The sequence below is a fragment of the Anoplophora glabripennis genome, unplaced genomic scaffold, assembly GCF_000390285.2.
Source record: "Anoplophora glabripennis isolate ALB-LARVAE unplaced genomic scaffold, Agla_2.0 scaffold140, whole genome shotgun sequence".
NCBI classification, from domain to species: domain Eukaryota; kingdom Metazoa; phylum Arthropoda; class Insecta; order Coleoptera; family Cerambycidae; genus Anoplophora; species Anoplophora glabripennis.
Genome location: NW_019416526.1, coordinates 639,584 through 711,672, shown reverse-complemented (window position 1 = coordinate 711,672; position 72,089 = coordinate 639,584). Strand labels below are relative to the sequence as shown.

The 72,089-nt window shown below is 32.0% G+C and overlaps 2 protein-coding genes across 2 annotated transcripts; both read left to right on the top strand.

The window, feature by feature from the left end:
* The first annotated feature begins 20,183 nt into the window (after nt 1-20,183).
* On the top strand, nt 20,184-27,824 carry LOC108905505 (excitatory amino acid transporter 1). The gene is made up of 6 exons (XM_018708382.1): nt 20,184-20,709; nt 24,723-24,765; nt 24,950-24,986; nt 25,046-25,439; nt 25,573-25,902; nt 27,063-27,824. Exons 1-6 carry the CDS (start codon nt 20,201-20,203, stop codon nt 27,250-27,252), a joined length of 1,503 nt encoding a protein of 500 aa, XP_018563898.1. The 5' UTR covers nt 20,184-20,200; the 3' UTR covers nt 27,253-27,824.
* Nucleotides 27,825-57,074: 29,250 nt separating this feature from the next.
* On the top strand, nt 57,075-71,834 carry LOC108905514 (toll-like receptor 6). The gene is made up of 2 exons (XM_018708397.1): nt 57,075-57,247; nt 69,845-71,834. Exon 2 carries the CDS (start codon nt 69,848-69,850, stop codon nt 71,780-71,782), a length of 1,935 nt encoding a protein of 644 aa, XP_018563913.1. The 5' UTR covers nt 57,075-57,247; nt 69,845-69,847; the 3' UTR covers nt 71,783-71,834.
* Nucleotides 71,835-72,089: the final 255 nt, after the last annotated feature.

Sequence of the window (72,089 nt, the reverse complement as noted above, 5' to 3'; positions counted from 1 at the left end):
TATTCCGCGACGGTGCCGCTCGGCGCTCGTAGAAGTTTGGCACGTCGGCCGCTATAAACATTATAATTAAATAAATTACACATGCAAACCGCTTAATGCCGAGATATATTCAGAATTTAGTTTCATTAATGAACAGTTGGCAGTGCCGGAATGTTGGTAGATAATTAGGAGGGCTTAACCTGGCAACGGAGCCGTGCTCTTTATTCAGTGGCGGAGTTAGGAATTACGCGAATTGTTTTGAAATTTAGTTTGAAACGGTTATCTCGACAACCACACATCGGTTCGCCCCCGGCAATCTGCTTGCCAACTTTGAGGGCTCCTTAGCCATTAGCCAGCCGATAAATTAAAACATAATTAAAATTATTTTGGGCGGTTGGTGCGTTTTCCGGATTCCGGCAAATCGCAGATTGTAGCGGACGTTTATCTACTGAACGAATCGCCTTGTTTGAGCGCTTAATCCTGTTTATTTATTCGGGGGTTAATTGCTTAATTCCTGATTATTGGTCCCCCTAATTCGCTGGCACACATACCAGTTAAATATGCTGTAGTTGTCAAACTGCGGAGTGTTCATCAGAAACTTTGTGATATCGGGTGTTTCAGTTCGAGTGAATCAAACATTAACCACAAATAGAACTCAATAAATAATTCAGAATTGCCTTATAAAACAAGGGTCTAAAACTGCGATTCCATTGCGTGAATTTGACTTGCGCAATTGCGTCGCGAGAATGACTCGCGAGTAGCTGTTTCATTTACAAAGGCAAAACGTTTCGCGAAATAGGTAGAAATTAGGTTAGCCATCAGTTCTCGCGAGGCAAGCATGTCGTTCGTATCTCCGACTGTAGCGTCAGCATTGGTTGTCATTGCGATGCTTTATGTGGAGAATAAATAGAAAAAAAAAACAAACTATCGATGGTGGACCAACGAAATTTCGTTGGCGATTGCAAAGTGGGAACCAGCTTTTAAGGGATATCTTTCCTTTCAGGCTGTAGACAGGTAGATCAATTTTTACGCTCATCTCTTTCCATGCATCCTCCCTTTTTCTCTTGTTATGATAAGCTTTTTCTTTTGCATCCCACAAAAATTGGTAGGTTTGATAAAGCTGGATGAGATTAATGCACTCGTCTTGATTCATTGTGCGTTTGCACGACGCGAAACTAACACAGCGAAACACTTTGATTTACTCTCAAAAACCGACTAGCGATCCGCTCGCAGCGCAACATACTCGCGCAAACGAATTTATGATGCGCAACAGGTTTTCACGATGCGAATCTAGTTTCACGAAACAGTTGCGCGAGTCAATTTCGCGCAAAGAATCACAGCTTTAGTCTCACCATTTTCACTGTACAGGGCCGCATTGGTCGGTTTTTGGAATCATATTATTTACGAAATCTTTGGTANCGCTGGCACACATACCAGTTAAATATGCTGTAGTTGTCAAACTGCGGAGTGATCAGAAACTTTCTGATATCGGTTGTTTCAGTTCGAGTGAATCAAACATTAACCACAAATAGAACTCAATAAATAATTCAGAATTGCCTTATAAAACAAGGGTCTAAAACTGCGATTCCATTGCGTGAATTTGACTTGCGCAATTGCGTCGCGAGAATGACTCGCGAGTAGCTGTTTCATTTACAAAGGCAAAACGTTTCGCGAAATAGGTAGAAATTAGGTTAGCCATCAGTTCTCGCGAGGCAAGCATGTCGTTCGTATCTCCGACTGTAGCGTCAGCATTGGTTGTCATTGCGATGCTTTATGTGGAGAATAAATAGAAAAAAAAAACAAACTATCGATGGTGGACCAACGAAATTTCGTTGGCGATTGCAAAGTGGGAACCAGCTTTTAAGGGATATCTTTCCTTTCAGGCTGTAGACAGGTAGATCAATTTTTACGCTCATCTCTTTCCATGCATCCTCCCTTTTTCTCTTGTTATGATAAGCTTTTTCTTTTGCATCCCACAAAAATTGGTAGGTTTGATAAAGCTGGATGAGATTAATGCACTCGTCTTGATTCATTGTGCGTTTGCACGACGCGAAACTAACACAGCGAAACACTTTGATTTACTCTCAAAAACCGACTAGCGATCCGCTCGCAGCAGAACATACTCGCGCAAACGAATTTGTGATGCGCAACAGGTTTTCACGACGCGAATCTAGTTTCGCGAAACAGTTGCGAGTCAATTTTGCGCAATGGAATCACAGCTTTAGTCTCACCATTTTCACTGTACAGGGCCGCATTGGTCGGTTTTTGGAATCATATTATTTACGAAATCTTTGGTATGCTTATAATAAATTGATTCCAATTTGGTGTGATGTTAACATTTATTCATGTGCATAATTTTCTGTACGATTTACAAATTTTTGTAGGTTAGTGGTGTAGGAATTGGTAGTAAAGTGGGAGTTTTTACCCCAACTTCTACGCCAATAGCCTATTGATCATTTGGGATTCATTTTTAGATTCCGTGGACAATTTTACATAAAAAAGGTGTACTTGTTGAAAATCGGTAGTAGTGTATAGTTCTTCTGATAAGAAATACTTGAATATTCATCCATTTCTTTACAAACAATAACTAATATTTCAAATGTTAAAGATAAAATGACAGTTCCTGAGTTCTTTTTTCATGGCAATTTTTGTGTACGGATGCCGTTGAATGAGCAAGGATCCAATGTTGGGCATTAATCAATTAAATTTTCAATCAATTAATTAATTGATTAAAAAATGATTGCAATTAATTTATTGTAATTAAAATTAATTGCAATTGAACAATTAATTGCAAGTTGTAATTAATTTATTTGGGATTATCTATATTAATTGTATCTTGCAACTATAGTCAATTACAATTAACTTTTTCAACTGTTCTAAAAAACAATTAAAACTAACAATTATTCTGCTTCGATACAGACAAGCACTTGAATTTTATGTTAACAGATATTTGTATAGAAATATTTGTATAGAAATGATTACTAAAATGTGATTGATATTAAACTTAAATTGATAAGTGATTGTCAAAAATAATATAAATTAACAAATTATTCACAAAATTACACTTAAATTAAGAAATTATTGTCATAATTAAACTTATCATCTCTAATATTAAGTTTAATTAAAATTGATAAAAAGAAAAATAGCAGCCTTTTATTTGTTACACACCTAGATATTTTATTCATAACTTACATTACACTTTTGTTTTGGTCCCACTATGCTTTCCATACAATAATAAGATTTAATTATTAGTTTTTAATCAAATACTTTAAAAAGATCGACAATTGATTAATCGTTAGTTGTGGAAACTCACTACTGACAATTAATTAATTGCTAATTGCGAGTTTTCACAATTGCAATTAATTAATTTTTAATTCCAATCGACGTGATTAACAATTAATTAATTGTTAATTTTTTATTGTACAACAATTCAATGTTGCCGAACACTGAAGGATACCTATGATTGTTTCAGAATGGCACAAAAGAAATTTTAGAGGAGGTGCCATTGAACAGTGTCCACCGCACAGTAGCATAACAAAAAAATGAGCTCAGAGGGGGAATTCACCACATTACGAATACAATAAATAATACACAAGGGATTATATTTAGAATTTACCAGTCGTTTTGCCGATATTATTTAATATTATTTTGAATTCTCAGTTAATACGTGATATTATAATAATATTAGTTTAAAATTTATTTCTTATCCTTAAGAAACTAAATTTTCGTACAAATATATCTAAATATCATTGTTGAAGTTATCACCTCAGGTATCACACTGGAAGTGATCATCGTCGAAGCTATAGTCGGGCGCCATATTTTCATGGCCGGCAATTTTTAACTTACCAGGTTAGGCGATGTAGTGTAGTGGATTTATTTAGAGGCTTATAGCCGTTTTTTAATTAAAAAAACGTGTTTTAAAATTTACTTTTTATATTGTAATGTAATTACTACGCATTGTTGCAAAATTATACAATTAAATTAATTGAAACTCAAAGACTTGAAATATGTCAGTGTTAACTCGATATTAGCCATTTGCAAAACTGGATAACGCACTGAAAGAAATGCGTTTTATTCTTTATTAGAATTCTATATGCCCTTATAAGACCATTGTATACTATATGTGACAGTTAAACATGTGAATATTGGATATAAAACGCGTACTGCTAGCACAGTTGTATAGTGACTATAAACCTTATTCTTTATTAAATTATTGTATAACTAGTATACAACGTTTTTTATACCCTTTACGAAATAATAGCAATAACTGTTATTAAAGTGTTCCATATCGTTATTAGAACATCTAGTACTGGTTATAAGTTTTATAATAATAAATGTATTAAACTGTTGTATACTCTGTATGAGTTAAAAACATATGTCATTAAGTTTTCAGAAATTTTATTGGATAACTGTAATTACAAGCTAAGGTTCTAATGTAAACATACATAAAACATACTTTTAAGCATTAAAAATGATGACAAATCGCTCCCAAAACTGTCCAGTTTATTTTCTTAGCAACGATGCACCCGTATTTTCTTGTATTACATGAGAATTTGCACTATAACTCTTCCACCTTAAGAATGAAGCATCCCCAGAAAGGTTGAGCTTCTTTCCATATAATTTTATTTCCTCTGGTTGATTGACTTTATACCCATGCTCTTCTTTGTCACCGTTAACCTTCTGTTCCTCCATCTTATGTAAAACTTAACATCAGCGATTTCTAATAGGACCTACAAAATAATAATTTTTAAGATTTAGACAAGATTTACATTTGAAAAAACAAAACAATTACAAGCCATAAAACAGTTAGATACTTACATAATAATTTTCCATTTCACACAACGCGATATGATCATGTATCCCACAAAACATGTGCATATACTGTCCATTTTCATCAAACTAGACGTGTGTAAGTCGATGCACAGCGGACTGTCGGAAATTTTACGATTGTTGTATTTTCTCTTCTTGAGTAAAGATAATAAAGACGTTGTGGTTTTGTGTGTTTATTTTGACAATGATTGAACATGTATGGACAATAAAAGTGGACTGTATAAGATAGTTGAGTACCGTTCTGCTTCATGCATAGCATGCTACTGAAATCTTAGAAGGGATGAGCTCGTGCGGCGAACCCTAAATCAGCGGCTGGAATAGCCAGGTTTCTTATTGAGTCGGCGCACTTCGCTCTCGGGTCTGACATATGATTATTATTACAAGACTATGAATATAACTTAACAACGATCATAACCGATTATGCACCGAGAGGTGACGATCACTTAACCATTATAAGATGCGTTTTACACGTTAAAAACGGAAACATATTCAGTATAAGAACGAATAATTCTGTTAATACAATTGTTATATACAAATTCGGATACTGGTCTTTATACAACAAATCTTCCCTACTATACAATTGGAATATAAAGTCTATAACACCTAATAATGTATAAGTAATTCATTATAACCTTTATTTCATAGATGCATAAGGTGTATTAAGCACCTTCCAGTTAAACTCATTGTATAATGAGTATGGAGATTATTGCTTTTTTTAAATAAATGTTGTATATTGGTTATAAAAGTTTTAATATGCGCTATACACATTATTCTAGATAAACAGTTTAATAAGCCCATTTCTTTCAGTGTTGTTACAATCAGTATTGCGGATAATCAACTGTTTACCAAAATAATCTGAAAATTAGCAGTAATTGCTATCTTCATTTACATATTGCCACATTGTGCAAACAAACTCAGTTTATAAAATTACCATACCTACCTAGCGATAAAAGCGTAAGTACCATTTCGTAATATTTATAAACAAATTTTAGGATTACACGCATTTTATACATTAATTAAAGGCCCAACAGCTTAGTGCTTTATACATACAAAGGAATTATATGTGTTTATACCTATAAGTATTCATGAATGTAATTTAATATACAGAGTAGTCCTAAATTGCGATCCAATATTTTCAGGAGCTTAGTAGGTATCTTAATGAATAGTTTTCCGAAAAGGGGCAATAAAGGTGGTATATATTCGTATAAAGAGGAACATCACCATTTTTTTATGTCTTAGAACGTACACTAATTTTCATAGATTTATTCATACTCCATGTTGTGTAAGAGAAAGTTGTAGTGAGCATAGGTGCAGCTGCAACTATTGCTTGGGGTGCCTCCCCTGCCCCCGTAGCTACGCCCATGGTAGTGGGAAACTATCATAATTTTATCCCTAATTTTTTATTTTTTTTCCTCATTTTAATTTTTTTTGAAACCTATTGATCTACTTATCTATTAGAAAAAATAAAGATGGAGAATCTTGTTCGATTTTGATAAATCGATAAATTTCCGAGAAGTTTAGGTTTACGTACGAGGGTGCATTTATAAATTTTCATAACATCGATGACATACACTGTGAAATATCAGACATTTCGATCAATTGCTATAAAATAAACACTTTAGTTATCGCTTGAAATGTGTCTAAGATAATCACATCTATTTCAAATATTTTCTCGGAAAAATGTAAATAAAATTATAACAAAAGGAAAAAGTAACAGATATCATCATTTGTTTTTCAATAAATTATAGAAAATTCTTAACTTACAATTAGTCATTTTGTTAATATTAAGTTGAATATATAAATTTTATCTCAATAATATAGGTATAATTTACACATTAAAAACGTTATACATAGTCCTTTTTGTAACTAAACTTGTTAGGGGTTAGGGTGACATGAATATTAAATTTGTCTAGAAAATAGAATATATCCTATCTTCTACTTCAAAAACTTAGTAAATTCGAGTACATATTGCAAATAAGGCTTAAATGTACTGCACACGATAAAAACCTCATTATGGTTATTGTTGTTCTAGATATCGTGCATAATTATAATACAATATGAGCCTCCAAATTACCTAAGGCTAATAAAACGATACTACAAAGAACGTTTATCTACTTAGGACCAAAATTGTATAACTTGGTATCACCTGAAATAAAATCGATTAATAATATAAATATGTATTAGAATAAAATTAAGATATGGATTAGAAATAAATCGAGACTATACATTCATGAGTTAATTAGTAGGAAAAACATTTATTAGAATGTAGTAGGCAGTTAATTAAATAATTTTATACTAAAATATATCTGTTTTTATCTGTGTATTATAGCCCTTGTAAATGTTCTTATTTCCCAATTTTTAAAATTAATTTAACTAGTGTTACACTTACTTAAATAATATTGTACAAACCAATTATTAGTCCCAGCACAAGGTTATACCTTCTTGGGAGTTGCATATTTATTTACTGTAATTATTTATTTTAACTTTATAGATAGAAAGTACCTTATTATACTATTTGATCCGTAAATAAATATTATTATTATTATTGTATAAAATATATTTTTATAATGTAATTATACCATTCTCTAAAAATGTACTTTGCTATTTTACAAATTAATATTAAAAATTACAATATAAAAGTACTATGTGTATTTTGTAATGATAAATGTAGGTACATGTTCTTCGATACCAGAATCTAAGCATGTATGCAAAAGATATCCAATCGCAAAGACAAAATTCCTAATTTCTGATATTACAGACTTTAAGGGCTTTATGCCCCAACTAATATTGAATCACACCACGCTAATACCTAGTAAAAACTAGCAATAAATAATTATGGAAGATAAAACTAAAGATGATTTGTGTAAACATAATATAAAAACATACCAGATATATTAAAATAGTTAAATAATGTATCATTCAAACAAATATCCTGTATTCTTGCTGTCTTATTAGCACCCTTAACAAAAAATTAACCACGAAAAAAACTGCTGTTACAAAGTGAGTAGTTGTTTTTCGCAATATCGACAGTTATTAATCTTGTTTGTGAATTTGAATTTTTTTAAATACATAGATTTCTTATTGATTCACTTCTTTTGATAATATTTTTCTTAGTTAGTTAGTCTTATTGTTATTTGAATTAGATTAATGCCTTTAAAGTAGCGTAAATAAAATCGTGTTTTATTTACAAAGAACCAACTTCCCCCATGAAGTCCACATCTTTAACATTTTTTAACATTAGCGCATTCACCAAAATATAGAAAACACTTCAGTTGTCGAGTAATATACAATTTTTACCAAATTGTTGAACAAAATAGTTATTAAAAGGAAGAGAAAACAGTCATTATACGTCTGGGGAATCTGTCGTTTGTTATGTTTGATTTATTTTCCTTCCGGAGATATATCTTACCGGCGCAACTTTGCTAAGCACGACTTAAAAAGAGAATTCCCAAATATGGCAGACTAAACCCATAAATAACCCGACATAAGACAGAAATTACAGTAACCCTAAGTTTAAATAACTTTATTTTCCAGTAACCATTCCGACTGCCGTCTCGTTTTATTTGTGTATCAGGTTAACGTCTCTTTTGGGGAAGTTCTGAAATTCGTGATTATATAATAATATAGCGAAAGTTCAACGGAGCCGGGGGCAAATTTCAAGTGAAAAGCTTTTAGAACATGATAAAGGAGGACTCAATTTAGGTGGAAGTGGCGAGAGCGTGAGGTGGCCTAACATGAAACGTAGACCGACCACCAATAAATCAATTCGGCCTACATTTATACCCTTTCCACGAAATTGATTATTTTTTCAAAAACAATAAATCCCTTCCAAAGTAACAAGCACGTTAATTAAAAGCTCAGCTCAAGCCTGGACCTTTATATATTACTTTCGCGATCATTTTTCACCTCTCCTAACGCACATTTAGACCAGAGCAATTTGAAACGCAGTGTTCATAAAACGGGACAATAAATATATTAGCTTTATTAAGAAATCATGATACCAGCCTTTATATCTATGAACCACATTTGCTCCTTAGAAGTCAGATTATCTATAAAACCGTTATGTTAACAATAATAATTACACAGACCCACAAAAAAAAGTTCTGCACCAGAGGCATGCGTAGGTGCATAGATTTTAATATTTTTTTGATGCGGAATCCGAATCCGCAGCATAAAAACCGGCAGTTTTTAGAAAACGTGAAGTAGTGAGGATAAGGTAAAACTTTATAATAAAAAGCAACAATCTGTAAATACTTAATTACTTATTTTCCTATTACATTTATCAAAAATCAAAATAACAATAAAATAAAATAATTATTCCAATATCTCGCCACGCGGCATGAGATACTGTTACTCCCCAGTCTCCCCACCACAGTGAGGCCGCAATTTGTTCGCTTACAAGTGCGCCACACTTGCCTATTATATGCTATGGTTCCCCCACCACGCGAGGCGGTTAAAATAACGTGTTTACACGCGGAAGTTGAGGCCAAATTTCCCATGCCTCTAGTTTCTGGCTTACAGTTACAGTGTACAGTGTCAGTTTTGCGGTACCCGTATAACTTGTAGGTGTGAGTGATTATAATACAAAGAGTGTAAGGACAAGGCAGGCAGGTATTAATTTAAAATAAATAAAAAAGAACTTCCTTACAACAAAAAAAGGTACGGCTAAATTTAACATAATTAATAGATATTATATTATCGATATACATAGATAATAATGAATTTCGCTCACGATATTATTTTATCTCTACTTGAAACGCCTTTTTCAAAACGTAATGAAGTAGAGAAACAACAAATTTTAAATAGTCGGCCAACGCCAAAAATAACGACAATTTTTAATGAAAAGAGAAGTCGGGAAAGTTCGGGAAAATTTCAGTATTCGTATGATAATTATTATTATCAATAGCTATGTAGAAGTTCATATGAAGAAAGTTTGTACTGCTAGCCATGTATTTTATTGGATAATGCAAAAAATTCGTGGTGTTCAAAAGATGGTTTTAGGGAAAAATTTTAGTCGTAGTACCAAAATGAACGAAGGTTCTAAAGAGCACACATTTTTTGGCTTTAAGGTGATTACAGCAAAATAGGACAATTTTATACACCGTGTCCACCTAGTGCGCGTAAGTCCAATATCCAGGTTAATAAAAGATATAACTTAATTTTTTCTACAGAGTTGCCTATTTTCCCGAGCTGCACAAAATGAAAATATATTTGCTTATACAGGATGTTCAGTTTTTCCTGGGCAGGTACCAACTTAATTTTTTTTAATGGAAACCTATATTTTTTATAGCATTATTGAATTCTACGTGAAAAATTAATGGGACTTTGTGTTATGATCCCTATTAAAATATTTATACATTTCGAGATAATCGACTTTTAATTTTTTTTCTTATGTTTCGTCATTTCTAGTATTTGACATAATTATGATTGTATGACAGCTAGAAATTATTTTTTTTTCAGGAACTGTAGAGTGAAGATGGCTCTTTCAAAAAACGTATCAAAAGTTGACCTGCGATATACAGGGGGCAAAAAAAATCGTGCCAAACCTGATACTTTAAAATTTGAAAAATCTCGACTTTTTCAAATAGAACACCCTGTGTTTTATGATTTCATTATATGCCTTTCTGTAGACCCTACAATTTTTTAATAGCTTTCCCTATACCTAAGTTGCGTAGTTTTTGCAAAAAAACCCATTTTTTTATAAAATACCGGATTTGCGCCCGATCCTTTGTCGGGAAAAATATTGTAAGGGTATTTTATTTTTATTAAATTTATTAGTTGTCTAACTACACTATTTAAAATAAAAATTAATAACTGAAAAATTTAGATATTTGAGTTTAATAAATAAGTCTTTATGGAAAGTTACCATTTATTTGCAAATAAAATCAAAAAACCATAAAATCGCTATAAGTGAGAAAAAAATACCAACTTCTCACAACGAATACCAAAATTGCCATAACAAGAATAATTTTTTTTTAAAACGAATTTAGTTCGCATACAGGGTGTTTCTTGATGAACTATACATACCTTAACGGCAGAGTAAGTCAATTTAGTACACAATACCATTTAAAAATATCCTGAGAAAATTTGTGGATATGTAGGATGATTTTTAAATTTTCATTAAAATTTATGTTGACTAGCGTGGAAATCATTTGTGGAAATTCATGTATTTTTGGTATACACTACTCGTATATCTACTGCAGACCAACATACTTTTGTAAATAAAATTCCAGGGCCGTAATTGAAATTTTTTTATTAATTTGTAACCCCCCCGAAAAATTCACCATGTACATATTTTTTGTCATATAGCCTATTGAAAGTACATAAACCAGTGAGAAAAGCAATGCATTTGATTTTTTGCCACATATTTCTCAACCTTTGAATTAAAAATTAAATTCTGACTTTTAATTATTTTAGCAGTAAAAACGTATTTCGTTTTTATTTCAATTCTGTACTAATAATATATATTATTTTTGTTTACATCAAACATTCCAATTTTTAATAGAACAAAATTATTCACTTGCTTCATGAAAAAAGTTTTCACTGTATATATTTTTTTGTAATTTGTTCCAAAATAGCTGTTGTTCCTGGCAAAACTTTTGCTCTCAAATCTCAAAATCGATGGCATACCATTTTTTTTTCAATAAATAAATCGTTACCCTTTCTTACTTGCGCCCATGGTGACATAAAAAGTTCTTTTAGGGGTCAAAAATGAATCTTCAAAAGAAACACTATAGTGAATCAAATTCATATTTGTTATTCATATAAGCTACAATTTTTTTTTTTTTCTATAATGTTATACCTAAACTAGACCATTTAAGACTTTTTTTCTTATAATTAACTGATGAATCACTTCATTGTTAAAGACCTTCCCGTACATTTTTTCTTTGATGTTAAAAATATACAAATGAAACTGTCGAATACAGTCTATGACTTTGAGAATCTTTTCTCCTTTTTATAATATTTGTTGGTGTAATTTTTTTCATTAATACACTCCTTTATGTTTCTTCTTCTTCTTGTTCTTCTTTATATATTTCTTTCTTTTTTCTTAATAGTTGAGAATTAAATTATATATATACTTAATGAACCTAATTTAATAAAATGACTTCAAAAAATAATAAATAAACAAACAAATGCTTCTATTTTTTAATACTGAACCAAAAAATTATCATTTGCTGGTTGTTAAATGAATTCACATAACTGCTAGTTAAAATGAAGAACGATTTATGCGACTTAGACGTAACGACATTCTTCTACATCAATTTATAATAAAATTGAAGGCGTAACTTTAAGTGTGACATTACTTTGGTATTAGTTACTTTATCTTAAATTCGCGATCAATTCCAAAGCGATTTTTGTTAATGACAATTTTATTGCAGGACGTCTGAACGCCGTCAGCTCAGTGATTTGCATTCAAATTAAACGTCACGTGGGAAGGGACTTCCCCCGTCTACTCCCAACTTTAGATCTCAAAGAAATGCTAATACGGGCATTTGTCAAGTTTCAGATATGTAAATAACTTCCCCCGAGTGTGTAAGACAAATAAAACAGTTCATAATGAAACGAAATAAGCCATTCCATTGTAGCTTTTATAGTATAATCCCGTCATTTCGGCAGACGATTGGTTCACAGTAATTAATGGAATATTTTACACACAATTTCAAGCAAACAAATATGTGCGGTTTAATTATTGCCAAAAATACATATATTTTTGTAAATGTACGAGCATTTGGAGAAATATATTTTCGTCATTTGAATCACAGGAAAAATAAAATGTTTTTAACATTATCCTTAATTACTTCTTAATTACTTATCGTGTAGTGTATTGCATGGAGCAATAATAATAAAATGAAATTTAATATTTGTTGAAATCGTTTTTAAAACAGACTCCAGTCGAATTTTATTGTTCTTTATGATGTAGAATGATGAAATCAAAAATGTAACTCGCAAGAACGCTAAGTTGACAAAATGCAAATAAGTGACACGTGTTTTTTCACTTTTTTAACTTCCCATGAAAATCTAGATGACCTATCGTTAGTAATAAAATTAGTTATTTTATGTTGTAGGCAATTAAATTATCTACAATTTAAGGTACCTGAAGTCATATTTAATTAATTTGTTAACTGTAAAATATAGTTCGAACGCGGAAAATTATTATTGCAAAAGTTTATTTTTACGGTAATTAAAAAAAAGAAATCACCTACGCCTCTTTGTTCCCAAGATAGCTTTTTTATATCGTTAATTGTTAATTAACTGTGTAGTTTAGTGACAATTAAAGAAATGTTAAAGTTTTATTTTTAAAAAGTTTCACAATGATAGTTCATGTAATAAACGCGTTAGCAGTGGGAGAAGGAGCCCTAGGAGCGCGCATGCGTGTGAACGCCGGTTGCACACAAGAGTTTTGATCTAATATTTCATTTATTTAACTTCTAAGCTGTATTTAATGCAAAAAGAGCAAATTCCCGAGCGACTTTTACCTGACCCTGGGATAATTTGTTTATAACGCTCTTATGCACATCCTACTTTGTTACTTGTAAAGAGCAACTTAATTTCAACTTTTAAAAATTTTTCATTTTCGATACGTTTCTTTGGATCAATTAAAACCTGTCTGTGATATTAACTTCTAAAATTAACCTTTAGTAATTAAATGATTAGTTGCAAAAAATGAACGAAATTAATTAACAAATACCTGGAGCAACAATTCCATGGTCAATAGAATCGGCATTTGTTGTTGATCTTGTATTGACCGCCTTTTCCATAAATTTCATCAATATCTACCGCTTTTTGCAATATAATGCGCAATTTTCGAAAATTGATATTTCCGCATTCGACCTATATTTTACAGTTAACAAATTGGTGAAATATGACTTTAGGTAAGTACCTTAAATTATAGGTAATTTAATTGCCTACAACATAAGTTAACTAATTTTCGGATAGGTCGTATAGATTTTCATGGGAGGTAAAAGAAGGGAAAAAACACGTCATTTTGTCACTTTGCCAGCTTAGCGTCACTTCTTTCGAGTTAGTGTTTTGATATTGTCATTCTACATACTCTTCACCATCATAAAGTACAATGTCTACTAATTATTTTTTTTAAGTTTTTAGATTCTATGATCTAATTCGACTGGAGAGAATTAAACTATAAATCAAATAATATCACAAAACGACATTGCAATTAAAACGTTCGCACACATTCCGAAGCATTTCCGGAGTGATTCGTCAACGATTCTTTGACGCAAATCTTCCAGCGACGCTGGCTGTGTTTTATAGATTTTACTTTTTAGGTATCTCCACAAAAAGAAATCAAGGGGCGATAAATTCGGTGATCGTGGAGGCCACTCAATGCTGCCTCTTCTCCCGATCCAATTCCGTAGCAAACGTTGGTCCAAATACTGACGGACAATTAACACATAATGCGGAGGAGCACCGTCCTGTTGAAAAATCAAATGATCTTCATCATACTCTGGAACATTTTCAATAATATCAGTCAAGGCAGGGTCAATAGCGTCTTCCAGTAATTGCAAATACATTTGGTCAGTCAAATTACCATGTAGAAAAGAAGGACCCACCAGCTGGCCATCGAAAATTCTAGCCCATACATTTAATTTTTCCCGGTTGCTGTGTATGCACCTCGTGAAAAACTCTTGGGTTTGAATTGGACCAATAGCGGCAATTGTGACGATTTACCTTCCCGTTCAAGAAAAAACTGCATTCATTAGAAAAACAGATGTTAGAAAAGAACTGTGGATCGTTCCCTGCTCGATCACTCATTATTTCGCAAAATTGCAAACGGCGGTCATAATCATCCTCGTGAAATTCCTGGACTAAATGTATTTTGTATGGATGGAATTTATTCTTGTTCAAAATGGTTTGTATGCTAGTTCGATTGATCCCAGACACAGATGCCAGCTGCCTCGTACTTAATGTAGGATCAAGATGAACTTGTCCCAAAACTGCAACTTCACTAGCTTCATTAACTATAGGTTTTTCAATTTCTCGTTTTTTATTGGCTACGTTCCCTGTCTCTTGAAATTTTTTTACTAACTCTAGAACATACTTCCTCCTGACATGTCGATCTTGATGTTGTTCATTAAATAGCTGAGCTGTTCTATTCGCACATTTATTGTTCATAAAGTAAAGCGAAATGATATCTACCCTTTCCGCAATGGAATAAACCATAGTGTTTAATTTTCAAAAACACAATTAAATAAACTACCAACCAACGCTTCCAAATAATACTAGAAAATAATTTGGAATCCACTAATTTTACGTTCATTGTGTGTGTATAGCATTCATTTCTGTTTTTTACAATTGTGTTTTTTTTACGAAAGTGGTAACAAATCACCAAAAATCAATGTAACGCAAGCAATACTTAATTTGTACCATTGGCGTACATAACTCGAATGACTGACATTTTTACCGTTACTAATTGTTTGTACATAAGTTTCAACTTTAAAATCAAATTTCTTAATAAGAATTGGGCGGAATTATAAAATTTAAAAGTCTGTTGTAAAGAGAATTGTAAGTGATTTCAAAAGAAATATTACTCAACCTCCAATGCCATTTAAATATTTTGGGGTGATGCTTACCCTTGCTTGGGGGGTGAAAGTGGCGGAGTCAAAAATACCAGCAAAGAATGTCCCCCTTTAATCTAAAATCGACGGGTCTGAGCGCTTTTCTACAATCTTAACGTAGTTTCTGAAAATGGCTCTGTTTCGTTTTCATTTGGCCACCCTGTATATTTTAAATTTGTTGCATAAGCCTTTCTTTCTACATATGAAATGTTATGTTATGAAATAAACTGTTATGCATTAACCTTCATATTTTTTCGCAAATAGATTCTTTGATTTGGTGATTGGTAGATAAATATGCAAAAAAGTTACGTTAAACGACATTTTATTTCAAGATTATTATATTCTACAGTGTAAAGCTCCAGGAAACATGTTCCTCATTATAGGCCTTTACAAAAGTCTCCTTCTGTTTTATGGATAAATTCATATAGTGTCAGAAAACGTACTAAATACTATATAAATTAAACTTGTTGTTTACTTGGACATGTTTGCAACATAAAATTTAATAAAAAAATCATTGAGAATATGAAATCGTATTGAAAAACACCGCAATTATTTCCTATTTTCAATTTTTATACCGTTTTTTGAAGACTGATTGATTTGTTACTTGAAAAAGTGTTGTGTTTAGTTTGGTCAAGTGAATAAAACAGTTTCGATTTTACTTGAGCAAGTGGCTTCCTCCACCACTGTTTTGAAGCAACCAAACGCCAAATAGAGAAGTGTAAATGGACCAGTTTAATAACGTTTATTAGTAGATATGAAGTATTTTTGTTTCAATATATAGAAAAATATGAACTATTATGAGGAAACGTTCGACAATCATATTTCGAATACAAACACTCAAGCTGTTTCCAATACTTAACATGATTTTGTATGCATTAATTTGTTCATACATAAGTCATAAAATATGCACACGATTTTGACAACAAAAATGTTTAAAAGAAAAATTGTTGCATCGTATAATTCATGTACAAATTTGGAAAATACAGGTTTTGCCAAACGAAATAACTTCTGTAAAGTTCTATATAGGTAGCTTTACCAAGCTCATCTTGTCCGCGAGATGTGCAAATCAAGAAGGGAGTCCGTATTAGGAGTGACAAAGATAGGATATCTAATAGTAGGACAGGTACGTTTGGTCTGGTAAAAATAATTAAGTATTTAATGATGGTGTTGCAAAATGTTGTTGAGAGAACAACAGATTTTACATCCAAAAATACGAAAAAAATCCTATAAACGTAGGTACGCAAATGCTTCGTTTTCGAAATAGAGGGTGTCAAAGAAAAATATGTTTTTTATTGATACTTTCTAAATTTTTCATTGGAAATCGTTTAAAATTGGGGCAATACAGCGATACGTAGGTTATAATTTGGTATAATCGATTGTAGTTCAGACCCATCAAGGGCGTAGATATGGGGAAGTATCTATTGATTTTTGACCAGAAAATCTATGCCACTGGTTTTTCTACTGGTTTTTACTTTATTTTTAGGAGCAAAAGGTCCCGCTGCACATTTGTCATTTATGACCCAAATTTAAACGATTTCCAATGAAAAATTTAGTCATAAAATAACATATTTTTATAGGAATATTTTTTGCATTTTTGGATGTAGAAGCTGCTCTAGAATTCTCTAAGCAACATTTTGCAACACCTTGTATATTTATATATAATCAAATTAGCTTCGCTTGATCCTATTTGATAACCGATGTTTACCGTTCGAAGTTGAGATACAGAATGAGCTCTGGTGCTTGTCTAGTATCGTTGTCATTGCAAATATGACAAGATGATTTTTTTTTAAGTTCGCGTTGTCAGGAATAGCAGTTCTCATCCAGCAGTTCTTTGGACGTCCTCATAGAATTTCTATATTCCGGTTAAAGTAATATAAAAATCATATGTTATCCTCCGGCTTAATCATTTTCGTACTTAAAAACGCTTTTTCACGTTAAATCAAATAGTTCCTAAAAATATCAAGCTACTTGACTTAATAAATCTCTAATTAAAATTATTTTATTTGAAATAATTGATGCTTTATGAAGCATAACTGACTAATTTGATCAAATTACGGGTTTTGAAATAAAATTTGATGTTATCTTAAATACATATACAAAACTAATAGATATGATATAAATGAGGTCCATTAAAAATGAAGTTTCCGTAAAATATTGCGACATAATATTAACTATAGATTTTGAATTTGATATTATTATTTGTATATCTTTTACTCAGAATCGATAAATGTTGAAAAACTTGAACTGAAGAGTTGTTTATAATAGATAACAATTTATGAAATTTTTCACTAATTTAAAAACAAAAGGTGATTCATATATTTTCACTATAGGGTGCGTGACTTGGTACCCTCGAGACATACAATTTCATATTTTTGACTATCAACAAACTGACTGCACCGAAATTTTTGGTGGAATTATAAAATACCCATTTAGATATTTTTTGTTAAAATAAATATAAACTGGTTCTATGAATACCGAGTAGGGGACACCAGTGCTTGTTGTCGCAAGGGTAAATTGTCGCAATTACTACAATTCCGAAATTCGAAAACATTGGCCTATAAATCTTTATCACAAGTTAATTACAGATCCCTTCTTTATCTTCCCTAAGTTTGGACTCAAACCGCTAAGATGGCAGCACCGTAGGGTACGATATAAGAACTACTGCGCACGTCGTAAATTTTCGTGTTATATCCATTATTGAACGATAAGGTAAACAAATTTTATATGTAATTATAACTTAGGATGTATGTAATACGATGTGATATTTTTAAATATGTTTATTAATCATATATAAAATTAATTAGATATAGGTAACCAATATTTTGTTAAGTGGGGGTAATTTGTCGCATTGTTTATTCAACTACGTGGTTGGTAAAACGTTGATATCGGTAGATTTTAAATAATAGATAGAGATACACTATACAAAGGGTATTTCTGAAATATTTCAATTTGTCTTAAAATAGGTCTAATGGACTGTAATAAGAACACTTTATTTTATATGCATTGTATATGGTGAGAACATATAAAAAAAACTGAACGAGCACCCGTTAGTTCAAATGTTATGATGACAGCAGCAAGAGCAGTTAAGCTTAGAGATTCACCAATTTCCATTAGAAAAGCCGCAGAGAAATACGATCTCCATGTCAAGGCTCTAGAGAGATTTTGTAAAAAAGTTACCGATGCAGAACTTATGGCTGGTTGTTCTCAAATTAAATTAGGGTACAAAAAACCAAGAATGGTGTTTGATCAAGATGAAGAAAATCGTCTAGAGGAGTACCTTAAGAAAGCATCCGACATTTATTTTGGCCTTACCCCGAAAGAAGTTAGGCATCTAGCATATGACTATGCAAAAGCTTTGTCGAAATCAGTCCTAGATTCGTGGTATGAAAATTCAATAGCCGAACCAGATTGGTTTTCAAGCCTCCTGAAAAGGCATCAACAGTTGTCTATCCGAACACCTAAAGCCACCTCAAAGTTTTTCTTGATGAGGAAAACCACCCACTAAAGAGCAAAAGCATTGTTAAGCAAAAAAAAGTAAAGTTAGGAAAGAAGTAACCTCCTCTGATGAAGAGGAAGCAGAAGAAATGTTTTGCCTCGTATGCCATGGTCGTTACAGTTTATCCAAAATTAGTCGAGGCAATGAAGCAGTAAAAAGGCCAAAAGTTCGGAATTTTTTCCATAAAGACGGATCGGAATGCGTTTGTTTGCATTCTCTTCCAGAAATTCTCGGAGATGACGTCCACGTCCAGGTTCGGGCGCACCAGGTGTCCGGGGGGTGTTCGACGATGGCATATTTGAATTCAGCGACCCAAAAAAAACCCGGGCGCCGAGTTTATCTCCTTCCCCGCGTGATTTGTGGAGAGTCCCACGGAGATGACGTTCATCGGCGTTCATGAGCTCCAGGTGTTCGGGGGGTCAATTTGAACATCATAATCGTGATCAGCGACCTCGAAAACCCCCGAGTACCCGATTTGGGCCAGTTCTAACTCTTATTTACAAAGTTTTGAAATCTTCCAAAAGGCGTCTCAAAAAATGCATTTTTTGAATGCATTTTTGACTGCAGCAATGCAATTTCCGGTTTGTCAGAAACACAAAGTAGCCACATTTTTTACAAAAAATTTTTGGAAGAGAATGCAAAAAACCGCATTCCGATCCGTCTTTATGGAAAAAATTCCGAACTTTTGTGCTTCATTGCCTCGCCTAAATAGATTGGTTGCAATGCACGAAATGTAAATTTTGGGCCCATAAAAGTTGCACAGGTGGCAATCCCTATTACGTATGTCTACACTGCGATTCCGATGATGACTTGTAACCTTGCATTTCGTATAGATATAATATTTTTGGTTATTTATATTTTTTTAATGGTATTAAACACTTATAATAGTTAATAAACAGTTTTCTCACATTAATTTTGTTAACGACAACTTACCCCATATAAAACAACAACATGCCCCGCCATGGGGTACGTTGTTGCATTTGTCTATAAAAATAATATATGTCATAAATTTAGTTAAATTTGTATTTTCCAATTTATTCTTCTTAGATATTTTTGATCAATCATACAAAAATCTTATAACCATATTTATTTGTAAAAAGTGCCAAAAACAACTTAAAAAATAAATTAGTACCAAATTTGCGACAAGTAGCCCCGGTCTCCCCTAATAACAAAAAATGAGTCAACTCTTTTTCTGTATGAATCATTACACATTTGGGCCAGCCTGTAGAAAATATTACACTACTTCGACAACAATCGTAGATAGGTAGATAACCTAGTTTATCGAAATAAATTGAATAATTGTGAGTACTTTTATCCTGTAATGATCTCAAACAACTTTATTTCGTTAGAAACCTTCGCCATGCCACACAATCACAACTTCGACGAGGTAACACCTAAACCGCCTCCGAGAAACAAGTATTTGTCATGTTTTAAAACAAACGCTTTGGTAATCTTTACCCTTAGCGGCGTAATCTTGGGCGCCATCCTCGGGTTCTGCCTTCGAGGAGTAAAGGATTGGACACCCAGGGAACAGGAGTATGTAGGATACGTGGGTGATGTGTTTCTTCAGATGCTGAAGTCTTTGATCGTTCCTCTTATTGTATCATCGCTAATATCTGCCATAGCTAGTTTGGATTTGTCCCTGTCTGGGAAAATATCGGCTAGAGCTATAAGCTACTACTTGACGACGACGTTTGCAGCCGTTGTCTTGGGAATGATATTGGTGGTTTCTATAAGACCTGGGAAAGGAGGCAGTGATAGTGCGGATAATGGTCCGAGTGAATCAAGTAGAAACGCATCTACCACCGATACTTTGTTAGATCTTGTCAAGTAAGTACAGGCGACTTCTTGATACCATTTTTTAAAATAAAAGTTGACTAAACCAAAAACCGAAACAGATTTATAGCAAAATATATTATGGTACTGGTATTTTACTGATTTTTTTATGTTAAGATTGATTTTTTTAAATTTTATGTATTGTGTAAGGAAATTTGTTTTTATTAGTATTATAGCTTAAATTTTTTAAATGTGCCTTAAATTAGTTGTATATTTCAATTATTATGAGGTAATGACATGAATAAAACATATTCGGGAAAGTAAAGTCTACAATATAATCAGGTAGATGTGCACTATTTTATATGATGTATTTAGTTTCAAATTTGGGGAAAAAAATTATTTTCTCTTGCACCCTCAAAATTATATTTTCAATAAAAGTGTCTATCTTGTTGTCGTAATTGACGACTAGTTAAAAGAAAACTTACAAAATTAGATACACTGTTTGAGAAAAACTCAAGTAGTTTAAGTTGTAGGATTAATTTAGATACTAGATATAATATTTAAAACATATAAATATAAAAATCCCGCTTAACTCCATACCAATAATTGAAATATTTGTTCTGCTTTTCCAGAAAACTAAATAGTTTATAGGACAAAAATATTGACATTCGTTAAAGACCTTGGACTAGGTCCTAGAAAATATTTTTTATTACATTTTCTGTGTACAGAGTTTTCTGGTATTGATAAGGGAAACAACGTATTTGTGTATGATACTTAAAAGTTTATCTAAGTACCACTTGCTTTCAAAAATGTAAATAGTAGGCAGTTGTAGATGAATATCAAATATATTCAATATAAAGTTATATTATATTTCTAAGCATTGTTCTGAAAAAAATACATATACAGAGTGTTCAACCTAAGAGGGATTCTTCTGTAACTCTGCAACTGTAAAATTGATAATATGGTTGGGATAATGGGATATATTGATGGTTTTAATAAAGGCTGTCTGGAATCATGTGGGCGATGTAAAGAAAACATTTTAGCTTTACAGGGTGTTCCATTTCGCGTGGGCACTTCATAACTTTGTTATTTTAAATGGAATACTCTGTATATTATTGCGTTTATTAAATGTACATGGTGTTTAAAACTTGCCGTTTTCAAGATAATTAGTTGTGTTTGAAAAAAATCACGATTTCAGCTCTCTAAATGAGGTTAGATAGCGTCTAAACTGTAAGAGTTAGAAACCTGCAGTTTTCATAGTTTGTTTTGGAATAAATTACTCTATATTGTCATCTGCGAGCAAAACGTGTACGGAAATACTGAGGCCTACATTTAATAATCTTACGAGTTGAAAAACTTTTTCTTTTCAAATGGAATGACCCATATTAATTGTCATAGGTGAATGCAAAATTGAATGCCCTTTCGACTGATGTAAAGTTGTCCATACTTATCTCTAACAGTTTTCCAGAAAAATTTCCAGGTTCTTTTCTAAAGTCCGAAAAAGTAGCTATGTAACATAGTCAAGAATACCTTGTAATTGTATCTAGTACAACGTCAATACATATGATTTTACAAAAGCACAGCACATCCTTATCGCATCGAATTGTACCAAGAGTTACTAAAAGTAGACTTTCAGCGGAGACTGGAGTTTTGTACTTGAGCACTTGAGATGTTAAATCAAGATGATGATTTTTTTAAACGGGTCCTGTTCTTCGATGAGGCTACTTTTCATAAACATGGATTCGTTAATAGTCATAATTGCCATTATTATGAGGCAGTAAATCCTCACCAATTCCGGACAACGATGGCCTTTGAACGTATGGGAAGTAATTTTGGGAACTAACGTCATTGGACCATTCTTTTTTGACCAGCATCTAACTGGAGCAGTTTATTTAAACTTTTTAACAAACACTCTAGAAGATTTGCCATTCGATATTCCTTTAGCTACACTTCGAAGAATATGGATGCAACATGATGGTACTCCACCTCACAATACCGCTGCGGTTCGTCAGTTTTTACACGAAACTTTTCCCAGCAGATGGATTTGGCGCGGGGGACCAGTGAGTTGGCTTTCAAGGTGTCCTGATATGACAAGTATAAAAAGCAAAGTTTACGTTACACCATCAACTACCCCGGAAGATATGTGGCAGCGCATTACAGTAGCATTTCAAGAAATTACGCCAACATTGAACAGTCTTTTAAAAACCAAATTCGTTTGTTTATTAATCGAAACGGAGGACACTTCGAGCAATTGATGTAAATCAGCGGTATAAGTATTCGTCTCCTTGTATTCCGAGTTTCAGTGTTTCGTTTTGCGTTTTGTTTTAGTTGTTGTTAGTGGTTTACTTTTGTTTGTCAAACCACTTTTTAAACATGTCAGTAAATATTGACACTGTCAGTCCCAGGCCTGATAAAATGTGAGAGAAAAGTGGTTTTGCAAGGCCTTCTTGACGCTGTTACATAGCTACTTTTTCGGACTTTAGAAAAAAACCAGATTTTTCTGGAAAACTGTTAAAGTTAAGTTATAGACAACCTTATATCTGTCGAAAGGGCATTCAATTTTGCATTCACCCATGACAATTAATATGGGTCATTCCATTTGAAAAAAAGAAGTTTTTAATCTCGTAAGATTATTAAATGTAGGTTTCAGTATTTCCGAGTCTGAATAACGTACACGTTTTGCTCACAGATGATAAAATATAGTAACTTATGCCAAAGCGAACTGTGAAAACTGTAGGTTTCTAACTAACTTAAAAAACAACTGATTATTTCAAAAATGGTAAGTTTTAAACACCATGTACATTGAAAATAACTCTACCAATATCGACCAAGAAATTCAAAAATTCAATAATAGACAGGGTGTTCCGTTTAAAATAACAAAGTTATGTAGCGCCTACGCGAAATGGAACACCCTGTAAAGTTAAAAATATTTTCTTTGCATGGCCCATATGATTCTAGGCAACTTTTATTAAAACCATTTTCTTATACATTTTACAATTGCAGAGTTACAGAAGTTTTCCTCTTAGGTGGAACATCCCGTATAAAATCTATTACTTGATGTTCAGAGTAGTTCATCTTATTTTCTCCATTATTTTGCGAAGTATGTGTAAGTTGAGAAACAATGAACATCAGATTGCAGAAATATGGGCCTAAGATTGATTTTTTAAATGTATTTTCAGACATTTGGAACACTTTTCCTTATTACACTAATGTAGGGTTTTGTGGATCTGTAATAATACGGAAGATATGGCCCAATGAATATGTTATAAGCTTAATATGTTATAAATAAGTAAAATGAAAAATAATACAAGTAAATACAGTGAAGTTTGTTTATAACAATATCCCAAAGGACAGTGCAATTTGTATTCTAAACGAGAAATAAATTAATTGGTACTAGTTGGCAAACAATCCTTCATACTTTATATAACTGTAAGTAATTGTAGGAAAACACTATTTTCAAATATAAAGTTACTTCCATTAAAAAAAAGGTACTAGCGTTATGTTTTTTTTTTAATTCGACTTTAGATCATGTGGTTGCTTGCCAAATATTTGCCAAATGTAAACAGATGCAGTATGGTATAGACGACTGAATGTTATCGAGTGGGAGCATGTAGATTTGGGCGGAAACAATATATTTATCAAACGTAAACAAATGACGAATCGTGTAGATGATGCACGTCGGTGCATTCAAAAGCATGTCTCCATTTGGCAAATATTTGTGTGTGAAGTGACTATTTTTTCGATATGTAATCTGCCTGAATGTACGAACACTACTACCAACATTTCAAGAAAGCATCACTCATTACATTTGAAAAAAATTGTGACCGCACACGGTTATACATGTGATGTAATGATGCTACACATATTATGTACTTGTACATTATGTGTATGAATAACTTGACGCTATAAACTTTGGCTAAATATTCGGCAATTATTTGACACATTTGTGTTTGATGATTGGTAGTTTAGACTGGTTTGGTGTGCAATTAATCTTATTGCCCATAACATACATTAATGTAATTTATTAAATATGTAGTAAAATTAAAGTTCTTTTTAATTTGTTTCAGAAATATGTTCCCTCCAAATTTAATTGAAGCATGTGTTTTTCAGGTAAGTATGATTTTGTCGAAATTTGTTTGTTTTTTTTTGTATTGTTTTTGTTTGTTTGTATTTACTTTGCTACACTGAATTCTATAAGCACATAATGCAATTAAATGTAGAACTGCAAATGATGATGAATGAACAGTTTATGTTCAGTAAGATTCGACAACGATTAATAGAAACTTTTTTTTAGTACCGTACAAAGTCATCAGATGGTATTTCCAAATCAGGTAATTCAAATAAATCTTTTTAGACTCGACATCTTTATACTGTATAATTGTCCCTTTAGTAATGGAATCAGTGCAAACGACGAACATTCTGGGTTTGGTGGTAGCCTCGACAGCCATAGGAATAGCATTAGCCCAATTAGGAGAAGAAGCAAAAACTTTGGCTAACTTGTTCCATAGTTTAATGGCAGTCATGATGAGGATCACCACATGGGTGATATGGCTTTCTCCGCTTGGAGTTATGTTCTTGGTGGCATATCAAGTTCTGCAAATGGCCGACATAGCTTTGGTCTTATCATCCATTGGCAAATATTTTGGTACAGTTTGCCTAGGCTTGTTCATTCAAGGATTCGTTATTCTTCCTATAATATATTATATAATGACGAGAAAGAATCCTGTGACTGTTGTGATTAGTCTTGGAGAAGCTATAGCAACTGCCTTTGGAACTGCTTCAAGGTAAAATTAAACATTGCTTTGATAACATGTTGACAAGTCTTCTAAAAAACAATATTATCTAGATTTAAATTCTTTCTTCTCATAAGATCACTGAAATTATTATTACCGCTGCTGTTATTAATGCCATTTATAGTTCTGCGACACTACCAGTGACCATTCGTTGCCTAGAGGATAAGCTAGGAGTAGACAGAAGAGTTGCCAGGTTCTGCCTACCGATTGGTTCAACGATAAATATGGATGGCACGGCCCTTTATGAAGCTGTAGCCGCCATTTTTATAGCACAGGTTAGGGGCATACCCCTGGGTATAGGAAAGCTGATTGCCATTAGTATAACTGCCACAGCAGCTAGCATTGGGGCTGCTGGTATACCCCAAGCTGGTATGGTCACCTTGGTGATGGTTTTGGATACGGTTGGGCTGAATGCAAGTGACGTCACTCTCATTATCGCACTTGATTGGTTGCTGTAAGTGCTACATACAAAATATAAGCTATATTTTGCAGATTTATGTCAATGGCCAATCTCTGTTATAAAATGAAAAATAAAAATTGTTCCCCTTTTCAGTTCAAGTGTTAGGCACATTTTGGGTAGTTTTAGTTTTGGGGGTGATGGGGTGGGGGAAGAACAAATTCAAAATAAAATGCAATTTTATTACAATGTTATCAAACTTTCTAATGTATTACTCGAAAACCTTGTAATTCTGAAAACAATGAACACAAATGCTCTTCAAGGACTATCAGTTATATTAACAATTATAGGTTCGACTTGATAAATAAAATCAAATCGTCTTATCTTGTAGATTAATGCCATTCAATTAATATATAGAATCTTATTATCTAATCGAATAGATAGTTTTGTTTTTAGAATTGTACACGTCATAGATATTTTAATTTGTTGACATTTTCGGTCCACTTTTATAGCACCTATTTTATATTAGCAAATTCAATTACTTTTACCGCTATTGTTATTATTAATTAATAAAATTAATTTGTGATTTTAATTAATAAAATAATTGGCATACCTGATGTTACAACAATTGCTCAAAATTTTGTCCCCTAACATGTAAGCACATTTGGGCTTGCCTTATTCAGTTTCTATGAACTAACACTAAATGTTGTCTTGTTTCACCATAACACAAATGTTTCACCACAACGCAAATGTTGTCTTGCTTCATCATAAATTAGAACGATATCCATCGACTCTGAATTGCTATAGACACAAGCCATTTTTGACACCAACTACTAAAATACTATTGTAAACACTATCGCAACGACGATTGTAAAATCGGATTTCAGTATTCGCCGAAGCCACGTGGTTCTCAACGTGTAATGCGAATGACGCTAAAGACTACAGTTCAACAATTTTTTTCTCGGAAACTATAAGGATTTTACAAAAATTTTTTACCATATTGACTCCATTTCTTGTGCCGATTATCTTGTGTTATGGACAATGTGGTGATTTGGTCATTATACATAATACACAAAAATATCTGTGTATTTATTTTAGTATAACATTTTTATGTATCGCACTGTCCAGAGAAAATAGGATAATTTATTATACTGAGATAAATACGGCATCGGATTATAGTTTATTGTTATCCGATAAAAAATACTGTGCAATTTTAGGGACCGTTTTCGCACTGCTATCAATGTTATGGGGGATTCCTTTGGAGCTGCAATTGTAAATCACCTCAGTCAGAAAGAACTAGGTGCTCTGCAAGAGGAACATACATATGCCAATCCATACGAAGAGATTTACGTGACGAATATTGATTCCGATGAGCCAGAGAAAAGAAATAGTTTGTACGATCAATAAAGTATTCGAATTTTCACAAAGATATAAAGACTTATTATGTAAGAGTATTTATTTACTGTATTTTATACATAACACTAAAGCATATTTTTGCATCTCATACGGTTATCCAAAAATAAATTCCTGAATAATAATAATTAATAAATCACTTGATTTTCCCAAAACAAGCTGCAGACAGAACTTATGCTTACATAACGTTTATAGTGATTTAATTTATCATAAACATTTTTAGATGTGTTGCTGAAATGAATATACCAATTATTTTTAATGTTAATAATAAATAGAATGAAAGGAAACATTGCTTCCGGTGAAAAAAATAATTTTAAATTTAATAAATTATCTGATTACTTGCATTATACATCATCTAAAAACGGCTATATTATAAAAAGTATTTGAATAGTGGCTGTGACCATTTTTGAAATGTAGTATTTGTTATTGATGAACTTTTCTCATTAGAGCAAATATGACTGTATAATTCGACAAAGCAAGTAGGAATGTAGGTATTAACTATGCAAAGTCTGAAAATAGTTGTAGATGTGATATTGTTTAATCGATAATATATTATTTTTTAGAAATATTCATGCCGCAGTTTTTTTCGTACCTTTTTTAGCCTCCAGCGAAATAACCTGTCATTTCGAATAGAAGATATGCCTTTAAAGAAAGAGATTGCGTATTTGGTCAGTTTTGATTATATTGTTGTATACTGTGTACCTAATAGTAAAAGTAATGAGTCTGAAAATGTGCTTTTTCAGAAATCACAAACAATATTAGTTAATTAATATGAACTATGAAATTTTTATTGATGCATACCTAACATCTCTTCATTACAATCTCATTGTCAAGGAAACGATTTCATAAGCAATCATTGTTTATACATACACAGGGTGTTGGGAAAGTTGGTACAAAATTTAAGGGAGTGAAAGAAGAGCCGAAAATAGTAAAAAAAAGTTCCTATAAACATTGGTCCTCCGGAGCACCGTTACTGAGATATGGCCCTCCAAAGAGGTCTTATCATTTGGATATTTTTTAAAATAACTTTCTTTCTGATTAAGATAACGGAATGAAAACTGTAGGTAATAATGATACCATAAGGGTCTTTAACTACCATAAGTTTCATTAAAATCGGTTATAAATACGGATAGTTTTGTAACTACTCTTAACAGAAATATTTTGAATTTTTTTTATTCCTTTGAATAATCAAGCAAATAATATGATTTTTTAATGAATTAGACTTTTTTGAAGAAGAAATGTATCTACTTTTTATTTAGAATACTGCGTAGTTTAGTCAGAAATAATTATTTTTTAAATAATGTAGGTATGTATTTTTTAAATAAATTTTTATTTTGAATTTTAGGTTATAACTTTGAAACATAAAATACATAAAAAACGTAAAAAATCTTAATTCCGAGTGTGAAGCAATGACTCAAATTGTGCACCCTGGACAATACAGGCATGTAATCTTTTTAGGAAGTTGAATCGAACTCGCTGAAAAATTTCACGTTGAATTCGTATGGCATCAAAACCTACAGGCGTAGCATATACTATTCTTTTTACGTCGCTCCATAAATAAAAATCATCCGCATTTAAATCCGGCGAACGAGGTGGTACCATTTCCACGACCAAACCATTTTCCCGGGAATAATCTATTTAAAAAATCCCGCACTGGCTGAGCATAATGTGGAGGAGCTCGATCTTGCAAAAAAAACATGTTTGTGTAGTTCAAGAGGAATATCATCTAGTAGTTCTGAAAGATCATTTTCCAAAAAGCTTAGACATTCAATAACTCCCAATCGATTCGGTAGAAAGAATTGAAAATTTTAAAATATCTAGGTATTAGTTTTTCCTTTTTGGGTTACCTTAATATTTGGTGTTGGCGGTGCATGTCGCCGTGATGAACTGTACCTACCAATTAAATTTGAATTATATAGAGATTTAGGATCAAAGCTTTTGATTAAAATGCCGGACAATAAAATGAAAAACCGACGAGATCATTTGTGATGAATTTGTTGTAAGAGTGCGATTCTTTTTCGGTTTTATTTATCAGTTTTGTTCCTTTGGGCCCACTGCATCAACGATTCTGCAGTTTTTTACGTCACAACATTAATTTATAAGGTTTTATGTTTTACGCGGTTGAAATTCGAATTTATATATGATAATAAGGTCGTAATCTGGAAGAATAAAGTTTTTACGAGATATTTTAGTACGGTGCTTCTAGCGGGATCGCCACGGCTAGTTTTCATCGTTTCTGCTATATTGAAGCGTTCATAAAACATCAATTGGTTTGATGAAATTTCGAATTTGGGTCGAGAAATAATATTTTCATTATATCTATCGGTTGGAGCAGCAAAATGTTTACTTCACTGAATAAGAATTATTGTATTTCTGTCAAAATTGGCACTATAGTTTTAAATTTAAAAAATATGCTTATATCTGTTCTATTTATTTAAAAGGTTTATGAAATTATTACTTTCAAACTTTGTACAGATATTATGGTTTATGTGATAATTCTGTTTATTTCCAGATCTTATTTTTGTTATCCGTGAGCATCTTAAGAATTTTACTCAATTACAATTTAATCATTTCTACTTTATCAGAAGAATATTGATAACACAAGATAAATAACAATGATATTACATCAATATGATTGTTTATTATATTTTATCGGTGTTATTAATCAGAATACTATCAAGTAACTAGAGACGGGATTTTGATTGTACAGAGTGAAATGGGAAATGCGTTTGTCATGAAAATGGCTGTAGAGTGAGTATTGACAAATGTACTTTATTTGTACTTTTTTGGGGAATCATTAACGTTCATTTTTTTCAAATTTAAAAAGTCACAGGAAAACTAAACTCAAAGTCAAACCGACAAATGTTATTAGAAAGAGAACTTATTGCTCTATCAGATCGTGTATTTGGTTGCTTAAAGAATTAAAAAGAAAAGTTGTTACGACAGATGAAAATCTAGTTAGGTTTTTGTGTATTTTTTTTAATAAACATGAATTATTATTAAGAGGAGCCGAAAATAATCTAAATTTAAAAGAGCGTGATAAAAAAGTTATAGAAATAAATATCAAAGTTACAAATTTCACTAAGTGCAAGAACTTCCTTTAACAAATTTTGGACGGAGAAAGGATTTTATTTACCAGATTTTAGTAACTTTGGATGATAATCCTTATTATCTCACAAAAAAAAACAGAGTTAGGTAGATCAAACTTTCTATTATTTTAACATTTGGACATACCTACCTACTTGAGTATACTGAATAATATTCGACAATATAACATAACGAAATGTCATAAATCATTAGAAAGTATAGTCTGTTTTATGGTAGGTATTTTATATCAGAACAATCAATTCTTGGTAACATTTAATAAAATTTAATATTTATTTAATTTTCATATAACCATAACACACATTTACGATCATTTTATTTATTAAGGTACTGATAATTTATATAATCGGATAGTTCATTTTCAATAGAATACAAAATTGGTAAAATTAATTATATCAAAACAATATTATTTACATATAGAAATCGTCATTGCTTTTAGAATAGCCCTATGACAGATAATATTCCACAATTCCAATTGTGGTAACAATGTTATTGGTAGGTATTGTAAACTATGTTTATTGAAAATTGATAAAATACCTATAGAAAATTAAACTCAGAACTATTTTTGACAAATTTTATTCTACTTTTTATATTTATTAAATATCTTTACAGTACCTTATAATTTAATATTTTTTCTCCTATAATCTTAATCATTTACGTTATTGATCAAACTCTGCAGGATACTTATTTACTATATACGTATATAATCTGTTAGGATTAAAGGTTATAATAAAAAAAGGAACTCCCGACTTTTTGAAAATATTTTGTCAGAACATTAATTTTTTATGTACGTTATATACAGGGTAGCCCATCGAAAACGTACCGCAAGGCATTACAGAGTAGTAATGAACTTTTCGGCAAAATCCAAAAACAGGTAAAGTTTGCTTCTGAGGGGGACAACTTTTGGTGCAAAAAGCATAGCAAAATCTTCAACCCCCTAAGTGGGGGTGCCATCCCCCAAATTTTTTTAAATGGGAATGGGGGTCAAGTGGGGGGTCATTAGAAAGGGCTTTTAATTCTCTATACATCGATTCTTACTTTTTGAAAATCGATCCATTATTTTAGAAAATATGCAGCTTTGAAAATACGAACAATATTTTTGACGAGAAATGCGAAAATCGATTTAATTTTACTTCAAAACTTACGGTATTAGCTTGGTAAATTCCTTCAAAAGAATTCGCTGTTTTTTTTTCTGATTTGCGAATTCTTTAGCCTGATTTTGGTGAGCAAAAAATTGTCCGCTTTTTGTTTCGTATTTAGATAGGCCACAAGAAGTTGCTAGATAACTGTCTTGTGACTTGTAGTTGAAGAGTACCAATACTGCCGAGTCTTTTAAATTGATTAATTATGGTGTACTCAATTCCAGAAAGAGTAGAAATTATTGAGCTTTTTTTCAAAAACAATGAATGCGGAAATCGGGTCGCCGAACTGTTCAACCAACGGCATCCTGAGAAACATGCGTCTGGAAAAATTGTTCGCGAATTGGTGGCCAAATTTCGCGAAACTGGCTCCGTTCATAACAAAAAGAGGCAGGTTGAAAATCCGGTACTAAATGAACCTACGGAAATAGCGGTATTGGGGCAAGTGGCAATGGATAGTACGCTGAGTACAATGCAATTGGCTACTGCGACAGGAGTGAGTCGTACAAGTGTCCAACGAATATTAAAAAAATACAAATTCCATCCTTATAAGATTCGGCTAGTGCAAGAGCTAAATGAAGACGATTTTGATCGTCGTTTGCAATTTTGCGAAATAATGACTGAACGAGCGATAAACGATAATTTCCTCTTTAATGTGTGTTTTTCGGACGAGTGTACGTTCTTCTTGAATGGTTTAGTGAATCGCCATAATTGTCGTTACTGGGCTGATACCAATCCAAGGATTTTCCATGAGACACACTCCCAACACCCCCAGAAGTTGAATGTATGGGCAGGTATTTTTGGAAATTCCATTGTAGGTCCTTTTTTCCTTCCTGGAAATTTGACAGGCGATATGTACTTGGATTTACTACAAAATGTCATCGACCCAGCTCTAACAAATATCATAGAGGACGACCCTGCTTACAATGAACACGAACTGATTTTCCAGCAAGACGGAGCTCCTCCACATTACTCGCTCAATGTGCGCAATTACCTAAATGAGACGTTTCCAGGACGCTGGATAGGACGAAGAGGTGCAATTGAGTGGCCCCCTCGGTCACCCGACTTAAATCCTTTAGATTTCTTTCTCTGGGGGCACATTAAAAGCAAAGTTTACAGCACTCCACCTGATACCTTGGAAGATCTGCGAGGACGAATCATTAATGTATGTCGCGAAGTAACACCGCAAGTGCTCCAGAATGTTCGACAACGGTTTGAAGACAACCTGTATCATTGTATGCAAGTTGGCGGACAACATTTTCAGCATTTACTTGACTAATACCGTAAGTTTTGAAGTAAAATTAAATCGATTTTCGCATTTCTCGTCAAAAATATTGTTCGTATTTTCAAAGCTGTATATTTTCTAAAATAATGGATCGATTTTCAAATAGTAAGAATCGATGTATAGAGAATTAAAAGCCCTTTCTAATGACCCCCCACTTGACCCCCATTCCCATTTGAAAAAATTTAGGGGATAGCACCCCCACTTAGGGGGTTGAAGATTTTGGTATGCTTTTTGAGCCAAAAGTTGTCCCCCTCAGAAACAAATTTGAACTGTTTTTGGATTTTGCCGAAAAGTTCTTTACTACCCTGTAATGCCTTGCAGTACGTTTTCGATGGGCTACCCTGTATAATCTTGTTTATATTTTCCACTTAAAGCATATTTTTCTTTCTTTATAAAAGTGTTCTTTTTACTTTTATGAACGTTTACGACTTACAAAGAAATTTCGCAAATACCTTAAAGGAAGAAAACAAGTAATTTAAGATTTAATCATGTTCGTTTTAATGTGAATTTAATTTTTATGCCGTTAGCTCTTGAAAAGGGACGCTAACAAATATTTACAAAAAGAAGTACCTAATGTTGTTTTTGACATGTATCACATCACAAGTTATTAAATTAATTCCTTTTGAATTACTTTTATACAATCATACCTTAACCTTTTATAATTTTGATGTCACAAAACTGTTATAAATTCCTGGAATATTTGCTTGAAAAACTGAGCGAGTTTCAGGAGATTTAATTCAGAAGGTAAATTTGAATAGTCGGCAAAAGGTATACTAAATTAATTTAAGAAGCAGCAACAAATTGTAGTGTTACCATAAAGTAAAAATAGAAACTTTTTAAAATCTCATTATTATTCTAAATATTGAAAACTGGAATTGATATAAATTTTTGCCATTTTAAAGAGATGATGTTGGTAGTTAGAAAGGAGATAATTCTTTTCAAAGTTTACATCATTTATAGGCTATTGATTATGTCATATGGTATGGAGCTACAACGTTGATGGGTTTTTATTGCATGAATTGTTCAAATGGTTATTTAGGATGAAAAAACCGCGGAGTGCTATTAAATTAGAGGGTGGAAAATTGGAGGCAGGGGTGAAAATGCACCCCTTTCAGTTTTTTAATTGTAGCTCGAAAACAAAGCAAAATTTCGCTAAGTATAGTTCATAGGAAAAATTATTTAGAGAATTGAATTTTCCATCGATATAGCTTATTTAAAAAATTTAAAAGGAAAATTTTATGCAAAATAAAAACGCAAATTGCTATTAAATTAGAGATAGGTGTGAAAAAGCACTTTTACAGTTTTTTAAATATAGCACGAAAACGAAGCAAAATTTCGGTATAGTTCATAGGAAAAATTTTGTAGAGAATGGAATTTTTCGAAATGGCTTATTTAAAAAATGTAAAAGGAAAATTTTAAGCAATTTTTTTTATATTTTAAATAAAATAATTTAGTAAAAACTTCAGAATTTAAGTACAATAAAGTTTATTAATAATGTATATACTGTGTGTCCACGGATGGAGTTGACAAGAGGAGAAACTCTTTTGTTTTTGACTGTATCGAAAAATGTCACTCTTTATAAAAAGTTCTGTCCCTCAAAAAAATGATAATGTCATACAAACATCTTAGATTAGATGTACAGGGTGCTCATAAATTAAAAAAACACGAAAATGCTCTAGAGAGAAGTACCATTATTTATTATTTTACACAACATTTTTATAGAACAAATCTGTTTAATCTCTTGTTTTGAAGGAAATTTTATATACACTTTTTTCTGTGAAGCAATGTCTATACCTATCTCTGCTGAGAAAAAAGTTATTTGCATAAAAGTAAAAAAAAAACAAAAAATTGAATTTTTTGCATTTTTTAGTTTAATAATTTTTAACATATTTTGCAGTAAATAATTTTTTTATTTTTTTTAAATAAGCTACTTCGATAGAAAATCCCATTATCTACAAAAATTTTCCTATGTAATACCATCAAATTTTGCTTCGTTTTCGATATATACTCAAAAAACCGCAAGTGATGCATTTTCCACCTATCTCCAATTTCCACCCTCTAATTTAATAGCACTTCGCGGTTTTTTCTTTTTGAATAACTATTTGAACTATTCATGCAATAAAAACCCATCAACGTTGTAGTTCCTTAGTACCCTGCTTTTTAAGACATAAACAATAGCCTATTAGTCATTTCTATGTCGGGTATGTGTTTTTTTCTTAATAATATATTTATTAACATGTTTGCTTTATATTGTAAGTGTAATTAAATGCTGAACGGCACTCTAGCCCACATAATGGTTTCCTATCATTAGTTATCAATTAATAGCTTACTTTTGAAACTGCTTTTTAACATTTTCGTGGCAAAACGCATAAATGAATTCTTCAGATGAGAATTTTTTTAATATTTTTTGACTTAATTTAAATTAACTTAATATCTTCTAAAAGGTTATTGTATTGATGAAATAGTAGGTATGTAATTTTAAGAGAAAGAAGATAAAAAATTGAAAACATGATAAATATAATGAAATATACTATTAACATTAAAAATAATAATGGAAAATGTATCAACAATTGTTGGAAGAATGCAAGAACGACAATTACAAGATTATTATTACGACACTTACTATTATTATTTAAAAGGATTAAAAGATTATCTGTTGTAACTATTCCGTAAAAACATTTCCAAATATTTAAGTCGTATTTAATTATAGGTGCAACCCTTATTAAAGCCTGTTGAGAAAATAACCTGCAGGTAAATTAATGCAATTCAATTATAAATACCCTACATTGATAAAGTTTTTGCAGTTTACAGTTTCAAAGTGCCCGAAACAGGTGCAGCTTCATGTGATTTTATTTTTTGTTGTGTTAAACATCTCACTCAACATGGGTATGAAGTTAAATGTAAGTCAACGTCCGTCAGAAAGTTTGACGATTCGTACAACGTATGCCTCAGTATTAAAAATGGCGAACGTTAAAAAGTCCGATCCAAGTAATATAATCGTTATTAATACCGAGAAAGTTAATACAACTGTTAGGGAAACAAACACAAAAGTAATTGAAAATGAAACATGTACTAAAGTTGATAGTGAGAAAAATTGTGCTTCCATTTCGATAGAAACTTCGAAAACCTTGACGGAGAGGTACATAGTTGGAAGATGTGCAGACGAAAATGATCATCCTATATCCAGTTACTTTCGCGAGTTTTATTCAAGGAATACAGAAACTGTGCTGCGCGTTGAACCATTTGAAAATTGGCGAGATAGAGGGGCTACTACCAAAAACAGTGGAAGAACTATTAAGAATAACTCCTTTGCAGGATGCAAATATTCAGTATCTCCTCCTCCCTCAAATTTGCCGATTCCTCCGCAACGCTGGTTAGACGATGACATTCCCAATGTCACCCCTAAGAAATCAAAGTTAAAGGATGAGAGAAAACCTAAACTACAAAAGGATTGTCCTAAAATCAGCGCTTCTAAAAAATCAAATCCAAAAGCTGAGAGCAAAGAGAATAAGAATAATCACAAACATCAAAAGGAAACTTCTCAAAATAACGTGCCTAAAAAATCACATCTGGAGACCTGTAGTAAAAAGAATCGTAATCTCGAATCTCAGAAGGATATTCGTAAAAATATAAAGTCTGTAACTAAAGTTACAGTTCGATTGGAAACAGACCAAGGCGAAGAATTTGAAATCTGTGCTATTGCAAAAGAGAAGTGCCCATATATACGTTACTGCAACGAAATTTTTGTAACAGTGCATATTACAATATCACTATTTTCTTTTTATCTACTATTTCTAATTTGTAAGAGTTCCAAAATATTTTGAATTTTGTTTCAATGGCCCACCATTTTTTATATGTATATGTAATATATACTTATACGGGTGAGTCAAAATTCACTCCCCAGCGGCCGGATATAGATTCTAAAATAAAAAATAAAACAAAAATGTAGAATACTAAAATCTCGAAAGCGGAGCCGTTTTCGAATAAATTATTAATTTTAGTTCAATAAATGCGCAAATTTCGACAGACTAATCAAGTTGGCCGGACAAAAATAAGGAGTTTTCAATGAACACAACCTTCAATATTGGAATTATGAGAATCCTCATGAAAAACGTCAGCGGAATCAGCAAACATTGGTCTGTAAATGTTTGGATATTTATTTACGGGAAAAGGATCATAGGTCCATATTTTTTGCCAAGAATACTGAATGGTGAAAATTACAGTAATTTTTGCGAGAACATTTTGCCAGGTTTGATAGAAGATATTCCTCTACAACAACGTGCAACCATGTGATTTGAGGATGAAGGTGCGCCCGCACATGCCACATTACAAGTACGACATATTTTGAACCTAATAAATGGATTGGACGGAGTGGACCAACACCATGGCCACCCCGGTCTCCTGACTTGATTCCGATATACTTTTGGTTATGGGGATACATAAAAGAAAGGTTTATTTTAATGTGCCTGTTGGCATGATTCATGAAGCAGTAGCGGAAATAAATGAAGCTAATATCTGTTCTGTTGCCAGGAGTGTTTACCACAGATTGCAGAAGTGTATTAACGAAAATGGTAATGGTTTTGAAATTTAGCCAAGAAGTTTGGATGGTGTTAATATTAAACAAAAAAATTATAAATTTGAATTTTCCTTTACAAAATTTTCCGTAAACGGCTCCGCTTTCGAGATTTTAGTATTCTACATTTTTGTCTAATTTTTTATTTTAGAATATATATCCGGCCGCTGGGGAGTGAATTTTGACTCACCCTGTATATTTGTATATTTTTATTCATAATATTTTAAATTGTATGAAATTTATTGTGTTAATAATTATTATTTACATCTCGAACACTATTTCATTTAATCTATTAAAAAAATGTATTTAAAATATTTAATAATTTGTTTCATTATTCATTAATTATTATATTCTTTTGGAGAACATTTTAAATGTTCAAATATTAGACCTTTAAAATTTAATATACAAGACTTTCCATGTCATCATATCTTAATAAAAAATTCTGGAGATGTGTATTACCTGAAGAAAAACTTATTAAGTTAATTCCCTCTAAATTTTTATGAAGCCGTTTATAAACAGAGAATATTTTAGCTCTTAATAACTTTCATAGCTCAATTTTAATATAAATTCCTAAAATATTGCCGTCGAAGCGTCGAAACCAGCAATCGATGTAGGATTAAATAAAATTGCAACATTAAATTTTCTGATAACATTCCGCTAATGACATAGGCCAGGAAATATAGAGTTGGACGCGACTTTCTGTTTCGGCAAGCTGAATTTATCCCTATAGATGCTAAATATTATGTACAATAACATATTAGTTTCCACAGTCATAACAATTGGGGGGGAAGATTGTTTACAGGCTGGTTAACGTAACGTAAATTCACGTGTTTCGCTTATAACTTTTTCCGTTCATTTCCACGAGAAAACAGTAAAGTACTGTTTTTTTTTTTTTCGTCTTCAATATACCTACAAAACTTACCTACTTACATTAGTATAAAATAAGTTGTTAGTTGTAGTTTTAGCGTTATGAAATATTGCTGAATTAACAAATCGGCAACCTCGTTAATTCTTGTAACAAAAATGTAGAGAGACGAACTATGGAAGCCGAACAATAAACTTGTTAAAAAGTAAAATGGTGTTCAAATATATTACACTTAGTTAATTTGTTTATAAGGCCATAACTTGTAAACTATTCAACTTACCGATTCCAGATTTCGTGTGAGTTATTAGACAGTGATAAGGAATGAGAGGATGTGATGCCAAAACGTTCTGGTAATAATAACGCAGTTTATAAAATGTTTAATTCAAAGGTCATAAATAAACTTCTTCTGTTTATAACTTTTGATCTAATCAATGTATTTTGACGCTCTAAGGCTATTTTGTAGGTCTTTTGAAGACGAAAAAAAAAGTACTTTACTGTTTTCTCGTGGAAATGAACGGAAAAAAGTTATAAGCGAAAAACGTGAATTTACGTAAAAATTATACAATTAACCACCCTGCAAACAATCTCCCCCCCCCATTTTTATGACTGTGGAAACTAATATGTTATTGTACATAATATTTAATCTATAGTGATAAATTCAACTTGCCGAAACAAAAAGTCGCGAAATGGTAATTTCCCAGCTTATTTTCCTGTCCTAGACAATTAAATATGCAAAATTTTATATGTGTAAAATAAAAATTAAGTACTAATTGATAAATTGAAAGTAAATATTGTTTTGTTTTAAACTTGATATAACTTTTACTGAACCGTTTCAGTTGTTGAACCGTGGCATGAGTGGTATACGCGATTTATAAACGGTAGTGAGAGAACATAAATGATGAAACACTTTGTATAAATCTTCTGATTAAAAATCTGTTTCCGTGTTGAGGTGGTTTCCTGACCCCTGACAGCTCTGGAAGAAGCCAAGTACATTAAAATTTTTTCACTCAAATGAACATTTTTCCTGTGAAATATATTGCCCAGAAGGAAACTAAATTACGAGTTACTTTTATTTTTTTACACTGCTACACATCCAGATGATATACAACTAGCAAGTTTACGTTTTATTTTGCGGTGCAATTCAAAGTTATGTTGCCTTCAAAGGAAAGGCATTATAATTTTTTAAATAAATGTTGTATAAAACTGCCTCTCTCTTTTACAGGAGAAAATTTTTAAAACAAGTTTAGTTTTAATTTTAATCTGAAGAGTGCGCCGGAAGCAGTACTTAAGAAAATTGGAAAACTCTAAAGGACTTGGTTTCCATTAAAATACTTAGCTTATATTCATTAAGTCTACTCTTTGTTTCAATAGAGATGGCGTTTTTAATGATTTCCGCTGGAAACTTATTAAAATAAAAGCTACATTACGTAATTTCTCTGGATCTTAGTTTTAATAATAATTCATCATCAATAGCTTTGAAAGAGAGAAATCAAATTTCGACTGGGATGTTATCTTTTCCACTTTATCTCTACGTTGCAAACATAATTAGTCGAAGAAAAGTAATTAAATTACTTATACTTATGGAGAAAAACTTCGATTCATATTATATGTATTACTTAAAATTTTAACAGAAATGGTGTATTTTGAAACAGGAGCCGTTTTTTTACAAACCGCTTTAGCTGTAAGTGAAGCAAGTTTAAGAACGATGATGTAACCTCGAGGAGAAAATGTTTTACTCATATACAGAATGACTGGTAAGTACAGGGTGATCCATATTGATTTAAAATACAGGGTGTCCGCGTTTTTTGTAGCAGAACTTTCACAACTTGTACTAAAAGTCCTTTAAAAAAAAAGTTTATGTAAACATATATGTATAGATGCGTCGTTTTCGATTTACAGAGTGTTCAAGTTTAAAATGAGAATTAATTATTTTTTATTCGTAAAACGAAAACCCCTTTTTAGACTTTGTGGAAACTTGGCAACTTTGTTTGTAATAATAATACTCATTTTCTCACATAATTTAATTTGTTCTATTTTCTCCAGTGGCGTCACAACAAGATACCAGCTTGATAAAAATAGAAAAAAATATGGTACGCCACTGTTTTTTGGTAAGTTTGAAATTTTTCTCAGATTTAGCTATCAAAAATACAACTTTCCTTGTTATTTAATTTTTTTCCTATCTCGCTAATAAAGTTGTTGAAGTACTCCTCATACAATGGCCAGTATATGCTTCTGGATTTGCGATATTCAGCAATGAAGCAACTATTGAGGGTACCTTCGCCAATGTGTTGATTCCAACAGGCTGAGTACATTTTTTATTGATGTATCCTAAATAGAATCTGTCTTGTGTTAGGCGAATTCATCTATAATTGTAAATTTTCTTGAAATGCCCGTCTTGGTGTCAGATATTGAAACAAGTAGGTAACTGCTAACTTCCTGTAGGTCACTAATTTTCAAATTTGTCATTTCGAAGCATCGACAGGCAGCAGAAACCCCTATTATTAGTGCAACCTAAAATAATTCAAAATTCACTACATAATCATTAAATATTCTTTATCGGAAGCCCCTGTCAAAAATTCTTCAATATGTGCTCTTTCCAATACTGCAGCTTTTTTGCTTTGTATCCTCTCGATTCACTCTTCAAATAAGCAGTAAGCTTGTTTTTTTCCAATATCTATATTTTTGTAGACCTTTATAGTAGCCTTCAACATCGACCACATAGATGAAGTTGTATATCTTTTCTTCAAACATAAAAAATACGATGGCATGACTTCTTCATTTATTGTCATTACTCTCCGTTTTTCCCTCCATTCGTTAAATTCGGCGAACGATTTTTCATAATGTTCCCTGGATTTCACTGGCAATAAATGGAATATTGCTTCTTTAGCTTCTTCAAAAACAGCCACAGGAACACAATTACTTTCTTGCATTTTTACCAAATTCAGATAGAACTGTTTATTAAATAATTGTTAATATATTAAACAACCAGTAGGTATAACAACCTACCACGTTTCATTGTGTACTAGTAAGAAACATCAAGTCCTGCGAATATTTTTTTTATTAAATTCCAATAATTCGACTCCACAAATACGATTGTGATGTGATTATGGATAAAACGTAGCATTGCATTCGTGTTTTAATTGCCTTTTATTCACTTAAGAATATTAATATTCTTGCGTGGATAAAAAGCTACTTAAAATAACTATAGGTTAATTTGAACCTATATTAATTGATATAGTTACATTAATGGGCTGACATTTAGGAAATAAACATAGGTATATTTAATTTTTTTAAATTTTTGTCTAATACTTACTCCTAAGAGAACACCAATATTACAGCAATTTAAATCTGCATTGCTTGTTCTAAATTTCAATTCATTTAACAATTGATTTCTGTCCCTAATGAATTATTTTTATTTTGAGGAAATCCTCTATATCGATTTTTATTTTTTACACTTAACAAATATATTCTAAAAGTAAATAAGGGAAGCTTAAGGAAAATATTGAGTTTTCAGAGAAAGGACATCTAAATTTGTTTTTGTATGAACCGCACGTCCTGGCACCCCGTTAAATTCTTATAGTTTTAATAAATTCTAATATTTCCTTCACCCCTCCTTAAAGAGCGGTATCTGTTAGCGGTACTTATACCCCATAAAACTATAAGTATTCTGAGCACACAGTGTAAAATCGCGAATGGCAATAAGTTGTAAAAAACATCGCAGACGCTGGCAGCAACCGCAAGCATATGAAACTTCTATCAGTTCCGCCACCATATGTAAATTTGGGCCGCATCCGAGAAGCTGGAAACTTTCCTTCCATTTCTTTTCAAACGCTTTTAAATTGAGGAGTTGTTAGGATATCGCAGTTCCTATCCATAATGCGGATGTAAAATGTTTTCTAAATCTATCAAATGTGAATTTGAAATATCCAGTTGGCTGTGGAAATCTGATACAGTCCGGGAGAGGGGCGGGAGAATTGCGACTTCCGAGGACGATGGCAGAGGAATGGTGACGGCGTAAGATAGATGATAAGAAGGTCTTGGAGTAATTTTTGCGTTCATTTCAATGATTGCATACGAGGAGGCACTCGCTAGATGCTTGTTCAACACTAGTGAGAAATCTGAATACGACTCCAGTGGTGAAATTCGCAGTTTTGATGTCTTGCTCACATTTGGGAAATGTATTCATTACTTTAGAAATATAGGATCAAAATGACTTTATAAGGAATCAAGATTGGTTTCTCATCAGCTTTTAAAAGAAAAATGCTTTTTCCTTTACGTAATATGCTCTAATACTAATACGTCTCCTTATAAATCAACTCAGAACAGATGCATGTCTAGAGTAACGAATTTTTCAGTGTTTTACCAAAGTACTCGTGGTCTTAAGTCTAAAACATCTGAAGTTTTTGACATGTCTTTATGTTCTATTTTTTCAGTATTTGCATTTACCGAAATATGGCTTGATTAATCTGTTAATGATTGTGAGCTATTTAATAAAAATTATAATGTTTTTAAAGTAGACAGGAACTTTACCACGGTCCGTAAAGAGACGGTCGCCGTATAAGTCAATCAGCCAATAAAAAACAAATGCGTCACCAAATACCTCAGTATATCTTCGTTCAACCGTCATCTCTTTCTAACTCATTGCATTTCCCATAAGAAAATAAGAGGCAAATTTAAAATTGTCACTTTTCTTGTACCACGCTCCTTTTAACATAAAATAATAAATTTAATCAGTTATGATTATGGTTAATTAACAGGTATTTTGAATCTAAAATGTTACCTTTATATACAAACTGAACCTTTACATTGGAATTTGGAAATAAAAGGATGAAATGTGAAATTGTTTTGAATACACATCACGATCGGTCACCATTTTTGACGTTTGGTTACATAATTAACCTAAAATTTGTGTTAATTTTATTACAGATATCTATTAATATCAATAAACTCTAATAAAATGAAGAGGGGAAGTGAATATATAAACAATTTAGACCTATCTTAATATTCTCTTGGCTCCAAAATAAAAACTGTGTACAGTTTATATGATGTTATTGTATCTGCTTTTGTCTTTAGTTAAATTTCAAATAACTTACCAAAGTACTTTATAATAGGCTGTAACATAATTTATTTTTGTACTTACCCACTACAGTTTTACAGTTGATGTTCCGAATTAAGAAATTCCTAAGTTTTTACAATTAAACTACCTATACTGTAGTTTTTAGCTTTGAAAGAGTTTTTTTCGGTGTTCGGAGTTAAATGGACTATTGAGGAATAAAAGGAAAGGAAGAAGAGGAAAAGTTAATCGCACAGAACTTTTGACATAACATTTAATTTTAAGAAAAATTGCCAAGTTTACAAAAATATTAAAATCACATTTCGATAGGTACTTAAAATTTCCAATCGCTTTTTTAACAATCACATCAATTTGTTATACAACAATAACAATAAATTTAGTCGTTTTGAAGTGAATACAATAAGTTAAACTAGAAATTTAACAAATAACCTGTTTTATTTAAGTCTTTTTCTTAATGATAAACGTAATAGCTCTGCTTGAAGATCGCGTTCAAAGTTTGAGTTTTCAAAATGTGTACTACAAATATGTCCAGTTATATGATTAAACAAATCGCGTCTTTTGCACCGTTCCACCCATATCTTTCTAAGTTTTTATCGTTAGGAAACACATTAAATAAAGTTTTTAAATTTTCTTGTTTAGCACTATAAAAATTATTATTGCAAATTGCAACACGACACCTCACTCCTGGTATTTTTACGTGGTAAATTAATAGTTTATATTAAACACTACACCATCAACTTATTAAAAACTATTATCAATAACTAACTAATTACTGTAAAATACCCAAACAACTATGAAAGATTTACTTAAATACTTGGAAAAATGCAAAATTGCTAGTGAAGTCGCATGTAAACAAACATGAATCCTAAAGGTTAGAAATTTTGTGACGTAGTATGAGATAAGCCACGCCCATAATTTCTGTCTATTACTCGACCGTCTTTTTTACGGACCGTGGAACTTTACAGCTACTAATCGGACTTAAAGATGGAGGCGTGTTACTTGCCGTTAATAATTTAACTTTAATGACTTTATTTGTTTACAGTTAGATATGTCCTCTGTGGGTCTTGATAATTTACCGTTTATTATCTATAAACGGTGTATTATTGGTGTACAAATTAAGAATAGGAATTTTTCATTGTATATAATACTTGTGTATATTCCGCCCCTGTTTGGGTAGTAACTGTTGAACAGTGTATTAAATAAATAAATAAATAAATAAATAAATAAATACAAAACATTACCGTGAAGTAAAGTATCAAGTAAACATATTTGCCAAACTTTACTTCATGGTAGTGAGCAACGAGACTAACGGTCCACCAGAGTTTAGGGGTAACATCCCAAACCTGTCACCCACACTCCATCTAAAGGCTGTAAATGTGTGGGTCGCTTTGACCGACTGTGTTTAAGGTGAGATTCGTAAGTTTCTTCTCCGCTGATAAATGAAAGCGTATAAGCAGGTGAGTAGTAATGCTCGGCGAAATGCAAAAAACCGGATCAATTTCCCCCACAACCCACAAAATAGAGGTAGGCGGTTCGTTGAGATGAAACGCTATTTCAGGTTCAGTAGGTGTGTGTGTGTACACTTGGGATTTCTCAGCGGGGAAATGCAAAAGTTACTGTCAATTCAGATAACATTGCTCCCCTCTAATGCGATTCTTTCCCGTGTCTTTTCAGGTAACATGTCTTATAAGTCTTGTGCGAGTATTAGATAAAAAACTCCCACGTATCTCTGGAAATCGATCAAGTTTCGAGGGCGAGGTTCATGCTGTATACGCGGTGATTTACAAATAAAAGGAACATATTTTGCGTTCAATAATACTTAGTTGACATGTTAAGCTTTAGTTAGAAATGATTTGCAAAAATGATTAGTCAGAGTTACATCTTATAGTGTGAAACAGATAAAGTTTCTCATAAATGATTAAAAGCCACGTGACCAGCAATTCTGTTACAAGCAATATCGTCCGAAAGAGTCTCAAAAGAAATACCACCTAAAAATCACATAAACGGTGGAAGGATCAAGTAGTCGTTGGAAAATAATCGAATGTTGGTTATTTAAAGTGCATAAATGTCACAAAATACTTGTCATTACTCAATACGAACGTCAAACGTATAACTTTTATGCTTACAAAATGTTTTCTCATTCAGAAAAAGTTGATATATTGCTAATTTACGACGAGTCACAAATAAATTCAAGAGCTGTAGAGTTATATAGAGAAAAGTATCCAGAGCGCCTCATTCGTGATTATAGAACCTTTAAAAGTGATTTCACCCTAATATGACTAACTTAGACGTAGGCTTCGCACACTTCAGTTGCATTGTTTCAGTTTTTTTCTTATTACATTACTCATAATATTATTTTAACATGTATCATTTACTGTTTGTTTGTTTTGTTGTCCTCTTACAAACATTTTATTTTAACATTTGACAACCATTTATTGCTTGTAGTTGTATTGTTTTATTACCATTTTCTTTGTTCTGTAAATTATGAACTAGTTACGTGTCAACACTGTTATACGCGTGTGTGTACTGTGTTGTATATGTATTTTACTATTATTTTTTTTTCATAATGATTTTATATTACTATAATTATTATTATTTTTTTTTTGACGTGTGTAAACACTTTTTCTGTACTAACACTAATAAATATCTATCTATCTATCTAAAAAAAAAANCATCCATCCATCCATCCATCCATCCATCCATCCATCCATCCATCCATCCATCCATCCATCCATCCATCCATCCATCCATCCATCCATCCATCCATCCATCCATCCATCCATCCATCCATCCATCCATCCATCCATCCATCCATCCATCCATCCATCCATCCATCCATCCATCCATCCATCCATCCATCCATCCATCCATCCATCCATCCATCCATCCATCCATCCATCCATCCATCCATCCATCCATCCATCCATCCATCCATCCATCCATCCATCCATCCATCCATCCATCCATCCATCCATCCATCCATCCATCCATCCATCCATCCATCCATCCATCCATCCATCCATCCATCCATCCATCCATCCATCCATCCATCCATCCATCCATCCATCCATCCATCCATCCATCCATCCATCCATCCATCCATCCATCCATCCATCCATCCATCCATCCATCCATCCATCCATCCATCCATCCATCCATCCATCCATCCATCCATCCATCCATCCATCCATCCATCCATCCATCCATCCATCCATCCATCCATCCATCCATCCATCCATCCATCCATCCATCCATCCATCCATCCATCCATCCATCCATCCATCCATCCATCCATCCATCCATCCATCCATCCATCCATCCATCCATCCATCCATCCATCCATCCATCCATCCATCCATCCATCCATCCATCCATCCATCCATCCATCCATCCATCCATCCATCCATCCATCCATCCATCCATCCATCCATCCATCCATCCATCCATCCATCCATCCATCCATCCATCCATCCATCCATCCATCCATCCATCCATCCATCCATCCATCCATCCATCCATCCATCCATCCATCCATCCATCCATCCATCCATCCATCCATCCATCCATCCATCCATCCATCCATCCATCCATCCATCCATCCATCCATCCATCCATCCATCCATCCATCCATCCATCCATCCATCCATCCATCCATCCATCCATCCATCCATCCATCCATCCATCCATCCATCCATCCATCCATCCATCCATCCATCCATCCATCCATCCATCCATCCATCCATCCATCCATCCATCCATCCATCCATCCATCCATCCATCCATCCATCCATCCATCCATCCATCCATCCATCCATCCATCCATCCATCCATCCATCCATCCATCCATCCATCCATCCATCCATCCATCCATCCATCCATCCATCCATCCATCCATCCATCCATCCATCCATCCATCCATCCATCCATCCATCCATCCATCCATCCATCCATCCATCCATCCATCCATCCATCCATCCATCCATCCATCCATCCATCCATCCATCCATCCATCCATCCATCCATCCATCCATCCATCCATCCATCCATCCATCCATCCATCCATCCATCCATCCATCCATCCATCCATCCATCCATCCATCCATCCATCCATCCATCCATCCATCCATCCATCCATCCATCCATCCATCCATCCATCCATCCATCCATCCATCCATCCATCCATCCATCCATCCATCCATCCATCCATCCATCCATCCATCCATCCATCCATCCATCCATCCATCCATCCATCCATCCATCCATCCATCCATCCATCCATCCATCCATCCATCCATCCATCCATCCATCCATCCATCCATCCATCCATCCATCCATCCATCCATCCATCCATCCATCCATCCATCCATCCATCCATCCATCCATCCATCCATCCATCCATCCATCCATCCATCCATCCATCCATCCATCCATCCATCCATCCATCCATCCATCCATCCATCCATCCATCCATCCATCCATCCATCCATCCATCCATCCATCCATCCATCCATCCATCCATCCATCCATCCATCCATCCATCCATCCATCCATCCATCTATCTATCTATCTATAAGATTGGAGGCAACCTTGCGACGAAACGAAGATATATTTTCTGCTCGGAAAAATCAAATAATTGACCGAAGGGTAAGAAACAATGTCAATACAGCTAGACTCTTACAGTATTTCGAACAAAATCCACGTAATTCTATACGGCAGACTAGCCGGGAATTCAATTTGGATAAACCAGCCGTTCACAATTTGGAGTATTTACCTGGGCGTCACATTGAAAACAGACTTAATTTTAGTAAATGTAGGAACTGTTGATCAGAACCTTTTTCGGCACGTTCTTTGGACGGACGAAACAGGCGCAACGAACACTACTGGTCCATTGAAAATCCCCACATTGTAAATCCAGTCCAAAACCAAGGCCATTTTGGAGTAAATGTATGGTGCGGCAACATCGGTAGGCGTTTAATTGGGCCTTGTTTTCATGAATATACATTGAACAGTGTGATTTACCGAAATTTCCTACAAGAAGAACTTCCCACACTTTTGGAGAATGTGCCTTTGCAGCTAAGGAGAAACCTATAATTTCGGCACGACGCGGCTCCACCCCACAAAACCAGGATTGTGCAGCAATATTTAGATAACACTTTCCCTGAAAAATACATTGGGCTTAATGGACCTATTAAGTCGCCCGGAAAGTTACCAGATCTAACACCCCTCGATTTTTCTTATTGAAGGGTGAGGGGGTTAAAAATAAGGCTTACAAAACACCTTCGCGAGATATTAATCAAAGAAAAAACGCTTTTAATGAGTTAAACGGTGAAATGTTAATAAACCCAGCCCACAAAGAAGTCAGGCGAAGACTGGATATGTGTCTTGAAATGAGAGGAGGTCATATAGGGAATAAAGTGCAATATGTAGTAGTATGAAAGCGTTTGCCTCGTTTTTTAAGTCTATAGTTATTATTATTATCATCACGTTTGTTTTAAGTGTATTAAAGAATTATCGAGTTTAATCCTTTTATTTTTCTTAATGATATTTATGTACTTTAAACAACGAACATTCAATTATTTTCCAACGACTACTTGATCCACCGCAAATGCGATTTTTAGTTGGTATTTCTTTTGAGACTCTTTAGGGCGATATTGCTTACAATTTTTAAACGGGAAGTAATACAGAAAAATTTCTCTAATAAAAGTTTATTAGAAAAAGAAGAGCTTTTCAACAGAGAAAAAATTTGGGTATGTTTCTTGAAAAAATATAATTGATGACGTCATTACTCATTTCTGTCAATTTCTGTCATTTCCCAAAGATTTTCGATTGAAAATGGAGCTTACCTCATCCCATTTAACACCACGTACCCCAAATTTTATTTAAATTTTATATATCCTTACAGTAGGCCCATACTATGGAGTTTGAGACATCCTGCACATGAATCATGGTAACGCCAGAATTTAGGGAGTTTTCGGTACCATTACCAGTCCTGTCATGGTGGTTGCCTAATCTCGAGAGTCACATTTATGAAGGTTCTATGTAATGTAATGTAATGCATACAATATGGTTTAGACGTAGATTTCTTATACAGTAATATAAAGAATGGTAAAGTTGATCTCACAGGAGATATGAAAGAGTTCAACAAAATAAAAGAGAATGATTAACAGGAAGTAACAGGATCTAACAGGAAGTTTTGTAATTCTACCTAATAACTTGATGAGGCTGTTTCTTGGATAATTTTAGATAAAAAAAGTTTTAATGAACCAGTAGTCTAAAATCATTAAGTATTATTTGCTTATAATATTCAAATTCTCGTATTAAGTTTCTGCAACCTAGTATTGTACTTTTACAAATTTATTACAATTTTCAGGTTAAAAACCCTGTTCCTGGTTTGCTATATATTTTACTTAATGGATTTAAAAATAAGTACTTATAAAAACAGTCCCTACAGCATTCAATATGTTAATCAGAGACGGTATTGTCACTAGCAAACAAATCATACCTCATTCCTTTGTCCTTCGCAACGCGTGTCTATAATTTACGATTATAAATACAAAGGGTACGAACCGCGTGCCTAGAGCATTGTTTGTCTTTCAGAAATGTTAGATCCATATCTGCAGATGGCATGTGCGGATTCTGTGATTTAGAAGAACTATTATTATCATAGAAAACAGTTCAAGGACCCTGTTGTTAACAGATATTAGGCCTGGAGAATGCATAGAAAACGGAAAAGTGTTGATGGAAACTAAATTACGAAAGCTAAGTAGGTATTTATAAATATTAAACATATGGGAGTATGTCTATATGTGACATTTCTATATACGTAATATTTTATTAATATAATTTTCTGAGAAACCCACCTATGTTAAAACTTTTTAAATGTTTTAAAGAGTTTGCTGCAAAACTTTTTGATTACGATAATTTTCCGATCGAACGTGATTATTATCTAGCTCCAAAAATATTGGTCAGCTTTTTGGGGTATCATAAATCGAATCTTACACTTATTTGGATATTTATTTATTGTTATAAAAAATACTTATATGATAACAAACATTAAAATAAATATTGTTAAGAAAATATAAATATTGTATAATGTTTACACGTTTTGAGTAAATAAACATAGTAAATATTTAATATCTTGTAGTAATATTTATAAACTCATCACTATAACATTTATGGGTGATCGATTTAATATAAAATGCCGCAATAAGAACAATGGTAAGAGCATGTCGTTATGTTTACTCTTAAATATTAGAGGTACTTTAAAATTTGCAGTAAACGCATTGAAAATTATTATATGCCATTGCATATTCTTGACTTGACATACAGGGTGTACAAGTTAATATTCCCATTGGCGATTTCTTGGAAACTAAAAAACGTATTTTGATTCGATACGGGTTATGAGAGGATAGCAAGTGACATACTTTTTTAACTTCGTATTTGTAGACGACGTTGCAAATAAATTTTTCGATCACGAAACACGAAAAAAATGCATTATAGAGAGAAATCGCAATAAAGAGAAAATCTTTATATATAGAATAGAGTCACACTTCTTTATTTTGTTCCATGACAAGCATAACGTTCTACAGGGTGTTCCGAGATAAAGCAACGTTACCCTCAAAAAAATAAGATCGTTTTTACCTATAGACCATATTGTCTTTTGTTTTTGAGATACGGAATGTCAAAGATAATTTTTTTAAACATAATTTTAGTTGTATCTTTTCCAAAAAATTGTATATTGCACTGCAATTAGGTACAAGTAATGTGGGCACTAACTACGATAGTGATGTTAGTTTTCGGTTATCTATTATCTCTGCTAGTGACAGTTCACGAATAACCTTTTTGAGATTAGATTTTTTACAGTGTTTATCATATATTGTAATGTAGTTTATTTTACACAAAAGGTATATTTATTGGCATCACTAAAACGCATCGTTCATAAGAAAAACGAAAATTAATGTCTCAGGGTTATTTCAAAGAAATGAAATAGACATATTTTTTGAAGGTCCATAACTTCTGGAAGAAGCAAAAATTCCGTTTGCTTTAAATATTCTCTGAAATGATAGAGACATTTATGAACGTTATATCCGGTTAAGTTTCCATAAAATACTGTAATATTAAGACTTGCCCAACCAGTGACGCAGAAACCATGGAAACACAGTTATTAAGAACTTCAGAATTTAGACCCTACTGAATATTTTCTAAATTCTATAAGTTTATTTGATTTTCCAAATTGTATTTAAAAGATAGAAATTATTCCGTTTTACTCCATTCCATTATCAAGTTATTGTTTTTCTTTTAGTCTAAAATAAGCTTGAATAAGAAGAAAATAAATCTAAATCTGGTTGTTTCATAGAAAACAATTGTAGAAATCTTCTGTTCCAAATGGTTGTGATTATTTTACGTCGGCCTATTTCTGCTGCTATGGCTAAACACCGACACCAGGAGACAAGCAACCCCCAACCTGGAAATTTTGTGAACCCTCACTTTTTCGTGGAGTAGGGATCTATTACGTGCCTAACATTGTTTAGACAAGGAACCAACGGTTTTACATCCTTTCCGAGGGATGTTTTGTTTTCCTTTACAAACCTAAATTTGTATAGCTTCTGTGAATACACTGATGGACAAGGTGGACGCAAAGAAGTGACGCTAAGTTGACAAATTGTAAGTGACTTGAACGTTTCAAGTTTGGTTAAAAAATGTCGCGCGCGACGTGGGCACCGTTCACACACTTGCGCGGGCCTGGCGCTCCTTCTCTCGCTTGCACGTCTTTCATTAACATTAACTGTTACTGCTTCTAGCAAATATGACTTTAGATACCTTAAATTGTAGGTAATTTAATTGCCTACAACATAAAACGACTAATTTTCCGATAGGTCGCTTAGATTTTCGTGGGCATGCAAAAAAAGTGAAAAAACAAATAAATTTGCCACTTATTTGCAATTTGCCAACTTAGCGTCACTTCTTTCGAGATACTTTTTTGATATTATCACTTTACATTCCTTTCCAAGTGCAATAAAAATGTCTACTAATAATTTTTTCACGTTCAAACTCTAATTCGACTGGAGTAACGGAGAAGAAAGGGATGGACTATTAAAATTCCCATTGCGGACGCCACTGCCATGAACTACTTTTTCGAAGGGTAATTGCCTTTTGGTTCGACGAAGCTATGCTTATTCCGAGCTCCAATCTCTTAGCATTTTCAAGGCGTTTAAGGAAATTTACTGCTTATTTATCTTTATTCGTAGTGTAGTTATAGTAATTAAGCCGAACATAAGGAAATGAAACGATTGGAGCAGAGATAGAGGAAGCCATAAATAACGCGGCAATTCAATCTTATCTAGTGAATAATCTCGTAGCACACCGCCGATTTGAAAATAATCTCGTGGAAGGAAAGATTTATTAAAAGAACCCAATTTCAGTTTCTTCTGGCCTGTGATAAACCGAGATAGAATTTATTCGAACGAACGGCGAGGGTGTTTTCGCCGGCGTTTGCAGTGAACACCCAATATTTGCACCCAGAATGCGTATCAGATGGTAATTTCATTCCAGATTTACCATCCTTTCTATATCATTTTTATACCGATAGAAAGAAAAAGTGCGGCAGGGTAGATTGTGTCAGGTTATTTAGTATTTTAATGCGTACTCTCACACCGGATCAAAATAAATAATTCCCCTTTTGTTTTTATTTTAAAAAGACTTACAGTTACAATATATTCATGAAAGCAAGCAACCACGAGCTGGTGATTTCCTCAAAAGAAAAACTGTCAACTATAAAGAATATAATACAAACCTTTATATAACTACAAGCCACGCGGCCAGTAATTTTGTGAAAATAGTAATTTTATTTCCTTCGCGGTGGCAATTAAATTTTGGTAGAATTAAAAATTATTGGAAAAAAATGGTTAAGTTAAGACTACGTTAAAACACAACATTTTGTTTCACCACCTAGTGATTGATGTAATTTTTCACGACATTTCATTCAACCAATCGGCGATCGCATTACCTCGAGCGTAAACACAACAGTTTGTTAGTGTTCATTGTAAACGAATCATTTTCACAGCCCCACAAAAAAAAAGTATCGGATCTGGTATTCAGACTCATGGATTTTCATGTATTTTTTTTCGCCGAATCCGAATCTGCAAAATTCGCAAAAAACGTAATTTACGACCGACGAAAGTTATAAAAAATCTAATTATTGTATTAGCTCATTAGAGGTTTCATTTTTCAGTTGTTTAATTCCAATTTACCATCATAGAGTCAGACAAGCTAGTCCAATTTCATTCAAAAAAAGAAAATAGATTAAAAACGCCATATTCATGGCATAATTCATGATACAGAGTTCTGGATCCATCTTTTTATCCACCCACCCATTTATGAATTCATACATCTTTCTATCCAGTCGTTCATGCATGAATACGCATATTTATTCATCCACCTGTACCACCTATAAAACCCACCCATCGACCCATCTATCCATCTACTTTTTGTACTGAGAGATGACATAACTGCTTAGAAGATTGAGAATGCAATAAAACTTGTAGAATACCTACTCTACTTTCTAAACAAAAGAAAACGATATTTACAAATCATTCTTATTTTTGTTGGATCCATGCAAAGGGTTACGCCTTCGTTTAGTCCCTATATTTTTCGCTTCTATTTTTAACAACCAACAAACATTGGCCATCATGTTTTCATCCCATCTACCTTGATATCACTGTTCTATAACCTTCATATCCTGATGAAATCGTTCGCCTTGTTCTTCGCTATAATCTCCAAGATTTTCAGGAAACCAATCCAGATGTGAATGAAAGAAGTGCAACTTGTAGTTCATCAAACATATCCCAGATCTTGGAAGTCTTTTATCATTTTTTCTAAAAAAATTTTCGCCCTATATATACAGGATGATTCAGAACTTATCCAAAAAAAAAAATCTGGATGTACAGGGGACCCTTACAAATACAATTTTGTAAAGAAAAAATCAAAAAGGGCAGTTCGAAAATGATTTAAAAATACACTTCTGCACGGCACTGGAAACTGGTCCACTGTAAAACCTGACGTCGCACAATGCGACCGGCATGGCGGTGTGATAAAAATCGACAAAAACTTTGGCAAGGAAAGAAATATGTAAATAGAATTTTATCGCACCTATTTTATATCGGCAAATTCAACTGCTTTTGTCTTTATTAATTAATAAAATTAATTTGTGTTTTTAAATAATAAAATCATTTGACATACCCGATGTTACAACGATTGTTCAATATTTTATCCACCAATGTGTAAACACATTTGGGTCCGTTGTACTCAGTTTCTACGAACTAACACAAATGTTGTCTTGCTTCACCATAAATTAAAACGATATCCATCAACTCCGAGTACACGCAAACCATTTTTGACACTAACTACCCATTTTTGACACTAACTACTAATAACCTATTGTAAATACCACAGATAACAGGTAAATATCGCAACGACGATTGCAAAATCCGAATTCAGTATTCGGAGTCGCTGAGGCCACGTGGCGAATGACGCTAGAGACTACAGTTGTCCAGCTATGTAGTGGTTGAATGTACTATAACTTCAATATTTTTTTCTCGGAAACTATAAGGATTTTACAAAAAATTTTTTTACGACATTGATTCCATTTCTCAAGCTGCATCTATTCCCAAATTTTTTTGGATAAGTTGTGAATAACCCTATATATATATATATCCGAATATTTCTGAGGCAAAATTGAAAGAAAATGTAGGTATTCGGACATTGTTCAAGGATGCAACATTCATCACTACAACGAATAGCGTTGAGAAGAGTGCTTGGACTAGTTTCAAAGCTGTAGCGACAAATTTTCTATGATGATAAATTGAAATTAAACGACTAAAAAATCAAACGTCTAGTGAGCTGGTACAATAATTAGATTTTTTATAACTTTCGTCAAGTGTAAATTACTTTTTTGCGAATTTTGACCTGTATTTTGAATTTTCCCGAAATCTCAGACCCGTTGGGCCAAATCTGAAGGCAGATTTGGATTCAGCGGAAAAAAATTCGATCCGATACTTTTTTGTGGGGCTGTGTTATGACTGATGCTGCTAAATTGACATTTGTGCATTTTTTAATAACGTCAAGGTATCATGCATATAAATAATAAATAGTGGATTATTTTTTATTCTATCACATGCTGCAATTATTCTTTCTTTTAATTCCTCTACAGTGGTAATGGGACTAAGTTTATTGCAAAATTAGATTCTTCAATAATTAAATTAATTAATTACGGACAATACAACGGGTTTTATTTTTTTACTCAAAAACGACGCATAGTAGGACAAAGACTCAAGAGAGCTCTTATCTTTCGAATTAAACAGGGATCTCAAAAATAATTTTTATTTGGGAAAAGAGCCATTAGCGTACCATTTTTTTCTTTAAAAATATCAATGTCATTGTTCGTACGCATGCCACTGTTAGAGCTAAAAATTATATTCGTATTGAAAAACATGCGTCGTTATCAACTATCACCACATACTACATATCATTGAAATATTTCAAGCGGTTTCGAAAATATAAATTAATATCCTTCTTTTTCCTAAAATTTTAACACCCCGTATGTTCGCAACGGAACATTTTTGGATAATAGCAAACTGTCATTAATTTTCCTTAAATACTCGCATATCATTAAGGAACACTCTGTATAAGACAACAATTTTTTAGTATAGGTATTTTAGAAAATCGTAGGTATAAATATTACCAGATCAATCGACTTACTTTAGTACAATTTTGCTTCCTTAAAAAGTTGTCGACCTTCAAGAACAAATACATATTATTTTTTAAAATTGCTTCCCCATATAAGATATTTTAATGAAATTTGGTATGGAGGAATTGTTGAGATAGCCAAATATGAATTTGTGCTTACTTTTTATCTAAATCATAAAAGTCGCTAAGAACACCTTAAACAATCGTTAATTTTTTGCCACTTTTTTTTCTTGTAGTAATTTTAAGAAAATGCAGAAGTTTCTTGAAACATTGAAACACCGCTTTATTTGTAAAAATGTATCCTTATACATGTGGTTAAAATTCAACGTTTCAGAGAAAAGCGAAATTAATTTTTCAATGTGGGAGTATTTTACATAACTAACAAATTAAATACCTTTTATGATTTAAACCACCCAACCAAAAAGGGTGGGTCTACTGAGATATAAGGCTTCTTAATGCATTGCGGCAAAATTAAATTAACAGGACTAAGTATATCTTAAGTGTTCATATTCGAATGGTGGTATGCTGATCTAAATTAACAAAATATTTAATCTGGCAGCAAATTTGCCAAAAACTGGAGTTTAGTTAAACTAAAATATTCTGACAAATGCCAAAAATAAATAATTGTAGACAGGAACCAAAATGAATGATATGAATTTTGTTTTAACTTAAGGGTGACTGTTAAGCATATACAAATATAGATTTTAAGAAGCAGATTAAACATAGAGATGAGTTGTTTTTTGAAAACAAACTGTAGTAAAATTTTTAGCTAATAATTCGTTTTATTCTTTTTATAATTAACATCATCATTCAGAAAAGGATACTGATAAAGAAATGTTTTAAAGGAAAGTATTACTGCAAACCAAATGGTAAACAAGTTGTTTTTTTCACTGATAAAAAATTCACTTCCAGGATACTACCATCAGTGCTATTTTCATCAGGGTCAAAAGATATTTGCATTGGTATATTTTCAGTTGCTTTTGGGTATCTGCATATTGCTACAAATATTACTGTAGGAATAGTTAGTTATTTCCTCCAAGTTCATTGTGACTGTCGGTTGACTTATCAATTTGCGCGTAGGATATTTGCAATAATAATAACTAATTGTTGCATTATCTCAAATTGCTTCCTGGGTAACTACACAACTTGATCAAATGTAATGGTAATTGTTGACTGTGATTGTGTGCATACCAGTGGACGATAAGTAAGTAATATTTCAAATATTTCTAGTAATGCTTTATATTTTGATTTATGATTGGTCATTTTATACCGTTTCGTCTAGAAATTAAGTAATCTCCGTATGTGCAAAGAATATCAATTTGTTGTTGCGGAGAGATTAAAAGGCACTTTACTCCCGAGGATTACGCTAATTTTTGCAGTCCTTGGGTTAAAATAACCAATATTGATTATTATTAATTAAAATTTTTATATACTCATTTGATATTAGCGAGAAATGTTAATAGACCGATGGAAATAACTCATTTAGAGGAAAAAAAAAAGAAAATTGTTACCTGGACTTTTATAAGTTGAAATGGTAAAGGGGCTTATAATAAACGAAAAAAAAAAATAAATGCGTGAGCAGGGGTGGCGGATGGTTGATTTGGGGGGTTGAAAAGTGAAAAATTGTATCATTGGAATTTTCTGGCGAAAGTTGACGTCGAACAAAAAGCATCCAATACAAAAGTTGTAGATCATGCAAAAATCTACAACTTTTATAGAGGTCACTTTTTAAGATAACCTCAAAATTGCCGAGAAAAATGCAAAAATCAAGATTTCTTATGATTTTTCGTTTTTTATATCACATTTCCGTAAAAATAATTTAATTTTGACGAAACTTTGTGAAAGTATACCTTTTTGTGTCTTAAATAACCACAATTTTTTTTTTTTAGATAAAAAATCAAGAAGTTTCCGAGATATTCGTTTTTCCGGTCTGAAACACTTTTTTTTTCAAAGAAAAATTCTACTTAGAAAAATCATCGTACAGGGTTCTGCCGGTGATTATTTTTTTCGTTTTGACATATACTTATTGGTGAAATAAAAATATCTGCAACTATATATAAAAACATGCTCAAAAATGCAAAAAAAGACAACAATGAATTTTTCAGTAATTGTTGATAATTTGTTTAAATTAAAAAAAATTTAAAAACTGATTTCACCATTCAATTGCACGTTAAAAATATAAAAAAAACTGTCTCATTGTTTGACCCAAAACTTTATTTTTGTACAGTATTGCTATAAACCTAAGGATAGCATTAGGATCTAGGAAACGGTAAGAGATACGGGGTGGCTCAGATTAGAAAAAAAGTTGTTTTTTTAAACCTAACAATATGCCGTTTAGAAAGATTTTAAATTCCGGGTAGTTCCGGAGATATCCGGAAAAACCCGAAATTTTGCAAAATTGTTTAATTTTTTTTTGGTTTTATTTGGAAACGAATTTTAAAATAAATTACATATTTAAAATGCCACTTTTTTCGCTCTATATAATGGCGTCAACATTTTTGCAATTCAACGTTTCGTCTTCGAGGGGCCATTATCAGGTTAATTTTTTAAAATAGGTCGCTGCTATTTTTATGACAAAATCGTTTTTAATTCTGAATGAGATGATATTACTATTGTAATCACTTAAAACATTTTTAGCTTGTTTTAGGTATCATTTAAAATTTTTCCTGAGTACGGCTCTGAACGCTTTCAAAATATCTATTGGATGAAGTCATAACAGTGTAAAAGTCAATACCGCACAAAATATCCAACAATTTTTTTTATTACTATTAGCAATGCTAATTAGAAATAATAAAACATTTCATAAATTCGTATTATTTTTTTTATTAGGTACAACTTTTTAAATTATTGATTAAAAACATTTTTTTGATATTTTGTGCTGACTTTTATACTGTTATGATTTCCTGCAATAGATATTTTGAAAGTGTTTAGAGCCGTACTCGGGAAAAATTTTAAATGATAGCTAAAATCCTTTTTATTATTACAACAGTAATATCATCTAATTCAGAATTAAAAATAACTTTAGATAAAGTCATAAAAATAGCAGCGACGTATTTAAAAAAATTAACCTGATGATTTTTTTTAAATTCGTTATCAAATAAAGCCAAAAAAAAATAAAACAATTTTGCAAAATTTCGGGTTTTCGGATTTCCGGGTTTTGCGTCAACAGTAGACTTTGCAGTTAATACTTTATATACTTTATATTACTGAAATCTCAAATCATCCAGATATAATTTATCATTTGTGCATTTGTAATTCGACTTAGCAACACTGTACAAAAATAAAGTTTTGGGTCCAATGAGACAGTTTTTTTGTATTTATTTCCGTAGAATTGAATGCTATAATCAGTTGTTGATTTTTTTTAAATTTATACAAATTATCAACAATTACTGAAAAATTCATTGTTGCAAGTCATTTTTATTTTTTTTGGATTTTTGAGAATGTTTTTGAACTGTGATTACAGATTCTTTTATTTCCCCAAAAACGCAAAAAATGATCAAGGCAGAACTCTGTACGATGGTTTTTCTAAGCAGAATTTTTCTTTGAAAAAAAAAAAACGAAAAATGAATATCTCGGAAACTTCTTGATTTTTTTATCTAAAAAAAATTGTCTATTTGAGACACAGAAAGGTATACTTTCACCAAGTTTCGTCAAAACTAAATTATTTTGCGGAAAAGAGAAATAAAAACGAAAAATCAGAAAAAACTGTTTTTTCGCATTTTTCTCGGAAATTTTGAGGTTATCTTGCAGATTTTTGCATGTTCTACAACATTTGTATTGGATACTTTTTTGTTTGGCGTCAACTTTTGCAGAAATACCAATGAGACAATTTTGCACAACTTTTTAACTCCCCAAATCAACCCTCTGCCACCACTGCTCACGCATTTATTTTTTTAGGTTTATTATAAGCCCTTTTATCATTTGCACTTATAAAAGTCCAGGTAACATTTTTTTTCTCCAAGTGTAATTTGTTGGACTATAAATCTAGATATCATTGTCATAAAGCTTTCTAAAATTGTCAGATTCCTTTGGACTCAATTGAATTCCCACTGTAACTGTAGCTTTGCTTTTGATAGGGGAATTAGAAATTGAATTAATATCTGTAAAACTATGTTACACTTCACTCCCTGTGATTAGTGATAAAAACACATTTTTGGAACAGTTATAATACCGACAGTTTTTCTTTTTTGGGTACTTTGCCACATTGCAAATAAAAGATAAGCCAGACAAAAATTTAAAATCATCGCCAGCTTCTAGATGACAGCTACAACTTTCTTATTTTTAACATTTTTTTCTAAATTTAAAAACCAGAATGTTAAGATGGTGTGACTCACGCAATAATATAATTAATGCATTGTAAAGCACCGAATAAAAATATTTTTTTGTTAAATATGGTGCATTCTATGGACATGAAAGAAAAGAAATTTATTTGCTGTGAAATTTAGGGATTTTTTTATTTTAGTATGTTGCGCACCAGTTATTTAAAAAAGTCCTTTATAATGATATTCAATCTTCCAGTTCAACTGAAACTGTACCTGACAATAAACAAATAAAATTAGACAACAATTGCATGTAGGTTTTAGATATATTTGAAATCAAGTATATTCTTTTTACCTAAACATCCTGTGTCTTGAAAACGAAGCGTCCCCCAAAAAATATATTTATGAACTATCCCCATTAATGTTTACCCTAGAATCTATTGGTCAAATTTAGCCCATTCTTTAGCACATCCTGTATATTATTCTGTTTCTTGACAACATTATAATTTAAAAAAAGTAGGTACTTGTTATTTTGTACATGTCACAATATTCGTTAATCTCGTACACATACTTGTAGTTTAAACTGATTGATAAATACTTAATAAGTCCCGTGAATAAAACATATCGGTGAAAATTGTGAGAAAAGGTAAAAAAATAAGAGAATGCGGAACAATAAAATTGCTTAACATTCTGGAGGAAACAACCGTATTATTAAGTGGATCTCTGCAAAAGTTTTGGAAAAACACAGTGTGTCTAATTCACAGGTCATTTGATCTAGGGACAATCGTCAGAAGTGACAATGGTATATAGGAGTTTTTTGGGTCGCTGATCACGAATCCGAGGTCGGTTAAGCTCCATCACATCAGGTTCAAGGTGATTTGAAGGTCAAATCAAGAAATGACCTCCAAAAAATCTGAAAAAATTCATGCTTATGTTTTAGAGGTCACTGAACCCGAATCCAAGATTTGTTTACCCCTAGGATACACCCTGAAGGTCATTCAAGGTCATTTCATGGTCATTCATGAAGTATTTTGTGTAGAAAAGTTAAAATCAGTATGAAAAATCTGAAAAATTTCGTCCGAATGTTTTTGAGGTCACTGAACGCGAATCTAAGGTTATTTAAGCTCCATCATGTTAGATTCAAGGTGATTTGTAGGTTAAATTTAGAAAAAGTTGTGTAAAAAAATTTGAAACGTGTATTGAAGTGTTTTCGGAGTCACTGAGTGATCTGGAGGTTATTAAAGGTCTGCAAAGAGTTTCCATGTGTCTACGTACAACCATCTACTCGATTGTATGGAGATATAGTCTCTTTTTCTGATAGTTTACTTTCATTCTACTATTCTGATTAAGAAAGTTGGCATATGACTATCCCATACGTTGACACGGTCAAAATGAATCTCAAGGGATTTACTTGACTCAAAATTTAATTAGAAAAGTTCAGGTTGTTGCATTAGCAAAAGGGGTCAAGCACGCATTATATCATTAAGTCATAAATTCCTTCAGCATTTTATGTCTTTTCAGTTACCCAAGTGGCTTGTGTTAGCCCTGGCCTTTCCTCATCTTGATTACTGCTCAGTATTTTACCTAAATATGACAGACAAAAAGAAATAATAATAAAAGTAAAAAAAAAGTCTAAAACGCAAGTGTATCAGAATACGTGACTGATTTTAGGAGGGATGCAAACAACGAAACATACGAAAATCGATTCCATGACAAGGATAACGTTCCTGAGTTGATCAGTATTTTTATTAAATAACCTTGGATTCGCGTTCAGTGACCTCAAAAACAGTCAGACGAATTTTTTCAGATGTTTCAGACTGATTTTAACTTTTCTATCAAAAATACTTCATGAATCACCTTGAATGACCTCTAGGGTGTATCGTAGGGGCAAACAAACCTCGGATTCGGGTTCAGTGGCCTCTAAAACATAAGCATGCGTTTTTTCAGATTTTTTGGAGGTCATTTCTTGATTTGACCTTCAAATCACCTTGAACCTGATGTGATGGAGCTTAACCGACCTCGGATTCGTGATCAGCGACCCAAAAAACCCCTATTTACCATAGTCACTTCTGACTATTGTCCCTAGATCAAATGTTGACCTGTGATTATTGTTCTTTAAATTTTAATATGTGCTGCGTTATTTTTAAAACAGAAATGCAAGTTTTTGAAATAGAAATATGGGCAATGTTTTATAGTTTATGTATTTATCATATGTAACGTTTTAAAGCAGACAGAAAAAGGTTTGTTAAAAACAACCGTAATTGATGTTTGTGGTCCAGGAATTTCTTTACTGTATCCTTTAATCTTTTTTAATTTGTAATGTAGCAAAATACCCTGAAAAATATTTTATTGAAGTTACTGCTTCAGAGGTAACTTAAAACAAATTAATGATTACAATAACTTTGTCTATAATTAAAATTTTTAGTTGCCTTTATAAAATAATGACTGAAGAATAATAAACCTTAAAAATTATGAATAAAAAATGGCAAATCATAAAATTTTCAGTTTTTTTTTAATATTTCCTTTAAAGATATTTACTTGTAACATGCATTTTTAGGAAAATGGGTTTACCAAAGTTAGTAATTTTGCTAATATATTTAACAAGTTGCGTTATTTATTCTTTGGAGGATGCAGAAGTTGAAAATTGTTTAGAGTCTATAGATACTGAACAGTATTGGAATATTGACTATGATCGAGATGAAGAACGTGTGACATCTATAAACATAACATGTTCCTTCGTCAAATTAACTAAAGGACCTTTAAACAACCCACAGACAAGTCAATGCTCTGATTGTCCACACATATTGAAAATAAGACAGTCGACTATTTCCACTATCCCACCATCTAGTTTCATCAACTATGCATCAACAACTATATTAGACATAAGGAACAGTAGCGTAGAAGATATTTTACCAGGAGCTTTTAACTTGTTAACGTCACTTGAAGAATTATATCTCTCGAACAACGATATCAAACAAATTCCTGACGGCGTATTCAATTCTTTAATCAAGCTACGAATATTAGATTTATCTAAGAATAGCATCCGACGTATAAGTCATCACACCTTTACAGGTGTCATGAATTTAAAAATTTTAAACTTATCTTCAAATGCATTGCAGTTTATTGACAATTACTCGTTAATATACCTAAAGAAGCTCACAGAATTAGACCTGAGTTTTAACGAACTAGATATGTTCAATTTCACCCTAATCGCAGACAAAGTACAAAATCTGAACATATTTAATAACCGTATAAGAAATATATTCGGATGTTTTTCAGCACTAACCAGGTTAAATTTAGGTAATAACTTGTTAATTTCTTTAGAAAATAATAGGTGCCAAGGTAATAATTCAAGGATTGTTGAACTAGATGTCAGTCACAATTCGTTATCAAATTTGGGAAGTCTTTCCGCATTATATAATCTACAGAATTTGTGGTTACAAAATAATAATATTAACTTCATTCCCAATGAGTTTTTTTCAAAATTGAACAGACTAATTTTTCTGAACTTATCCTCAAACGAATTGGATCAATTGCAGTATGGCTTGTTTGATGGACTGTCCTCATTAAGAATGTTAGATATTTCAAGCAACCGGCTAACATATTTTAAAAAATACAACTATCACCTGTTGAAAAATTTGCTAAAATTATATATGCACGATAACGAGATAACTTATTTTGATTCCAAGGAACTCACAGATGTTTTAACTCAACTAGAAGTAATATCGCTAGATGGAAACAACTTCGCTTGTGGCAGATTAGTTGAAATATTTCACGATTTAAGAAAGGTAAAAATATCTGGAGGACATTCTTTCAATTCTAGTAACATCCATGGAATAGCCTGTACAGAGAGTGACTATAGTTCAGATTTGGCATCAGAACAAAATTTCGATGCTAACGCAACTGTAGAAGATACTTTGAGGGCGAAAATACTCGGACTATTCAATTCGGATTTTATGAAAAGCTCCATGTACAATTATTTTAACAGAGACTTCAAGAAAAGCAATTTTTATAAGTACTTGGAAAATCTGAGACTTGTTGGTAACCTGAGTTTAAACAGTCTGGACAAAAATTTAAATAATATAAAAAATATCCAGAAATACCAAGAAAATTTTAATAAAAGCGTAAATAGTTATTTTAATAATGACTTTAAAAATAGTAATTTTATAAAGTATTTGGATAATTTAAAAAGTAGTGAGACTTTCTTAAATAACGGTTTTTCTAAAAGTGCTATGTATAATTATTTTAATAAGGATTTTGCGAACAGCGAGTTTTATAAGTATCTTGAGGCACTAAAAAAGCCCCAGTTTGCAATAAAATATTCCGAGAACTCAAACGACACGAAAGTTGAGAAATTAATCAGTACTTTTGCTGATGAAGAAGAAAAGAGTTATAATTCCGCTTTGCTGGTAATAATTATAGTGCTGTTAGTTTTTATTTCATTTATTATGTTATGTTTCATGTATGCCACTTACACTAAGTTTGACAAAATACTTAATTTAAGAAACGAACAAGTAGAACTCCTTAATGTTTAAATACTCGTAATCAGTAAAAATAATGTTATCATTGACATGTAATAACTACTAATTTTAATAAATATTAAATGCACATATATCTTTAATTTATTTATCTATTTACTTAATATTTTTCGAATATATGGAATATGTACAGGGTGTTCTTTTTTAAACATACTATCTTTAAGAGTTGATAGAAAACTTGATTTTGAACGAAAATGTTTATATGAACATAATTCGTAAACCACTTCCTAACCGAGATACAGGGTGCGATACAACTTTATCGTTAAAACAATAAACAAAAATTTGCGGTGTTCCAAGTTATGATAAATATCCTCACCGCATCCTCGATATTTAAAAAATAAGAGTTTGTGGTGAAAACATGCTGTATGACGGGTATCTGCCTTATGATTATTTCATATCAAATGTTGTTGTGGAAATAATTAGCAAAATTAAATAATTGTAGCTGTTAATTTGTTTATAAGGATATTAATTCATGTGTGTCACTGTACTGTCATAGATATAATTATTTAACACTTTTAATATTAAAAATACACTTGAAATAATTTTATTATTTATTATACCTGGACCAGTGTGTGCAAGCAGTTGGCTATAAATCTTGAAAAAGTAAGTAACATTGCGGTTCTATTTTAAATGTTTAGGAAATTGAAGAATAGTGATATATGTATATGCAAAAATGATGTTTTTAATTACCTATTTATATTGCTTTACACGAAACAGTAATAAATTCTACTGGATAAAATGGAAATAGATTATCTAACCCAGCCTAACTAACCTAGTACGATGATATACCCCAGTAAGCACACATAAGTTTTTAAAACTTATTTTCAAGTTCATTAGTTAATGATTAGTGTTACGTCGGAAAATTAATCGTTCTTTTGTGGTTGTAAAAATAGCGGTCGTTAAAAATACACAATTTTGTATGAAAAATGTTTTGCAGTCCTTTTAGCAATGAACAAACGTTATTAAAATTAGTAAAATTAAACTGTTCTTTTAGACGTACATAAAACCTCCATATCAAGTGAATAATCTACAAATGTTAAACAAAAATATTTTTGTAAGGTTTTACTAATAAAATGTTTAAAATCATACCTATACGTTTTATATTTCCTAAACATTTAGTAAGGTTTTATAATTTTTTAATAATGAACCAATTAATTAACAATATTAATTATATATTTACTAATAGTAAGTAAATGACACCATAGCATTTTTTTAATATTTCAATATTTTATTTTATACTTCAGTAACTATTAAATTTTATTGTTGGTTTATTTAACATTAAGGTTGTGTTTTTTAAAATTACATACTGCAATCCTGCTTACGTCTTTAAAGAACCAGCAATGTCAAAATTGATGAAAAATACCACCACTTACCATTTACAAACGAACATTTCCATTGATTTAGTGGAGCCTTTTCAGAGAGCTGTTTGCGATTAAATATATCTATACACCAGGAAAATTAGCGAAAATAAAAGCGAAACTCGAAAAAAGTCGTTTCCGCGAGATTATTGTAAAATTGTCTAATGGAACATAATACAAGACATCTCTTATCTCGTGAGTCAAAAACTTTCATTAGCTAACTTTTCTATTTAAACAAATAAGTGAGGAAAACAGTTTTTTCACTTTGCAGGGAAAACCATCAATTTTAGCGAAAAGTGACTCTCAGACAGCTTATAGGGAGTAAAATTATCTACAAAATGAGACTGGTTAAATTAAAATCGGTTAATAAACAAAAAAGTTATTGCAAAAAAACAAGAAAAGTGCCCATTTTTTAATTTGTTTATAACTATCGCATTTATTGTTAAAATTTTATAAAACCTATGACAAGTTGAGGGTTTTGTCATACTTTAAAAGTGTGCCAAAAGTGGGCGCTGTAGGTGCAATAGTTTTCGCACAATTCTATTTGTTTATAGCGGAGGCTCCAAAAGTTATGAACTTTAAGCCTCTGTACAGACGTTAATTTTCAATCAAACATGATTCTGAAAGCGTCATTGTAATCTTAAAGACGCAATTAAGCGACCTATTAAAAAATATCACCGTTTTTTTGACATTAACATTCTCAAATTGTGCATTAAAAAACCGTGCGTTTTTCGCTTATAAACAATTTGAATAACATTGTTGCTATTTATGCTATCTCACCGAAAATAGGTGCAATGGATAGCTGGAAAAAAAATACAGTTTTAAAATAAAAAAAGTGCCCTCTACGACCAACAGGAGCCAAGATAAGAATCTTTTTTTAAAAAATCGTAGCGCAATTGTTTATAAATATTAAGACTTGAATTTTTCGCAAAATAAAGTTTACGACGTAAACTACGATTTCCCGTGAATTGCATTGAAAAATGTGGAAAATTAACGACTCACGAGCCCTTTAAAGAGAAGGTACTCGCTAAGTAAACTGTCCGGCGTGATGATGGGGGAAGCTCGTCCAATCGAGTCGCGCGCGCGAAAAAAGTGAAATCCTATTCATCGTAGAAACTTTTTTTTTTTAAACTGGGGTAGCTCGACGAAAAAATAACAATGGGCATATTTACGAATTCGTAGAATAGCCCTGAACCCCAGAAAAAATGCATCTTTTATAATTAATTTTTTTTAATTTACAAAAATGTCACAAAAATTATTGTTAAACGAAATATTAATTAAAATTTCAATTTCGGAATTATTTTACTATTATTAAATAAATAAATGAAGCTATCGTTCATTTAAAAAGTTATTTTTTTTACATATTAAGGCAAAGTAAACTTGTTTTTTCAATATTTTGTTAGCTATTTAATTACGATTTAAATGTAAAATTAAAGTAAAAATTCATAAATTATTTTCAAATTATTATTTCTCATAAAAATAGAAAAAATTTTAAATTTTAAATTGTATTATATTGCATTATTTATATCTATTATTGAAAATGGTTGTGATTAATATTTTTTGAATTAATTTTGATTATGTTTATAAAATTAGTAATAAATATAATAAAAAAACTTTATATATTAAAATTTCAAGAAGTTAAAATTGTAATTTTATCGACCGCATTATTTTTATTAATATTTTTTAATTTTGAGAATTTTGCAATAAATTCAAATGCTTTTTATTCTTTTTTAAATCTTTTAACAATAAATAATAATTTGAAAATAATTTGTGAATTTTTACTTTAATTTTACATTTAAATCGTAATTAAATAGCTAACAAAATATTGAAAAAACAAGTTTACTTTGCCTTAATATGTAAAAAAAATAACTTTTTAAATGAACGATAGCTTCATTTATTTATTTAATAATAGTAAAATAATTCCGAAATTGAAATTTTAATTAATATTTCGTTTAACAATAATTTTTGTGACATTTTTGTAAATTAAAAAAAATTAAGTATAAAAGATGCATTTTTTCTGGGGTTCAGGGCTATTCTACGAATTCGTAAATATGCCCATTGTTATTTTTTCGTCGAGCTACCCCAGTTTAAAAAAAAAATAAGTTTCTACGATGAATAGAAGCCGAGATATAGCAAAATTTAGAGCGCGCACCTATTTAAACTTTGGATTTAACTTTTCTCGCCAGCGCTACCGCTTGGACGAGCTTCCCCCACCACCACGCCGCCGGCCGCCGGACAGTTTACTTAGCGAGTACCTTCTCTTTAAAGGGCTCGTGAGTCGTTAATTTTCCACATTTTTCAATGCAATTCACGGGAAATCGTAGTTTACGTCGTAAACTTTATTTTGCGAAAAATTCAAGTCTTAATATTTATAAACAATTGCGCTACGATTTTTTAAAAAAAAATTCTTATCTTGGCTCCTGTTGGTCGTAGAGGGTACTTTTTTTATTTTAAAACTGTATTTTTTTGCCAGCTATCCATTGCATCTATTTTCGGTGAGATAGCATAAATAGCAACAATGTTATTCAAATTGTTTATAAGCGAAAAACGCACGGTTTTTTAATGCACAATTTGAGAATGTTAATGTCAAAAAAACGGTGATATTTTTTAATAGGTCGCTTAATTGCGTCTTTAAGATTACAATGACGCTTTCAGAATCATGTTTGATTGAAAATTAACGTCTGTACAGAGGCTTAAAGTTCATAACTTTTGGAGCCTCCGCTATAAACAAATAGAATTGTGCGAAAACTATTGCACCTACAGCGCCCACTTTTGGCACACTTTTAAAGTATGACAAAACCCTCAACTTGTCATAGGTTTTATAAAATTTTAACAATAAATGCGATAGTTATAAACAAATTAAAAAATGGGCACTTTTCTTGTTTTTTTGCAATAACTTTTTTGTTTATTAACCGATTTTAATTTAACAAGTCTCATTTGGGTGATAATTTTACTCCCTATAAGCTGCCTGTGAGTCACGCTAAAATTGATGGTTTTCCCTGCTAAGTAAAAAACTGTTTTCCTCACTTATTTGTTTAAATAGAAAAGTTAGCTAATAAAAGTTTTTGACTCACGAGATGAGAGATGTCTTGTATTATGTTCCTTCAGACAATTTTACAATAATCTCGCGGATATGACTTTTTTCGAGTAAAAATTTAATTTGCTTGGTCTACTAGTGTTATTCTGTAATACATAATCATATAGAGAGAGGACTAGTTTTAAATATTCGACACATACCTACACTAGAATTTAAATTTCTGGTATAAAAAAAAATAATATGACAAAAGCTATTTTTCTAACAAAAACACATGGAAAAACATGTTATTTAAATAACCTTCTATTCCAGATTTAAATTTCGTTTGCCAAAAACCTTAATCAAACGTTATTTTAAAATGTGAAAATTCAGGAATATTAATATTAAAAACGATCGCTTCCTCATTTACTAGTATTAAACGTTTATTCTTTCGTTATATGAAAACGACATGGTTCTTAAATGGTGACTGGACATTATAAAAGCCTTTCTAACGCATGTGTATTTACTGATCTGTAATTGATATTTTTATATTTATTTTATGGAAAAATATACGTTAAATAAGAAAAAAAAGATTGGAATAAATGAGACTTTAATCTAGTTAAATGATTTCAGGATATGGCGTCAAAGGAAATATTTACTTTTATGGTGTATCTAGCAAGCTGGATTGTGCATTGTTCTGGAGGTTGTGTAGAAACAGCAGAGGTTGTATATGAGGAAAATGACCCTAACTACGACGAGTACTACGATAACCGACAACAAACAGAACATGTAAATTCTATAAGTGTAGACTGTTCTTCCGTTAATTTAAGTTATGGACGCTTGTCTTCAGATGCACCAAAAAATTATCAATGTTCACAATGCCCACAAAAATTAACAATAAGAAATTCAATTGTTCCCACTATTCCACCATCAGCTTTTACAAACTACCCTTCAACCACCATACTGGACATAACAAGCAATGAAGTAGAAACTATTCTACCTGGGGCATTCAACCTGTTGAAGGCACTACAAGAGTTATATTTATCAAATAACAATATAACCAGCATTTCGGATGGTATTTTCAACTCCTTGGTCAATTTAATTGCATTAGATTTATCTAAAAATAACATTCAGAAGTTAAGTAGCCATTCTTTCCATGGTTGCAACAATTTACATTATATAAATCTGTCGCAAAATGCTTTGCAGTCTTTTGACAGTTACTCTTTGGTAAATATAAAAGAACATGCCAAATTAGATTTGAGTTTTAACAAATTAGAAATATTTAATTTTACTTCGCTTTCACATATGCATACATTAATTTTATCCAATAATAACATAAGCAGTATAATTGGCTGTTTCGCGCCACTATTGGTACTAGATATCAGTAAAAACTCGTTGTCCTCTCTAGCTCGTAACAACTGCAATGACAGTAATCCAGGAATTTACTTTCTTGATGCTAGTCACAACTCATTATCAAATTTAGAAACCACACCTGCTTTAAAAAATATATCCCATTTGTTTTTACAAAACAATAATATTGCATCTATACCAAACGATTATTTCTCAAATTTAAATGGATTAGTTTTGTTAAATCTATCTACGAATGAGTTGGAGAAATTGCAATACGGTTTATTCGACGGATTGATGAAGTTACAGGTATTACATTTATCAAAAAATCATCTAACTTCTTTTAAATCGTACAACTACCATTTGTTAAATAATCTTCATGAGTTATATTTACATGAAAACGAAATAAGCATTTTTGATTCGAAGGATTTTAAGGAATTGTTAACACAGTTAGAAGAACTATCGTTAGATGGAAATAATTTTACTTGTGACAAATTAACTGAAATTTTCCATGACTTGAGAGGAATTAAAATATACCCTGGACATTCATGGAGTAGTAGCAACATCCACGGTATAGCTTGTTCAGAGACAGATTATAATTCAGAGGTGACTACAAAGCAAAATTTTGATATTGAAGAAGCTTTTAGAACAAAATTGAATGAAATACTTAATATTGATTTTACAAAAAGTTCCTTGTACAAATACTATAATAAAGATTTCCGGAAAAGTAATTTTTATAAGTACCTGGAAAATTTACAATTTAACAACAGTATTAACATATACGATGTTGAAAAGAAATTGAACGATACTGATATTGCCGAATTTCCAAACCATATTGTAAATGACTATTTTCATTCTAGTTTTAGGAACAGCAATTTTGTTAAGTACTTTGTAAATTACGAAGGAACTGAAAATGTCAATTCTGACAAAATCGACATGGATAATTATTTCAATAAAGATTTTTTAAGTAGCAGTTTTTATAAAAAACTAGAAACATTTAAAAGCCCGGTGTTTGAAATAAATTATACGAATCAAGAAAATGGCGCGGAAATGGAAAAATTAATTAATACCTTTGTTAAAGCAGAAAAAAAGGAAGATAATTCAGTTTTGTTACTAATAATAATATTTGTATTAGTTGTCACTGCATGTATAATGTTGTATATTATGTATATTAACCATATTAAATTTGAAAAAATTCTTAACAAAAATATGAACAGTAATTAGTCATAATATCTGTAGATAGATTTGTACGGAAATAAGTCTTGTGCATATAATAAATAATATAGAACAGTAATAAAAAAATATTAATTTCTCCTTTATTTGAAATTTGTAATGTGAAATAATAATAAGAAAGAAAGAAAGAAAGAAAGAAAGAAAGAAAGAAAGTTTATTGGACCATGTTACATAAATATATGCATATACATTTATGGCAAGTCAAAGGTACAAATGTGAATACAGTCATACATATAAATGTGTATAAGACAAAGAAAATATAGTAACGAGCGTTCAAATAAAAACGTGGTCGAAGTTG

Bases quoted from the DNA above. Each gene is read 5' to 3' on its own strand.
- LOC108905514 (XM_018708397.1), top strand. From the start codon at position 69,848: ATGGCGTCAAAGGAAATATTTACTTTTATGGTGTATCTAGCAAGCTGG.
- LOC108905505 (XM_018708382.1), top strand. From the start codon at position 20,201: ATGATCTCAAACAACTTTATTTCGTTAGAAACCTTCGCCATGCCACAC. The intron at 24,987-25,045 runs GTAATTCAAATA...TTGTCCCTTTAG, and splicing joins AGATGGTATTTCCAAATCAG to TAATGGAATCAGTGCAAACG. The intron at 25,903-27,062 runs GTAAGTGCTACA...GTGCAATTTTAG, and splicing joins ATCGCACTTGATTGGTTGCT to GGACCGTTTTCGCACTGCTA.